This window comes from Macaca nemestrina, chromosome 11 (assembly GCF_043159975.1).
Source record: "Macaca nemestrina isolate mMacNem1 chromosome 11, mMacNem.hap1, whole genome shotgun sequence".
Classification (NCBI taxonomy): domain Eukaryota; kingdom Metazoa; phylum Chordata; class Mammalia; order Primates; family Cercopithecidae; genus Macaca; species Macaca nemestrina.
The window spans coordinates 35,747,514-35,819,602 of NC_092135.1; the positions used below are offsets into that span (position 1 = coordinate 35,747,514).

The window sequence follows — 72,089 nt, forward strand, 5'->3', positions numbered from 1 at the left end:
TTACAAGTTTTTTTTTTTTTTTTTTTTTTTTTTTTTTTTTTTTAAATAGCACAATAAGTGAAAAATAAAGAGAATCTCAAGTAGGGTGGAAACAGTGGGAATAGAAAGGAAGTCCTCAATGGGATCCACATGAAGAGCAGGCTCTGTTGGAGAATATCTGACAGCAGACAAGGGAGGTGATAGTCTCAGAAGACCAAGTTTCAGTTAAGGGAGGTCTTAGCAGCAGTTTTCCAAGAGAAAGTCATGTCAGGAGTATTCCTCAGCAGAATAGCCAACAGCAACTCTTACTGAACATTTATTCAATAGATGAATACATTATTGGCCATTTTTGGTTTGGGTTAAAATGAAACAAAAACAGATAGATGTAAACATGAATGAATGAATGATTTGGGTTGAGCTCTAAAGAGAAAAATGGAAGATGGTAATACAAGCAAAAGTTTGTCAGAGTCAATCTGAGGAAACGGAAGGCTGGCTGGATAGAGATGTGAGTAGAGAACTAGCAAAGACCTTTTCCAAGGATGAGTGAAGGGCAGAGGAGCTAAATCAGGGCTTGACCAAATAGGGCCTGTGGCCGAACCCAGCCCTACCCACCTGTTTTGTGCAGCCCATGAGCTACCAATAAATTTTATGTTTTTAAATGGTTAAATTCAAAGAATGATAGCATTTCATGACATGTGAAAATGATATGAAACTCAAATTTCAACTTCCATGAATAAAGTGACGATGGTTTTTGTTATTTTATTATTATTATTATTATTATTTTTGGAGAAAGGACTGGCTTGCACTTTTTAAACATTAGTTATATTATTCTCACTACAACCCTATGAGATAAAATTCGTTGTTCCCATTTTACTGATGAGCAAACTGCAGCTTATATTTCAGCCAAAGTCACACAGTTCATTAAGGACAGAGTCATCCACGGCAATCTGCCTATCCAGATGTTCCATTTTCCCCTAGGGTAAAAGCACTGGCTCTAAGAATAGTGAGAACAAAACATACTTATAAAAGAGAGTTGGGGGAGGGGATTGGGGGCTGGGCATGGTGGCTCATGCCTGTAACCCCCAGCACTTTGGGAGGCCAAGGTGAGTGGATCATTTGAGGTCAAGAGTTCAAGCCTGGCCAACATGGTGAAACCCCGTCTCTACTAAAAATATAAAAATTAGCCAGGCGTGGTGGCGGGCGCCTATAATCCCAGTTATTCGGGAGGCTGAGACAGGAGAATCACTTCAGCCCAGGAGGCAGAGGTTGCAGTCAGCGGAGATCGCACCATTGCACTCCAGGTTGGGCGACAGAGCGAGACTCCGTCTCAAAAAACAAAAACAAACAAACAAACAAACAGAAAACAAAGGGAGTTGGGGAGTGTTTTGAATGCTTAGAGGACAGTTTGGGAACTCAATTAGAAGGGGACGGTTTAAGCAGACATATTTCTAAGAGACTTATAATGAGTTAACTCATTTGATCCTCACAACTCCTCCATGAGTTGGATGCTATTATTAACAACTCAGTATTAGATAAAGAATTAGATACCTTCTTAAAGACCACTTCCCAGGAGAAAGACTGTGTGTGAGTACTCTGAAGCTTTGGGTCTTCTGGTGGGTGACACCACTGGGTTTCCAAAGGCTCAACCAGCCAAGCGAACTGTCTTTGACCTCGTCGTGTTCAAAGTGCTTAGGGAAGGATTCTACGGACTGGGCTTTTACCCTGGTGTCCTGCACTCTTGCTCCAAGACTTCTCTCACCACTCTCAATCCCCTAAATGCAGCTTCTGACAGCTTCTAGCTACGAGTTCTTGGGCTCCTCCTTGGTGACTTCCTCTTAAGATAATTTGAGTTACCACAAATCAGCATTTGAAGAAATGCAGCAGATAAATTGAAAATTTAAGTGCTGAGGGATGTCAAGGCCAAAACAATCCTGTAGAAAGCCCAGAGGCAGATGACAGTCTTTCGTCAAAGATTTCACTGCTGTAGATTTCTGAGAGTGCTGTGTAGCTGTCCTTTTCATCCTGCGTTTGCCACTTTGAACAGTCACTTTCACACTTGGAACTTACTTGCGGCTCTGCTGACAAAACAGGAAGTGATTTGAATACAGTCTGTTTTTATGACCTTTCAACATCAGGAGTTTGAAAAGTTTTAGCAGTGTATTTACAGCCTTGCTTTAGTACTTCTATTTCTTATAAAACAACCGTGTAGGGGTTAAAGTATCAGTGCAAAGTGCTGTTCAAACATTGAGTCAGCAATGAGCTCTGCACGCCAGCCTTTGGTGCATGTTAAATTCAAAACAAGCCTAGCGTTTTTTTGTTTTTGGATAGAAACTGGTGGGGGTGGGGAAAGAATGAAGGAACTGGGAAGAGAAGGAGGGGAAGTTAAACCTTGCTTCCCACTCTGTCTTTCTCAGAAAACCAAACATGGCATCTTCCATGAGGAGCTTGTTTTCTGACCACGGGAGATATGTTGAATCTTTCCGGAGGTTTCTCAGCCATTCCACGGAACACCAGTGCATGCAGGAATTCATGGACAAGAAGCTGCCAGGCATAATAGCAAGGTAACAAAAGGGACGTTGTTGTCAAAGGGACAAGCCTGAGACTCGCTGTGCGTCAGTGATAGATGGGTCTAGCTCAGCCTCGCAGGCTGGGCACGGGGATAAGGGCGAGTTACTGATAGCAACTCCCCCTCGTCCCCCTCCTCGCTGCCCTGCTCTGCCTTTCTCCTGCAGTGCTTTGGTTCCACATTTGCTTTAAACACTCAAAGGCTCCCATTTGTGCTGTATTTCCAGCTGCATAGAGATAAGTGTTAACCATTTGAAGGCATAAATCCATGTTCATTTGGAAAAAGATAAGATGCTAATCTTCGAACTCAGACTTTTCAGCCCTTCTCCAAATTTTACATCCCAAAAAAGGCCCAAAGGGAGTCTGGTATGCTTTTCATCAGAATCAAATATAAATAGTTGCCAAAGTACGATTTGCCCTGAGGATTGAGTCCCTCAGTTCTCATAATATCCATTTAAATTCATTTTTCTTGTCCATTGTTATAGTTATCACTCTCTTCCCCAAAATTGTCTTTTTCTTTCAACTTAATATTAGCAATGTGTTCCTTAAAAAAAGAACCATTTTCTCATTATCAGTGAAACTCACTGGTTCCTCTCCTTCTTGCAGAGTTCTTTTTTGGGGTGATTAATGTGTTCAATTTGTGCCAGAGCTGATAAGCATTATGAGAGTAACAGATTCCACATGCTAAAGATAATCAAATCACCTATCTAGGGGTGATTTGTTGTAACTCACTCTGCTTCAGGAAATAATAATGGAAAACTGGGAAGAAATGACTATGGATCCAATTTGCAAACAGCAAAGGAAAGTGGTATTTTATCTTTTGCTGAATTTCTCTATTGTAGGCCTGAAATTCTTTCACCTATGTCTGACCAGAGCAGGCATTATTAGATGTATATAAAATTTTATTTCCCTTTCTATTTAACATGATTCAGATTTTAAATGTTAGCTTTCAAAAAATAGGATACTATATATTAAAAATTAATATATAATAGGATAAGGATGCCAAACATCAAAGCAGATGGCAAATACAGATAACTTCTTATCTAGGAACTAATTATAGTTAACCTCTTTGGGTTTCTTTGCTCACTTCTAAAGTTAAAGGTAATGAGTTAATTTCTCAATTCTTTTCCAGTACCAAAAGTATTGCTCATGTCTGTAGCTTACCAGATTTTTGGTTTTCTTCAGCCATACAGAGTTTGGTTTGAAGAGGTGCTGTGGATGGAGATAACGTAATAAAAGATGAATGACCCCTTCCTTATCTTCAAAGTTTAAATCTAACTGGAAATATTATAAAATCTGTGAAAGACTGAAGAATTTTTAAGGGCACACTGTGTGTCTTTTAACAATAGTATATAGTTAGGAATGATCAAACTCAGTGTCATTTATTTAAAAAGTAATTTTTTCCTGAAGGTAGTGTTTGAAATAAGATTTAGCTGAAGAACCTTTAAAATTGTTGCTTAAAGTTGTCTATGAGTTATGAAGTACCAAAACGTGATTAGGATATGCTTTGTGTATGTTAGGGCAGGGTTTGTTGAGTTGGTGGCTCACTGTGCTAATTGAGTGTGGAGCGAGCATATTAACATTTTATTAAAGCAAGACATGCTCATATTTTAAAACATCAAATGGTTCTAAAAACAATCAAATGGTTCTAAAGTGGGTGGGGCCTATAACAAATCCCACCCACTCCATTCTTGATTCTCACTCTCCAGAAGCAACCACTTTCAGCACTTTGAAATCTTTTAGTTATTTATGGAATTTTCTTTCATAATTCAAAATAACATGTTATTTTTCTGTTTCTTCATTTTGCTGTATTAAAATAGCTAATTAGCATGCATATTTCCCACCCTTTCATGTCACCATATTTAGTCAAAATTTTGGTTAAATAATTTGAGTGTTTATGTTATTTTGCCTATGTACATATTATTAATAATTGAGCAATATATTAGACTATGCTTACATTTCCTTTTATGTACAACTTTTTGTTTTCCCTAGAGTTGACTATTGCCTTAATTTTGGTTTCTTTTCTTAGTTCTCTATGTACCTATTACTACTTTGATTCCGAAGCAGATATACTAATCTCATCTCAATATATGCAAACATATCAAGGAATCTGTTTATTTTACCCCAAGGGAACAACTTTTCTGAAGCCCTCTGTTCTTTTTTTCAGTTTAGGAAGATCTGCTTTGGCCTGCTATACAACTGTTAAGGAGGGAGTTTATTTCATTTTCTGAGAATCATTTTCTTTCTCAAGTATTTAACTCCCTGATTCTGTATCTCATGCCTTTCATTTGTTTCCTCAGTCCTTTGTTTCCTGAACTAATTCTTTAAAAGCTTTAATAGTGAATGAGAGGTAAACTTTTTGAGACTTTGTATGTTTAAAAATCCCTTGGTTCTATGTTCATCGTTAGACAGTTTGACTGGATATAGAACTGTATACTGAAAACAGTTTTGTATCATAGATCTAAAGGTACTTTTACATTGTCTTTTAGATACCAGAATTGCTGTTAACAAATAAAATACTGGCCAGGTGTGTTGGTTCGTGCATGTAATCTCAGCACTTTGGGAGGCTGAGGTGGGAGGATTACTTGAGCCCAGGAGTTTGAGACAAGCCTAGGCAACACAGCAAGATCCCATCTCTACAGAAAAAGTAAAAAAATTAGCTGAACAAGGTGGCGTGCACCTGTAGCACTGGCTACTCCAGAGGCTGAAGTGGGAAGATTGCTTAAGTCCGGGAGATCAAGGCTTCAGTGAGACATGATTGTAACATTGCACTCAGTCTAGATGACAGAGTGAGACCCTGTCTCATACAAGAGAAAAAAAGAAATCAAATGCTACTCAAAATTCTCATCCTTGGCTTGTGGAATAACTTTTACATTATGTGTTTTGTTTTCACTATTTTGAACTTTTTAGAATCTGATCTCTAGTACTCTGAAATTTTAAAATAGTGAGTTGTGAAATGGTTCCTTTTCACCCATTTTGTGGGTACTCCCTGGGCTAATTCAGTTGAGATTCAGACCCTTCAGTTATGAGGAACTTTGGTAATCATTCCTCCCCTCTGTTTTATTTTTCTGAAACTTTTACTCATCAAATACTTCCTGGATTGATTACCTAATTTTCTTGTATTTCCAGTTTGCTACGACTTTCTCTTTCAGCCTATCTATTAATATTTTACTATTATATTTTTAATTTCCAAGAATGTTTTCTATAGCATTCTTTTCATCATTATCAGATGTAATACCTTCTTATTCATTACAAAATGTTCCTCTGCTCTCTCTGCCTCTTTCAGTCTCTGTTTCTTATGTTCGACAGCCTAATAAGCCTTGGTTTTCTGTTCAATCAAATAATGAGGCACTAAAAGGAAGTCAGTTTCTCTTTGTGTAAGTCAGGGCAGGGTTTGTTGAGTGAGTAGCTCACTGAATAATTGAGTGTGGCCTCAGCTCTTTCCTGGGTGATCCTCAGATATAAAATCATGTTAACTTTATTACTGAGATGATTTGTTTCCCTATGGAGGAATTCTTCAATTCCCTATTTGGGGGTAGATGGTGGGGCAGGGCTTGGTGGCAGGAAAAATTATAGTATATAACTATAAATAGTAAACTTGGTTATTGGTGTTGCATATAAAACTTTTAAATCCTTGGCTAGAAAATAGTAAGTTTTCAATAATTATTTGCTGTCATTATAATATGTGAAATGGGATGAATGATAGTATCTAACTCATAGAGGAATTTTAAGGATTCAAAGAGGTGATTCACATAAGTCACTTACATGTGCCTAGAATCATAATAATTGCTAATATATGTGGAGTGCTTGTCATGTGCAGTTACATTTCTAAGAGCTTTACATGAATTAAATAATTGAATCCTCACAATTTCTCCATGAATTAGAAACAGTTACTAATAATCCTACAAGAGAGGTGATATTATTATCTTATCTCACAGAAATGTCAAATAACTTGCTCAAGGTAACGTATCAGTAACCTGGGATTTCAACTTGGGTCCTCTGCTTCATAGCCTCCCTATGCTGTCATAGATGTAAGCATTTTAAAGAATGAACAAAAGGTTAAGATAGAAATGGATATGTTAGGATGCAGGATTATGAACTGGAGGATAATTAGAACTGAAAAAGGCAACTCATTTATAGGTGTTCTTGACCCTAGACTTTGCAAGATTCCTTTAGAACCTTACTTCAACTTTTGTTCCCATCCTGTGACTGTGCAAGCTTTTGCAATGAAGACAAAACACAGGTTTGTTTACCATCCCACAGTCCAAAGAAACAAACACCATCCTTTTCCCTTCATGGTTCCCCTGTAGCAGTCATCTCTTATCCTTCTCTCTTTCATCCTTTTTCAACAGACTCCAGATCTGCTTCCTCATTTTTGAGCTCACTTTTAATCCCATTGCCATCTGACTGCAGTCCTCAGTCTTCTTTTTCTCAAAAGAGGACATTCATACAGCCAACAGACACATGAAAAAATGCTCATCATCACTGGCCATCAGAGAAATGCAAATCAAAACCACAATGAGATACCATCTCACACCAGTTAGAATGGCAATCATTAAAAAGTCAGAAAACAACAGGTGGTGGAAAGGATGTAGAGAAATAGGAACACTTTTACACTGTTGGTGGGATTGTAAACTAGTTCAACCATTATGGAAAACAGTATGGCGATTCCTCAAGGATCTAGAACTAGATGTACCATATGACCCAGCCATCCCATTACTGGGGATATACCCAAAGGATTATAAATCATGCTGCTATAAAGTCACATGCACACGTATGTTTATTGCGGCACTATTCACAACAGCAAAGACTTGGAATCAACCCAAATGTCCATCAGTGACAGACTGGATTAAGAAAATGTGGCACATATACACCACGGAATACTATGCAGCCATAAAAAAGGATGAGTTTGTGGCCTTTGTAGGGACATGGATGCAGCTGGAAACCATCATTCTCAGCAAACTATCGCAAGAACAGAAAACCAAACACCGCATGTTCTCACTCACAGGTGGGAACTGAACAATGAGATCACTTGGACTCGGGAAGGGGAACATCACACACCGGGGCCTATCACGGGGAGGGGGGAGGGGGGAGGGGTTGCATTGGGAGTTATACCTGATGTAAATGACGAGTTGATGGGTGCTGACGAGTTGATGGGTGCAGCACACCAGCATGGCACATGTATACATATGTAACAAACCTGCATGTTATGCACATGTACCCTAGAACTTAAAGTATAATTAAAAAAAAGAAAGAAAGAAAGAAAGAAAAACCAGAAAACAAAAAAGAAAAAAAATCACTATCTAAACCCCATAGCACCTAACAATGTTCTAGGAATTATTAAAATTATTACTTCAAACTTTATATTAAAAACATGAATGAACTTAAAAAAAACTGCTATTATTAAAGACACTCATATTGCCAAATTCGATGTAGATTTTTCCTTTTTTAAGTAGTACACTCTGCTGCTTTTGCTACGACTAAGGGCTTTCTCTGCCTCCAGTTACTCTAGTACTTCTCTGTGCTTTCTTTTCTTCTCTGTCTTCTTTGTGTATTCTTCACAATCCAGTTATCTTTAGAAGTTGATATTGGATCACCATCCACTACTACTCTAACTCTGCAGTAACTTTGGGTGATGGAATCTACTCTTCTAGCATTGACTATTACTTTATGATGATGATTCTCCAGAATACATCCCTGGCCCCGATTTCTCTTCTCCTAGCTTAAATCTTGCAAATTCAAATGTTTGCCGAATTCTTATTTATTTTTTTAAAAAGCCCTGACAAAAACATAAGCTTGTTACCAAACTATATTTCTCAGCTTCCTTTTTGGCATCACCCTTTTCCCAGTCATCCAAGCCTGAAACAGGGAAGTCATTGTGCACCCATATTTTTTTTTTCTTACGTCTTCACATCAGTCTAACAGCAAGTCCTACTGGCTTATTTCCCAATCTATCTACTTCATTCTATTTCTAGTACCTGAGTCATAATTCAGGGCTTTATTGTCTCACATTTCATTTTGAGAGCAAAGTGATATCTGTTTTTTTAATGCCTAGGATAGAATACACATAATACATGTTTAATAAACATTTGTTCATTAAAAGTAAGGTAAAAAAAAAAAAAGGGGGTAGGGGAGGAAAGAAGGCAGACATTATAGATAGTGGGAACCACCTGAGCCTTTCCCCTATCTACGATGGGTGGCTTATTATATTACCAGACTCGAAACTCCACTTTTTCTATTCTTGTTCTCCAAACAATATTCAAACAAATGGCATTTTCTACCTCTGAGATGTACATAATGCCATTTCCAAGTCTCCCAGTTCAAGATTGTTAATGAATAAAACCTGTATTTTGAAATATACTCTAAAGATGGCAATATAACTGGTATAATTGGGAACTTTCATGTTGGCCTAGTTTTCGTTCATTGTATTTTTAGTCTGTTCTCTTCAACTAGACTAGATAATCAGATTTCACAAAGCACCTAACACATTTTTCTAAAACTACATAATTTTTTTTCTTTCAGGATTGGAGACACAAAATCAGAAATTAAGATTCTAAGCATAGGCGGAGGTGCAGGTACGAATAATATATTTTTAAAGTTTATATTTCACTTCAAACATTATGCTGTGTGATGACAATATTGTTCATTTTTTAAGAAAGGTTTCTTTTTCTTTCTTTTTTTTTTTTTTGCTGTTGGAAGAGATCAGCCTATTAAAACTAGCAATATTACTTCAACTAACATTAATGCCCCCAGAGATTTACAGGGTATAGGACACTAACCTTCATTACTATCTCTATTGTGAATAAGGGATGTGACTTATTCTTTTGATAAATGAAAAATCAAATAATCAAATAGGATAACTTTAAGGGTAACTCTTATCCAAAATGATTAAAATACTCACAGAAAAGGAAAATCTCATAAGAAGCTTCTTAAGCTTGTGCCACTTAAAGCCTTGTTCATGGACTGGTTACTGCTTTTCAAACTGTTATTTGCCCATGTGAAGATCAGAAATATGCACTGGAATATAAACTGATGCATAGCTTTTTTCATTGAGAAAGTCTCACCATGGGGAAAAATTGTGCTCAATGACAGAGTTAATTTACACTCTTGTGGACACATTCTTTGAGTGGCATGGGCCTAATCTGTTCCCTTCCTCTTAGTTCCAAAACTGAATGCTTAGAATTACCTCTAGCATTCAGAACACTCCTAAGCACCCCCCGGTTTTTTTTTGTTTTGTTTTTTGTTTTGACGGAGTCTCAGTCTGTCGCCAGGCTGGAGTGTGCAGTGGTGCAATCTTGGCTCAGTGCGACCTCCACCTCCCGAGTTCAAGCAATTGTCCTGTCTCAGCATCCTGAGTAGCTGGGATTACAGGCGCCAACCACCACACCTGGCTAAATTTTGTGTTTTTAATAGAGATGAGGGTTTCACCATCTTGGCCAAGCTGGTCTTGAACTCCTGACCTCATAATCCACTCACCTTGGCCTCCCAAAGTGCTGGGATTATAAGCGTGAGCCACCACACCCAGCCCTAAGCACCCTTTTACAGGCATTTTATAGCCTCATTACTTTTAGATCCAGCATTTTCATTCTAGGGGAAAATTGAAAGTCTGGAAAGGTAGATGAACACAGATAACTCGGCCCCCAATGAACTGTATGATCTTGGCTGAAACATCAGTAAAATGAGAACAATTAATGTTATCTCATAAGGTTGTAGTGAGAGTGATATAGGTAGCATTTACAAAGTGCTTAGGACATCTTATTGCTCCTGGAGGGTGAAGGTTATTCTCTTCTGCAAAAGTGAAATAAGTTTCATCTCAAGACTTTTCCTCATATCAACTCCTGAACAGTGTTTGCTTCATTTTTAAGTTGCTACTCATCTGGAAGTTTGGGTTAATGCATTATTATGTATGAAATATGTAGATATATTATTGATATATTTATCTTTAGTTATTTTATTTTGCCTGAGTGATAGTTCAATAATGGTTACAATTTGATATCAAGTGGACCCTATTGTCACTTGTAACTTAATGCCAAGTGGTAATCCCTTGAACCTCTTAAGTATAAGTGTTCTAGTGCCTCATGAATGAGTTGAATTGTGGCTCATATTAACACAAAGATAACTCTAATGAAATGAGATCACTAATTTTTTGTGGTTTTTTTTGTTTGTTTTTTGAGATGAAGTCTCACTCTCTTGCCCAGGCTAGAGTGCAGTGGCACGATCTTGGCTCACTGCAACCTCTGACTCCCAGGTTCAAGCAATTCTCCCTGCCTCAGCCTCCCAAGTAGCTGGGATTATAGGAACCCGCCACCACACCAGGCTAATTTTTGTATTTTTTAGTAGAGATGGGGTTTCGCCGTGTTGGTCAGGCTGGTCTCGAACTCCTAACCTTGAGTGATTTGCCTGCCTCAGCCTCCCAAAGTGCTGAGATTACAGGCATAAGCCACCATGCCTGACAGAGATCGTTGATTGTAATGTCATTATTTGTTAATTTTTCTGGAAATACACTGTGATATAGTGTAATAAGAAGTAATCCTTAAAATCATTTTACTTTATTATCATCTTGCACCAAGAAAATAGAAACCAACAAAGACAGACAATGAAGGGGATTGTCATGAACAATACCATGGAGGGTATTTAAGCTAAAATACTTTGTTATTGGTTACGGATACTTTAAGTCCCCAAAATTATAATACTTATGAATTGTCTAAAGAATGTCTTATTAATTCATTTAACCAAGACAATTATTTCCTGTGTGTTTTGGATATGAGTTTCAGGCAACCAACAGGCAATGAGACTATCATTTGATAGTGTCACTTGTGCTTGGACAAGAAGAGAAGCCCTACAAGAAAAAGTAATTAAAAACAATCTCTATCATGGCCAAGTTAATTGACCTTTTAATATAAAGTTAATTGAATTTCTAATGCAAATTTATCCAGATGCTTATAATCTATCTAGAGAAAGGAACATTTGGCCTGCACGGTGAGTCCTTACATAAAGGTGCGCATAGAAGCTGATATAGAGAACTTAACAAAATAGAGGGAGCAACTCTTGGAGTTCTTCTGACTGAGCCCCAATAATGTATTAATAACAAGCTCTGCCTTGGGGAGAATGTGGGTGCCCTTTAAGGTCACTTTTCATAAGAAATCAATCAGAAATATAAGAAAAACTCCAAGAAAAATTCAAGTTATATATACTTAGTTTTCACTACCCAACCAAGTTATATGAAATCAAAAGCAATGCATTTAAAATCCCTAGGTCTAGGTGTCTGTTACTTGAAAAACCAGTGTTTTGAGGGGAGAGGACACTCTACTTCAGTTAGTTTGAGTGCTGACGTAGCAACTGAGAGATGGTTATCTAATCACCTATTATTGGCCTGACTGCAGAACAATGCATTACTATACAGCAAGGAACTTTCTATCCTTGTCTTACAGAAATGGTCTTCGCACATATTCTATGATCTACAGGGTGCCTGTAAGTTTTGTATTGTCCCATGGCTTGAGTATCCTTCCAAATCATTCATTAAACTCCAGTGCCTAGCAAATGAAGCCGTTGATCCTGTTCAGTCCTTTGTGCTCAGCTCCTGTAATGTATCTCATAGGGTCCCATTTCTGTCTTAGTTTACAGGTTTTACTACCTCAATTTTCTTTCCTTGTTTGCACAGATAGGTAAGCACATGGCTTTGGTGCAAATATTCTCTAAGCATTCATAATGGTGCTACCACTTCTCCCACCGTGCTTCAAAAACACACAAAAGCAAACCAGCTAAAAGCCTTCCTAGATGAAATTGCTACTTTTATACCACTTAATTATCGTGTTTTGAGGTGGGGGGGTCTATTTGATTTTTTTCAGAGACATGAGCAGGGAGAGGATGCACATGTGCCCTATCGATTGGCTTCTCCTCTTGAGTCTGGCGTTTGTGTGGAAAGAGTTTTCATAGTTTAAGAGAGACTGTAAGGTTTTTGCAAAAGGTGCTTGGCACTTCAGTTTAGAAGCCAAGCAATTATTAGGGCTCTGAGAAATTCGAAAGAAAGGAAATAGATGGCAAACTCTTTGAGTCATCTTCCATATCAATAAAGTATAACTGATAAATAACACTGTTATCCATAGATTTTGCATTCTAATGTTAGGAAAATGTATGAAATAAATATTATATGAACCCAATAGGAATAAAGAGAGGAAAACAAACCATGAACAGAAACACAGACCATGTAACTTTTACAGAGAACAAACTGGGAAGTGTAAAGTTATGCATGTATATTCATGTATATGAGCTTGTGTGCTTTAATGAGACACAATGAGTAGCCAGAATTGCTTTATTCAGGGTCTTGAAGTATTCTTGTTGTCATTTTCTGCAATTGTTTTTAGGTTTTGAGAGTAATGCATATATTTTAAATCTCATAGAACATACTTTTGGATCCATCAGCATTGGTGCTTCCATAAATTAAACTTCTCAATGGGTGTTCATTGTTTTTCAACTTCTAATGAGTGTTGCCTTCATGCTAGATGGTACATGGGAAAAAAGAATCCCATATTCTTTTTGGTAAGAGAGAATGCTATTAATTTACAGTGCATATATTTATACCTGAAAAAATGTTCCGGAAAGCAGTCATGGCCAATGTGTTCTCCTTGCTCTAGGCTCTGCTTAAAGGATAATCATTTTATCTTTCCCACTATTTGGTTCTTATGTTCAAATGCCAGAAAATTTTTTAAGAGTTAGAAAGAACTACAACTCAAATAATCACATTTAATCCAGCTTTCCTGCTTCTATTTTCATTAACCTATTGTATACTAACTCAGCCACTATATCATTGCTATACCAATAATTGTATTTACATTTATAATTTTTTAATCCACTCAAGCAACTCACATATGAAATACAGGTGTTATCCACCCTCATAATATTTTCTGTCATAATTTTTCTGACATATGTTGAGAGCAGTTTGATGGTTCTCTTGTTCTGCAACATATAGACACCAGCATTTCTACAGACGTTAAAACCTAAAAGAAACTTAAGAGACCATCAACACTCTCACTTCACAAATAAGAAACCTGGGGACCAACAAGGCAGAACAAAACCCAGATCTCTTGACTTTAGTCCAGTCCAACAAATTGCACTAAACAGATTTAATAATTAATTCTTAACTTGCTAAGGGAGAAAGTGTCTGAGACAGCTCTCTATCAATTTAGAGGTTTATTTTACCAAGATTGAGGATGCAACTGAGAAAAAGAGACACAGGTTGCAGTAGCGTCTGTGATCTGTGCTTTTTCCAAAGAGGTGTTTGAGGGCTTCAATATTTAGAGGGGGAAAAGAAGCAGGAGAGAAGGAGGAAAGAAAGTAATAGGGAGGGTAGGTAGTGAGGTAAGTGGTCACTTTCTTGTGAGGGTTTGATTAGTACTCACTGAATCCACATGTTATATGTAAAAGGAGGGGGGCCACCTGGAGAAACAGTGGCCTTCTATCATTGCACCTATCTGTTTACATACGAAAAGGAAGACAGATTTTGTGTGACCCAGTTCTCAAGTGTAACTCTTCCTTTTAACATAGTGAGTTTGGAGTCCCAAGATTTTATTTTCCTTTCACAAGAGAAATTAGGTACTTAGCAATGACTAGCTATTTGACAATCTAACCTTATCAGATTATTAATCTTGTCTCCTTTCATAAATGACATGTTAAGGTAACACAGAAGCTTAATACTTTAAGCTGATTGGATAGCAATAGAATGAATGTAATTCAAGTAGGAACTGGAAGATCCAGTGTGTCAGGTTTAGAAACTAGGAGGTGGCAGGAAGCAAAGGTTAATATTTACCAATGATCCATAGTAAGCCAACAGTACAGATCAACAAATTTAAAATGTGTGAGGAAATGTAGGGAACTGAGGTATTTTTTGCTTGGAAAAAAGAATTTGATTGTGCTAATTGCCATTTTTGTATATTTTCTGATGGGCAAACAATAGAATATTTGCCCTCAAAGTGCCAATGGTTGAAAGCTTCAGAGAGTGATTTCTTGGCTCAGTGTAAGAGCATGTTGGCCGGGCCTGATGGCTCATGCCTGTAATCCCAGCACTTTGGAAGGCCGAGGTAGGCGGATCACCTGCTAGGTCAGGAGTTCGAGACTAGCCTGGCCAACATAGTGAAACCCCGGCTCTTCTAGAAATACAAAAATTAGCTGGGCATGGTGGCACATGCCTGTAATCCTAGCTACTCGGGAGGCTGAGGCAGGAGAATTGCTTGAACCCGGGAGGAGGAGGTTGCAGTGAGCCAAGATCAGGCCATTGCCCTCCAGCATGGGCGACAGAGCAAGACTCCATCTAAAAAAAATATAAAAAAAAAAGTAAAAGAGCATGTTAATGATGAAACTTGTCCATAAATAGAAAATAACTTCCACTCCTTGGGAGATAAAAAGTTATCTGTCATTCTAGTGGTGTTAGCATAGGTTGGAGAAATACTTTACAGATATATTATGGAAGGGACTCAGGCGCTGATTTCTTGTGTGTTTGGGCCATTAAACATGCTTTGAGTCTTGAAATCTTCTTTTATGAGTCACCTTCTAGAGAAGAGGTAGGATTTTTTTTTTTTTTTCAGAATAGTGTGGCTATTACCATGTTTGTTGTATTGAGGAAGTGGTATTCTAATGGGGTTTCTAGACCTGCAGACAATTTTGGGAATGGATTTTAATTGCTTGTAATGAAAAATAAGTAAAAACTAATGTACTTATATGCAGCATCATAGCAGTTACTCCTTTATCAGAAGGTTATAGATTATAATCATAAACTAATCTACAAGATTTAGAACTACTTTAGATAAACACAGTTATAGTTTGGGGCATCATTTTATTAAAGGCATTTATTAAAATATATGATTAAAAATAAAGTATTCTTCATAATTTTACCCAAATAATTTACCCCATTGTATTGTATTTAAAACTTTCAGTGAACATTGAGGTATTGTTAAAGACAGATAAGTTACAGATTTGAGAGAATGGAACATAGTGTTAGAACACCGGAATGATTGTCATTAAAAGTAGAGTAAACAAGATTGTTTTCGGCTAATTCAATAAGGTTTGAAACAGCAAAACAAGGGATAATGAACCAAGTGAGGACAAAACTATCATTGCAGATTAAATGATTGTATACTTACAAAAGCAAATAAACTTAGTTCTAAAGCCTTAGAATTAATGAGAATGCAGCAATGGGCTTATACAGGTGACACAGAAAAAAAGCAATATGGTAGGTTCTCATTTTGTTTTGTTGTTGTTAATGTTAGAGTGTTTTCCGTTCCCAATTTTGATTATTTACAATCTACATAAAAGTCCATGGCATGTGTTTATCTGTAATTTTGCTGAAGGACAAATTTGTATCTTGCCAGTTTTTGTGCCATTTTGGTCTGCGGTGTCTTAATTAGTGAGTAAGTTTCCTCTTGACAGTCACACTGGATAAAACTTTGCAATTTAATATACACGGTCATGTAACTCTGGTGTAGGCGACCTGTTGTTATCTTCATTTTATAGATGGTGAACCTAATAATATATGCCTGAAGGGAACTAGGGAAGTTACAGGGCTTGAGATCAATTCCCTGGGTCTCCTTCAGCTTGATCTCTATTAACAATAACAATCTGAGAGAAATAATGAAAAAATATTTGGTTAATTAGCTAATAATATATTTTATTCAAAATATAAAAAAAGGAAAGTTCAAATGTTTACTAAGAATAATTCAAGAAGGCTTAAAAACCAATAACATATAACACTGATGAGGTTACAATGATATGGAAGCTTTCATGTGTAAAAGGTAAGGGTATGAAATTAAAATTTCTCTGAAAGTAATTTGGCATTCTATAGCAAGAACAGTTCTGATTTTTATCTAATATGCCCTGGCCTGGCCCTGCTGGTTGTTAAAAATATTGAAATTCTTAATAAACAGCTACTTTTCTTCCATATTACCACAGTCCCAGATATTGCCTCAGTGCTTTCTCCTGGACATCCTGCCTTGCCTCCCCACCCCCCATCTCCAGGGCTCCAGCAACTGGCCTGGCCTTGCCAGTCCAGGAGGGCTGCTAGGACTATGCTACAGTTCCTCAGCCTGCATCCTTTCTGAGCACCTGCCACCGTTGTAGTTGGGCTTTTTGTTGTTGTTGTTGTTTATCACTCTTTTTAAAAATATCATCACAGATCAAGAGTCTTATTCCAATCATTAATTCCCATTATGGGAATTAACTTAAAAAAATTAATATTTTTGCACAAAAATTTATGGCTCATTTTCAGTCTCCTCACAGTAGCAAAACATCTAAAACTATATATGAGACTGAAGATAGTCAATTTTAAGTATATTTATATGTGTTTATATTAACTATACTATAGTTATATGTGTATATATTAACTATGCTATTTATAATATAATTATAAAATATAGCATTATATAATTATAATTATATAATATATAATATAGTATTTTATATTATAACTATATTATATAGCATATATCATATATAATATATAATACCATATATACTATTTTATATAGCATAACTATATTATGTATGTTATATAGTATATATGGTATATAATATATACCTTATTATAACAATACTATATAGTATACATAATACCATATATAATATGAATAGTATTATATATAATATATAGTATATATTATACTATAATATATATTATATATACTATATGTTGTATATAATGTTATATATAATACTATATAGTATATATAATACTATATATACTATATATTATATAATATATACTATACTACATTATATTATATATACTATTATATAATATAGTATATAATATATAATATATAATAGTATTATATAATACTTTATGATTATGTAATATAATATAATTATATAATATATAATATAGTCTTATATAATATATAGTATAAAGTATACTCCATATTACATAATAGGTAATATACACAAAATAGGTAATCATATTATATATAAGTAATATATTATATAATATATAATTGGTAATACATTATATAATATATAGTATACTACATAAGCATACTATATTATATAATATAGTATATTGTATAATATATAGTATAGTTTATATATGTTATATAGTATAGTTAGTATATGTGTTATTTATAGTATATAATATATAAAGTATAGTTTATGTATATATAAGACAAATTAAATGTAAAATTATATTTTCACATATAAACATATATCCATATATATTTCCATGTATAAAGTATATACAAATACAAATATAAATGTATTTTACATAAATGTATACTTTTATTTATATTATATATGAAAGGTTAATGATTAAATGAATTATTTCACATGTCCATTTAAGAGAATATAGTATAGCCACTACAAATAACACATTAAAATAAATTTTGATATATTCATAGTTTAACACTCAAGAGAAAGGCAAAATGATTTATATACATCATAATAATCTCACCTAGATAGACTAAGAAAAACCTTGATTTGATCAATGGAGAAAAATAAAAGTTTAGGGAGCAGTGAGATGTTTCTTTTCTACTTTTTTACCTTTTTCTATGTCCCGAGTTTTCTGCATTATTAATTTTTAGCCAGAGAGAAAAAAACAAAACTATAGTTTTATATATGAGAGATGATGGTAGGGACTAGACCCCCTGGCCTCTCCTTCATCTCCTTCAGCTAATTAGCTGAAGCCCAAAGCACTGCTCCAATAAGTGTGTTTTCCTGACAGCTTTTCTTCAGAAGATTTTGATTCACCTGTAACGGTTTTTTTTTTTGGTGACGTAGTCTACCTCTGTCGCCCAGGCTGGAGTGCGGTGGCGCGATCTCGGCTCACGGCAAGCTCCGCCTCCCAGGTTCACGCCATTCTCCTGCCTCAACCTCCCCAGTAGCTGGGACTACAGGCTCCCGCCACCACGCCCGGCTAATTTTTAAATATTTTTTAGTAGAGACGGGGTTTCACCGTGTTAGCCAGGATGGTTTCCATCTCCTGACCTCGTGATCCTCCTGCCTCGGCCTCCCAAAGTGCTGAGATTACAGGCGTGAGCCACCGCGCCCGGCCCTGTAAAGGTTTTATACCTGTGCAGATACTTAAAGAGCGGTCTCAGCTATGTTGTAGATTAGCAGAGCTTTTCTTCAGAGCCCGTAGATTGTCAGTGCCTAGAACCGAGTATTCAGCTCTGAGGATGGTGAGGATGATACTGATCAAGAGAATGGTGGCTATCCTCTGTTTCTTGAGGTATTTGACGTATCTTTTCTGAGTTTTCCATCAAATATCTGTACATTTCAATCTTCAGCACCCTTTGAAGCATTTTCTCTAAGTTTGTGTTTTGTAGAACATTTTTTCCTGCAGTTGCAAAACCCTTAGGCAGTAGATTTCCTGAGCCAAGGGCCAGAAGACACGTGAAAACAAATGGCAACAGCCTTTTGACGAAGAATTTGTATTTATAATCTCCTTCTTGAAACTCTATAGTTATTTTAATATTTTACACTCATATTTTCATACAGACAGACTGCTTCAATACTGAGGTACCAGGGGATTGGAGGGAGAGAGAGAGAGAAAGAGAGAAGTAAAGAAAAGAAAGGATCTTGTCAGGAATCTTCTATCTTTCACATTGCAGTTCACAACCAGATTGTTCTTGGACTGGCTGCAAACCCACAGCTGAAATTATCTTTCATCTCCAAGCACGGAGTTACATGAGCAATCGCTCTTCCTAGAAACCATTTTTTTTACTGCCTGATATTCTAGTAGAGGGAACAAAAATGATAATAATCTTAATGCAACATGTAATAGAATTAAATTTTTCCTGCTGATAATATATATTTTGATATGAGAAATGAAGTAGGGATAGGCTGAAATAGAATGGCAGGAGATATGGCCACAGTCTTTAATCCCCTATTTTCTTGACCTGCAGATTTTCTCATTCGGGGAGGCTCCAGGGTTCTCAAGCAGAATTCGTGTTTCATTTTGTGTAGGACCTGTCAGAAAGACAAGCCAGGCATGAGGATACATGATGAGCACTCTTCTGAGTTGCCATTTGGAGCTGCCCGTTTAATAAGGCACATCTTCCTTTCCCTCATTCCTAGTTTCCTTTAGCCTCTTTTAAGTGTCACCTTTTCCTTGAAGCCTACTTGACCACACAGTTGAAAATTGCAAAGCCTTCACACTGCAGCTTCCCTTTTCTTTGTTGCTTTGGTTTTCTCCGTGGGACTTCTCACCATCCATAAAAAATAGAGTATTTTTGCCTGTTTTATTCACTGCTACGTCTCCAGTGGTTAGAACCTGACATTTAGTAGGTGCTCAAAAAATTGGTTGAATTAATGTATAATAGCTTCACTTTCTTGAGTAATTACTATATATCATGAACTGTGTGGTAAATTATCTCCATATAATGCCTGTAATCTTTACAATGCCTCTAACCCTATAACATAAACCGTTTTATATCCATTTTACACATATGCAATTTAAAGGACAGAGAGGCCCACACATTTGCATAGGATAATTCTGGTGAATAAGAAATTTGAGTTGTTTTGTCTTTCTATAGGCTGCTTCTTATTATTACTACTATTACTATTTTGAAATGGAGTCTTTCTGGGTCACCCAGGTTGGAGTGGAGTGGCACGATCTAGGCTCACTGCAACCTCTGTCTCGCAGGCTCAAGTGATTCTCGTGCCTCAGTCACCTGAGTAGTTGAGATTACAGGCTCATGCCACCACGCCCAGATAATTTTTGTATTTTTAGTAGAGATTTCACCATGTTGGCCAGGCTGCTCATGAACTCCTTGCCTCAAGTGATCCACCAGCCTAGGCCTCCCAAAGTGCTGGGATTACAGGCAGGAGCCACTGTACCCAGCCTTAATTTTTTCTTTTCACCAATTTTTTCCATTTTAAATTAAATGTCTTTGGATTTTAAAAAATGTAGCATTTCTCTTCTATCTTATTAAACGTATCCTTGAACTTCAGGGAGTGGAGAATAGTTGTCTGGAAAATGAGACACTTCCTTTTCTTTGTTTTTGAACTTATAAGTTCCACATTCAGAGATCTCCATTATCTGCTCTTCATTGAATGTAAGTGTGATGCATTTATAATACGGCTTGTGTGAAAGCAGGATATTATAACCACAAAAATATCTGACTTTAAAATTAAGTAAAATACTCAATATAGCCCAGAATGGAGACACGGGAATTAATTCTATGGCTGTGGCAGATTTGAGGGACAGGGTGGTACCAAAAATTGAGATTTACAGAGAAGGAGATTTTTAATAAATCAGTTTTCATTAACCTCCCAAATCAAAAAGCCAGCATATTTTGTTTAGCAGGAAATTACACAGGAGTGAAAAAAAAAATCCACAATTCAGCTGATTAGAAAACAAGTTTTCATAAAACTAAAATTTATTACATTTTTAAGAAATTTATAACCAGCTAGCTTCCAAAAATTTGCTCCTCAATATTGCCTAGTAAAAAGTTTTCTTTCCCTTTATATGCTATAATAACATAAACTGCCTACGTGCTATCTATTTTGGAAGCGGAATCACAGAGGGGCTAAGAGTTACTGAAGGCTTATTATTTTCCAGACACTTTGCTAGTCACTTGACATATGTGATCGCATTTTATTCTCATGGAGACTCTGTGGGGACTTCCTTTAAAAATGAAAGAGCTGAAGTTCAGATATTTTGAGGCTCAGATGGTTTAAGATGCATTTCATCATGTAATAGACGGTGGAGCCGATCTCCAAGCCCAGGTCGGATTTTTCCTGAAGCACATGATTTTTTCCTATTATCCCAAAACCTCATCCATAAATATCACGCAGAACCTATGTAGTTGCTCATGATTATTATACAGAAAGTTCTAGAGCCTAAAGTAGTCTAAAGTAAGTCACCCAAAACCAGGAAGAAAGCTAACAGTAGAATACACAGACTTGCCCAAGGGGTATATCCTCCACATCCTCCACGAAGTATTTCCTGCTCTTCTCCTTGGACTCAGCCTCCCTTGTCCTCACTACAGTCACTAACTCTGGCTTTGTATTTTCACTCTTTGCCCTGAATAATTCCATTATACCATTGTTATAATTTATTGCACTTAATGTGTTTTATGTTTCCCATTACCAATCTGTACATTTTTATTCTCCTATTGTATATTTTTATACAATATACATGTAGTGTATACAATATGTATTGTAGGGAACAAAAAAATTTCCCCCTCAACCCTCATGAATTCTTCGTTGGGATGGATCCCTATAACAAAAGATAGATTAATAAGACGGAAACAAACATGTTTATTAAGAGCAGTGCTCATCATATGGGATAAACCCCATGGAAGTGTAACTCGAAGTGGTGGTTTGGAACTCTGGCTTGTAGAGCACCTTCAACAAAAAATAAATTTGTGGGGAAATGACAGGGCAAAGGAAAATTATTTTAGGCTTCCAAAGCTGGGAAACTGTGGGAAGGTAAATATATGGGTGGAAAATAGAGTAAGTTTGTTTGCGGATTCTTCTGGTGCTGTCTCTGGGCCGGTAAGAGTTTAGACTTGTCTCCAGTAAAGGAGAATTTATATCCTGCTCTTAGGCAGAAAAGCAGGAGGATAGGGAAAATTTTCCCTCCATTTGCTGCTTCTTAATTGCTTTTAGCTCAAAAATAATTTTCTTGTCAAAGAGGCAGATGTTGAGGTCACCTATTCTAGTTTCCCTCAATAGATTACTCTTTCTTGCATAGTCACTGAGTACTATACCCTGAAGATTACCTGTATTGCTAAGTATTGATCTGATCTATGCATTCTGACTGTTGCAGAATATTGAATGTTGTGCATCCACCACAATTTTTCTGCCTTATAACTTTTCATCTAACCCCCTTCTATCCCAAGCAATGCTGTGGTGAACGTGGTTCAGTATCTCCTTATCCGCCTATGTGAGAATTTCTTTGGCTTACGCATTTTTATTACATGCTCAATTCAGAACTCCTGGATCGTAGGTTATGCATATATTTAATTTGAATAAGTATTACCAAATTAGTCCCCATTGTGGCTGCTCCAGTCTATATTCTCAGTGGCCTGGATGAAATTTCTCTGTCTGAATATCCATCATTACTTAGCATTCTTTAGCGTTCTGATGTTTTACAAGTCCAACAAGCATCAGATGATATTGTATTGCCATTTTAATTTTCATCTCTGATTATTAACGAGTTTGAGCAATGTCAATGTGCCTATTAACTTTTTAAGAAATTATCTCTGTAAGCCCAACAGTGGGCATTTCCTGGCATATAATGGATCCTTAGTGTATGATTGAAAGAAAGACAGTATAGCACACAAAATTCCCAAATTAGTCTCAGGCTTTGATTTTTGGTTCTTGTTGGTTATCTCAAAATCTGAACAATAAGTAAATATCGGAATTAAATTTTTGAGGTAATTAACTATATTAATCAGTTGTCCTGATTTTACAGTAGAAGATTGTCGATAAGGTTGGCATAGAGAAATTAAACTTAAAAAATTTATAAAAATAGCATTTTTAAAAAGTTACCATATGATATAAGGAGTGACTGTGAGTTATATTTTCCCATTTTGTAGATGAGCAAATGAGTTCAAGAGAGATTTAAATACTCTATGAAAAGCATGCAGAATTCTGGTAGCACTATAAAGATAAAGAAAAAAGATTGGGCCATTTAGCTAGGGCTGGCATGAGTTAATTATAATCATTATGTGATTAATAAAACATTTGATATACCACCAATCATGTCATGAAGTTCTGTTCTCTGCCTTTGAATAGTAGTAAACTGGGATTATAATTTTATAATGACAGACCAGTTTAAGACAGTAGACATGACACATAAGACTCTCAACTTCTCACTATCTGCCTACAATGTGCATGGACAAAATTGGTGTGTGCTAAAGGCAGTGCCACCGGAACCGAAACTAAAAGAAAAAAAAAGAATTAAGAATGTGTAAAACTGCTCTAACTCCATCCCTTGACTGCCTTGGGATCTCAAATAGCAGAAATGTATGTCCATCAACAATGCAAGTGGAAGTGTATGTTCAATTTAAAGCCGTGTCCTAAGAATAGGATTTCACATAATGTGCTAGCTAAAAAGTAGGGGATTGGTAGAGCTTTTGTTAGGGATTTCCTTTCAGCCTGTCTTCACATCCTACCCTTTAAACATGCTTTTTTAAATGTCACAGCAGAGCACCTAGAAAACCTATTTTTCCAACTTGTGACTTCTCTCTTTCCTACATACTTTTATTCTTCTAGTCATCCAAGTAACTATCTTACTAGTAGCAGTCTGTGAGTCTGTCTGTGCATTCATGCATCCATCTAATCAGCTGTCTACCTACTTATCTATATATTTTAAGCAATACGAATTTCATTTTGTAGCCTCTTTTACTAGTGCACTTACCCAGAACAGAAAGTCTCCCACTCAGAAGACCAGTTCTTGGAGTCACCAGATAAAGTTCATATATGATATAAGGTATAATCACATCTTCAGTATACTAACATTTACTATAATATAGCCATGCCTTTTAAAATCAAATACATGTGATTTTATAAAACCAAATGTAAGCCTCCAGAATGTGAGAGAACAACTTGCATTACAGAGTATCCTTGAACCCAGGATGTGGAGCTTGCAGAGAACCAAGATCATGCCACTGCACTCCAGCCTGGGTGACAGAGCGAGACTCCATCTCAAACAAAAAAAAATTAATTAAACTAAAATAAAGATGTTTAATTAGATATTTAGTGGTAAATGTGGTACTAGTGTTAGTGGTAAATATGGTAATTAGTGTAGAGAGGTTAAATGATTACAGTAAGCTAAAGACCAAATTGTTGCTAATGTGAGTTGTTTCATATATGTTGATAAATGCCTTGGGATAGTCATTTGCATATAAAATAATAACAGAATAAATTTAGACCTGTAATAATTAGTCAGGGTTCTCTGGAGAAACAGAACCAACAAGATTATATATATATACACACACTATATATACTATAGTATATACTATGTATGTATACACTATATATATATACTATATACATACACTATATATACTATAGTATATATAGTGTGTGTGTATATATATACACACACACACACACATATATCTTAATATGTAAAATAAGGAATTAGCTCATGTGATGATGAAGGCTGACAAGTCCCAAGATCTGCAGTTGGTAGGCTGGAGACCCAGGAGAGCCCATGGTGTAAGTTCTAGTCTCAAAGCCAGCAGGCCTGAAGGCTTGAGACTCAACAAGGGCTGATATTTCAGTCTGAGTCTGAAGGTCAGAAATGACCAGTTCCAGCTCAAGCTGTTCTCTTCTGGTCTTGGATTGATTGCATGAGGAAGGGCTGTCTGCTTTACTCAGTCTACCAATTCAAACATTAATCTCATCCAAAAACACCCTCACAGACACATCCAGAATCATGTTTAAGCAAATATCTGAGCACCCCACGGCCCAGTAGAGATGACACATAAAAGTAGGCATCCCAGTTAGGTTTTCTAACTGGGAGATGAACACTTCAAGAATAATTAATTTGAATAAATTTTTATAGAAACATTTCAAATTATAAACAAAAAAAGAGAACTAAAAATAACCTATAATTCTGTCACCGTTAGATAACTCTTGATTTTAATTTGGTGCATATCTTTCTAAACATTGCATATTGAAATGAAGTGCTCTGTATCCCATTGATTTATGCTAATACATATTTGGATTTTCCAACTTTGCTAAAATTACACACATGGGATCAACTGAGAAAATCAGTTACATCATCATCACAAGCACAGACTGAAAAATCATTAATTTGCCTTGCTATTCACAAAAGGGGAGAAAAGGAAAAAAGAAAGAAAATACTATGATATGTTTGAATAGAGTTTGTTTAATCATCAAAATTATTTCTCTGTTTGTCACAGAAAATGCTGTAGACTTTGTTTCTTTAGGGGGAAACATTTAATGTCACTTCTTAATAGGGCTTCTGTTAACCCGAACAGCTGTTGGTGTGTTTGTATCTAAAGGCCTTAGGAGGTCAAAACTAAGTAGTCCTCAATCATCAGAGTTATGACCAAGCAATGACCATGAGAGGTCACATGTGGGAAGAGACTGACTATAAACTGAGCATGTATTGCCCTATTCTCCTTAAATGCCATTTTCTGGATCTCAAGTTTAAGATTCCTAGAAAGTTTTGCAATGTACAATAAAAGTAGATTGTTGCCTTCCACATTTTTTTCACTTACTCCTGAATTTGTTGAGAATTTCTGAATGATTTTACTCAATTCTAGTTTACTTTCTGCCATTATTTTGAAACGTTAGTTTGGCTTGTGTTCTCTCTGAAAGCATTTGTAGAGCACTTCATACCTGATACTGGAACATATTCATAACATTGTGGGTCCTGCTCTGAAGGATTCAGTTAGAAAGGACAAATGGCCACTGTTTTTTTTTGTTTTTGTTTTTTTGTTTTGTTTTGTTTTTTTTAACTTTGAATCTCTTATTCTGATGGCTCATGGTTCTATAGGGTATAATAACCTCTCATATGCTTGCAATGATTAATGATCAAACCAGCTCAGTTATTCAATCCAGCATTTAAGTATCCTTAGTTATTTTTAACAAACTTATTGGAACCAAGCCTTTGCTAGTATATCATATAAATGAAGAAAAGCAGTAATTTAGATCAGTAAAGACAAGTGTGTTTTATCTGTGTTACCAGCTCCAGTCAACTGATGGGTAGTGTCGGGAGGATACTCATGCTGCTTCTGGGCTCTGTGGGAAAGACCACTAAGATTATCAGCTATGAGTGGTAGAGTTTTAGATGTGTAGGAGTTAGCCAGTTGAAGTGAATAAGTGAGGGAGAGCTTTTTAGGCAGAGGAGAAAGCATGGGAGAGGATGGTACATAAAGGAAAGAGGGTAGAATGCAAGCAATTCAGGGCTTCTGGAGCCACAAATTTCAGAATATAAAACTGTGAAAGATGAGACTAAGGGCCAGGCAGATAGTCTATGTTTAGTGGAGCAGCTTGACCTGCATGCATTTTATAGTCACTAGAAGATTTTAAGCAGGGAAGTGATGGGTTTGCTTAGCAGTGTTTAAAATGGTTGTCATGGTAAGGGCTTTGAGGAATACAAGACCAGAGGTAGGCTGACCTTTTAGAATATTATTGCAGTATTCCAAAGATGAATAATCTTGGCCTGCATAAGGCCATTGCCAGTAGGGACAGGAGAGACAAAGTAAACTTCTTGATGGCCAGGAAAGGAAGATAAAGGAAGAAGAAACTTGGAGAGATGATGGATAACAAACAGCATGGGTGAATGTTTCAAGAAAAGATAATACTTAAAACTAAATGAACTAAATGTTAAATGGTTAAACAAGACTGTAGTATGACAGATCTGAACTATTGACCCCCCCCCTTTTCTTTTTATAGACAAGATGATTATATAAATCTTTTGGTTGGCAAGGCATGATTACTCACGCCTGTAATCCCAGCACTTTGGGAGGCCAACATAGGCAGATCACCAGAGGTCGAGAGTTCGAGACCAGCCTGGCCATTATGGTGAAACCCCGTCTCTACTAAAAATATGAAAATTAGCCTGGCATGGTGGTACGTGTCTGTAATCCCAGCTACTTGGGAGGCTGAGGCAGGAGAATCACTTGAACCTGGGAGACAGAGGTTGTAGTGAGACGAGATCGCACCACTGCACTCCAGCCTGGGCAACAGGGCAAGGCTGTCTCAAAAAAATAAAAATAAATATTTTTGTCCTTGTTGTTTTATTTTAAAGAAAGGTTTTTTAAAGAGAAGTTTAGGGTTTGCAGATAAATTGACAGCAAGGTACAGAGATTTCCCATACAACCCCTGCTCTCAAGCATGGATAGTCTCCCCATTATATATATATTCCCTCCCAGAATTACAGTCTGCTACAATTGATAAACATTCATTGACACATAATTACTAGAAGCTCATAGTTTACTTTAGGGTTTACTTTTGGTGTTGTATTCCATGGGTTTAAACAAATGTATAATGGCATGTATCCACCATTATAGTATTATACAGAGTAGTTTTACTGCCCCCAAAATCATCTATGCTCCATCCCTTCACCTCCACCCCTCAGCCCCTGGCAACCACTGATCTTTTCACTGTTTCCATAATGTTGTCTTTTCCACAATATCATCTAGTTGAAATCACACGGCATGTAAGCTTTTCAGATTGGCTCCCTCCAGTTAATAATATGCATTTAAGTTTCTTCCATGTCTTTTCATGGCTTAGTAACTCATTTCTTTCTTGCGCTGAATGGTGTTCTATTTTCTGCATGTACCACAGATTTTTTGTTTGTTTGTTCTTTTACTTATCAGTTTATATGCTGAATGACACATCTTGGTTACTTCCAAGCTTTGGCAATTATGAATAAAGCTAATAAACATCTATGTGCAGATTTTTGTGTGACTTATAAGTTTTCAACTCCTTTGGGTAGAAACCAAGGAGCTTGATTACTGAATCCTATGGTAAGATTATGCTTAGTTTTTTAAGAAACTGCCAAACTGTATTCCAAAGTGGCCCCAGATTTACCTTTCCCACCAGCAGCGAATGAGGGTTCCTGTTGCTCCACATCTTTCCCAGCATTTGTTGTCATTAGTGCTCTGGATTTTGGCCCTTCCAGGTGTGGGATGGTATTTCGTTAATGTTTTAATTTGCATTTCATTGATAGCATATGATATGAAATATATTTTTATATATTTATTTGTCATCTATATATCTTCTTTGGTGAGGTGTTTAGGTCTTTGACCCAATTGTTAATTGTGCTGGTTGTTTTCTTGTTGTTGAGATTTAAGAGTTCTTTGTTAACTTTGGATAATAGTCCTTTTTCAGATGTGCTCTTTTCAATTATTTTCTTTCACGCTTGTCATCTCATTCTCTTGACATTTTCTTTTGTAGAGCAGAAGTTTTTAATTTTAATAAAGTTCAGCTTATTAATTATTTCATAGATGATGCCTTTGGTTTCTATCTAAAAAGTCATCGCCATACCCAAGGTCATCTAGGTTTTCCTCTATGTTATATTTTAGGAATTTTACAGTTTTATGTTTTACACATAGTTCTATGATTCATTTTGAGTTAATTTTTGTGAAGGATGTAAGGTCCGTGTCTAGATTCATTTTTTTGCAGGTGGGTATCCAGTTGTTGCAGCACCATTTGTTGAAAAGACTATCTTTGCTCCATTGTATTGCCTTTGCTCCTTTGTCAAAGATCAGTTGACTATATTTATGTGGGTCTATTTCTGGTCCCTCTATTCTGTTCCACTGATCTATTTGTCTATTCTTTTGCCAATACCAGGCTGTTTTGATTAATATGGCTTTATAGTAAGTCTTGAAGTCAGGTAGTGTCAGTTCTCCAACTTTGTTCTTCTCTTTCAATATTATGTTGGAGATTTTGGGTATAAATTAGTTTTTAAAAATACATGTCTCCTATTTCTGAGGGATACTGAAAAGCAAATCATATAGAATACAATGTCAAGGAATATTTTATTTTATGATTTTATATCTTACGGATATGTATATATACACACACATATTTATATGTACATATGTATATATTCTGAGGGAAAAACTCAAACTTTTTCCTCTGCTGTCTCACCACAACATTCTACACTGAAGACTTCTATGACCAAATGCATGAGGTTTTTTTCCTCCCAACACCAAGCAGCAGATACCATTAGGTATCTTCCAATTCAATTCAATTCTGATGCCGTCTTCCTGAAAATAATGTCAGATCCCACAGGTTGAGGGCCCAGTTCCACAAGGACTGTCTCCTTTTCAGACACCAGTTGCAAGTTTGGGCCTCCAGAACTTCTGAGCAGCCAGCTTCAAGTTGAGGTTTCCACAACTCCTCTTTGGGTTTGATTAATTTACTAAAGTGGCTCACAGAACTCAGGGAAACTGGCTTACATTTGCTGGTTTATTATATAGGATGTTACAAAGGCTACAGATGAAGAGATGCGTAGGGTAAGGTATGAGAGAAGGTACACAGACCTTTCATGCTCTGCCTGGCTATGCCACCCTTCAGGAGCCTACACATGTTCATTATCTGGAAGCTCTTCAAATCCTGTTCTCTTGGGCCTTTTATGAAGACTTCATTGGATAGGCATGACTGAAGCATGGACAACCATGCAGTAATGTGATTGGACAAAAAGGTTGCAATCTAATACTGATAGACTGAGTGGGGAAACCCAGTGAGGCCTATCTGTTCAGATTCTTCTTGGCCTCTCTGTGCAGCATTAATTCCTCTAGAATATGGGACAGGACCTCCTCTGAAACGAGGTCTTATGACCCTCAATCAGAAAGGTGGAAAAATGTTTTAGTCCTGTCTTGTGTAGGTGAAAGGTTTTCTGAGGTCTGCTCCTGATGCCAAAAGCACCATAACATTATAATAAAAGACTATTAGTAAGGGCTATGGGAATCATAAGCCAGGAGCCATAGATAAAAACTAATATATATAGATATAAAATAATATCACACATACTGATATATGCATATACATGCATTTTTATAGATACATATATGTATGTAAATAGAAGTAGATATTTATATAGCTAGCTATAGATATAGATGATTGTATTATTTCTTACATATATATAACAGTAAGAAATACTAATACCTATTATAAAAGTAACACAGGGCAGGGCCAAGATGGCCAACTAGAAACAGCAGTGTTTGGAGGCTGCCATCGAAAAAAACCATAATAAGCTTGTGAATACTTCACCAGCAACCGAAGCATCCAGATTCTCTCATCAGAACTGACTAGGAGGCTGGCATGAACCACGAAGAGAAAGAAGAACAGTGTGGTGTGGCGGCCCACACGACAGCCCCATGGGATGGGGGAGTCCTCTCCCACCAGCCAAGAGAGGCAATGGGTGAGCGTGCTTTTTCCACAGAACTGTGCAACCCACCGATTGGAAGATCCCACTCGTGAACCCACACCACCAGGGACTAGCGTCCCAACCCAAGAATGCACAGACTCTTAGCCTCTCAATTGGAGGGAATCTGCTTAAGCCTACCGAACTCCTGGAGGGAGGGGTGACCAGCACTGGCTGTGGCTGCCTGCTGTCAAAGCTATTTGAGCTCCTTGGGGGAGGAGCAGGAGACAGCACTGGGATTCACATCTGCCTAACACAAAGCTCCCTGGGCAGGAGAAGGGAGCTTAGCCCCAGGCTGTGCTTTTCTCCTGCTGGAGAAAGGGAGGCTGGACAGCTTGGTCCCAAGACTTGTCCCTCCCAGTCCAACACACTGGCTGTGGCAGTCTGTGGCCAGAGTGCCTCTTCAGACCCTGACCCATCCTTCCTCACTGGGTAAGTCTTCCCTACCCGAACTCCAGTAACGCCAGCCAGAGGCTCAGGGACTGAACCCGAATCTCCCTGGGCCTGAGTCCCTATGGGGAGGGATGGCTGCAGTCTCTGTGGACCAGCAGACTTAGCCTTTCCTCTTGGTAGTTCTGAGGAATCCAGGCAGCCCAGACAAGTGGGTTCCCCCCAAGTGAGGCACTGTGTTCAACAGGTCCTGTTCCCCATGCCACCCAACTGGGTGAGACTCTTCAATTAGAGGTTTTCAGACACCCTATACAGGAGTGTTCCTACTGGCATCAGGCTGGTGCCCCTCAAGGTCAGAAGTCCCAGAAGAAGCAGGCACTCAACTTTGCTGTTCTCCAGCCTCTTTGAGTAACATCTCCAGGCACAAGAGTGAACCAGATAAATAGGTCCTGAAGTGAACCCCCAGCAAATGGCAGCAGCCCTACAGAAGAGGGACCTAAACACTGAAAGAAAAACAAACAACAGAAAGCAACAACAACAGCGTCAACAACAACAACAAGTCTCCACAAAAACCCTGTCCAAGGGCTAGCAGCCTCAAAGACCAAAACTAGACAAACTCAAGAAGTTGAGAAAATATCAATGAAACAATGCTAAAAATCCAAAAGGTCAGACTGTCTTTGCTCCTCCAAATGATTTCAATGTTTCTCCATCAAGGTCACAGAACTGGAGGGAGGATCAGATGGACAAATTGACAGAAGTAGGTTTCAAAAGATGGGTAATAAAAAACTACACAGATCTAAAGGAGCATGTTCTAACCCAATACAAAGAAGCTAAGAACCTTGATAAAATGTTAGAGGAATTGCTAACTAGAATAACCAGTTTAGAGAGGAGCATAAACAATGTGAGGGAGCTGAAAAACACAGCCCAAGAACTTCCTGAAGCGTACACACGTATCAATCGCTGAATCAAACAAGTGGAAGAAAGGATGTCAGAGTCTGAAGACCACCTTCCTGGAATAAGGCATGCAGATAAGATTAGAGAAAAAAGAATGAAAAGGAATGAACAAAGCTTCCAAGAAATATGGGACTTCATAAGCAGACCAAACCTGCAATTGATTGGAGTACAAGAAGGAGATGGAGAGAATGGAAACAAGCTGGAAAACACACTTCAGGATATTATCCAGGAGAATTTCCTCAACCTAGCAAGACTGCCAACATGCAAATTCAGGAAATACAGGCAACATCATTAAGATACTCCATAAGAAAATCATAATAAGATACTCCCCAAGACACATATTCATCAGATTGAAGATTAAAATGAAGGAAAATTGTTAAGGGCAGCCAGAGAGAAAGGCGAGAAAGGCCAGGTCACCTACAAAGGGAAGCCCATCAGACTAACAGCAGACCTCTCAGCAGAAACTCTACATGTCAGAAAAGATTGCGGGCCAATATTCAACATTCTTAAAGAAAAAAAAATTCAACCTAGAATTTCATATCCAGTCAAACTCGCTTCATAAGTGAAGGAGAAATAAAATCCTTTCCAGACAAGCAAATGCTGAGGAATTTTGTTGTCACCAGGCCTGCCCTGCAAGAGCTCCTGAAGGAAGCACTAAACATGGAAAGGAAAAGCCAGTAGCAGCCACTGCAAAAACACATCAAAATATAAAGATCAATGACATTATGAAGAAACTGCAACAACTAGTGTACAAAATAACCAAACAGCAGCATGATGATAGGGTCAAATTCACACATTATGATACTAACCTTAAATGTAAATGAGCTAAATGTTCCAATTAAAAAGACACAGACTGGCAAATTGGATAGAGTCAAGACCCATCAGTGTGCTGTATTCAGGAGACCCATCTCATGTGCAAAGACACACATAGGCTCAAAATAAAGGGATGGAGGAAAATTTATCAAGCAAATGGAAAGCAAAAAATAAGCAGGGGTTGCAATCCTAGTCTCTGACAAAACAGACTTTAAACCAACAAAGATCAAAAAAGACAAGGGCATTACATAATGGTAAAGGGAACAATTCAACAAGAAGAGCTAACTATTCTAAATATATATGCACCCAATACAAGAGCACCCAGATTCATAAAACAAGTTTTTAGAGACCTACAAAGAGAGCTATACTCCCAGACAATAACAGTGGAAGACTTTAACACCCCACTGTCAGTATTAGATCAATGAGACAGAAAATTAATAAGGATATTCAGCTCTGGATCAACTGGACCTAGTAGACATCTGCAAAATCAACAGAATATACATTCTTTGCAATGCCACTTGGCACTTATTCTAAAATCGACCACATAATTGGAAATAAAACACTCCTTAGCAAATGCAAAATAACTGGAATCATAACAGCATCTCAGACTACAGTGCAATGAAATTAGAACGCAGGATTAAGAAACTCACTCAAAACCACACAATTACATGGAAATTAAACAACCTGCTCCTGAATAACTCCTGGGTAAATAATGAAATTAATGCAGAAACCAAGAAGTTCTTTGAAACCAACAAGAACAAAGAGACAACCTACCAGAATCTCTGGGACACAACTAAAGCAGTGTTAAGAGGGAAGTTTATAGCACTAAATGGCCCTATCAGAAAGCTTGAAGATCTCAAGCTGACACCCTAACATCACAATTAAAAGAGTTACAGAGGCAAGAACAAACTAATCCAAAAGCTGGCAGAAGACTAGAAATAACTAAGATCAGACAAGAATTAAAGGAGATAGAGACCCAAAAAAACCTCGAAAAAAAAATCAATGAGGTCAGGAGCTAGTTTTTTGAAAAAATTAACAAAATAGACAGACTGCTAGCTAGACTAATAAAGAAGAAAAGAGAGAAGAATCAAATAGACACAATAAAAAATGATAAAGGGGATATCCCTACTGACCCCACAGAAATACAAACTACCATCAGAGAATACTATAAACACCTCTACATAATAAACTAGAAACTCTAGAAGAAATGGTTAAATTCCTGGGCACTTCCCCCCCCCCCCCCCCGCTCAATTAAGACTAGACCAAGAAGAAGTGGAATCCCTGAATAGACCAATAACAAGTTCTGAAATTGAGGCTGTAATTAATAGCCTACCAACCAAAGAAAGTCCAGGACCAGATGGATTCACAGCTGAGTCCTACCAGAAATACAAAGAGGAGCTGGTACCATTTCCTCAGATACTATTACAAGCGATTGAAAAGGAGGGATGCCTCCCTAACTCATTTTATGAAGCCAGCATCATCCTGATAACAAAATCAGGAAGAGACACAACAAAAAAAGGACACTTCAGGCCAGTATCTCCGATGAGTATCAATGGGAAAATCCTCAATAAAATACTGGCAAACCGAATTCAGCAGCACATCAAAAAACTTATCCACCAGGATCAAGTTGGCTTCATCCCTGGGATGCAAGGCTGGTTCAACATACACAAATCAAAAAACATATTCTATCACATAAGCAGAATGAAAGACAAAAACCACATGATTATCTCAATAGATGCAGAAAAAGGCCTTTGATAAAATTAAACATCTTTTCTTGTTAAAAACTCTCAATAAACTAGGTATTAATGGAACATATCTCAAAATAATAAAAACTATTTATGACAAACTTATCCAACCAATATCATATTGACTGGGCAAAAGCTGGAAGCATTCCTGTTGAAAACTGGTACAAGACAAGGATGTCCTCTCTCACCACTCCTATTCAACATAGTATTGGAAGTTGTTGCCAGGGCAATCAGGCAATAGAAAGAAATAAAAGGTATTCAAATAGGAAGAGAGGAGGTCAAATTGTCTCTGTTTGCAGACAACATGATTGCATATTTAGAAAACCCCATTGTCTCGGCCTAAAAACTTCTGAAACTGATAAGCAGCTTCAGCAAAGTCTCAGGATACAAAATCAATGTGCAGAAATCACAAGCATTCCTTTACGCCAACAATAGACAAACACAGAGCCAAATCATGAATAAACTCCCAATCACAATTGCTACAAAGAGAATAAAATACCTGGGAATACAGCAAAAAGTGATGTGAAGAACCTCTTCAAGGAGAACTACAAAGCATTGTTCAAGGATGTAAGAGAGGATACAATCAAATGGGAAAACATTCCATCCTCCTGGATAAAAAGAATCAATTTTATGAAAATGGCCATACTGCCCAAATTGATTTGTAGATTCAATGCTATTCCCATCAAAATGCCATTGACATTCTTCACAGAATTAGAAAAAGCTATTTTAAGTTTCATATCTAATCAAAGAAGATCACATATAGCCAGGATAATCCTAAGCAAAAGGAACGAAGCTGGAGGCATCATGCTACCTGACTTCAAACTATACTACAAGTCTACAGTAACCAAAACAGCATGGTACTGGTACCAAAACAGACATAGAGACCGATGAAACAGAGACCTCAGAAATAACACCACACATCTACAACCATCTGATCTTCAACAAACCTGACAAAAACAAGCAACAGGGAAAGGATCTCCTATCCAGTAAATGGTGCTGGGAAAACTGGCTAGCCACATGCAGAAAACTGAAACTGGACCCCTTCCTTACACCTTACACAAAAATTAACTCAAGATGGATTAAAGACTTACATGTAAAACCCAAAACCATAAAAACCTAGAAGAAAATCTAGGCAATACCATTCAGGACATAGGCATGGACAAAGACTTCATGACAAAAATGCCAAAGGCAATTGCAACAAAAGCCAAAATTTACAAATGGGATATAATTAAACTAAAAAGCTTCTGCACAGCAAAAGAAACTATAATCAGAGTGAACAGGCAACCTAGAGAATGGGATAAAATTTCTGCACTCTACCCATCTGATGAAGGTCCAATATCCAGAATTAACAAGGAACTTAAATGAGTTTATAGGAAAAAAACAAACCACCCCATCAAAAAGGGGGCAAAGGATATGAACAGACACTTCTCAAAAGAAGACATTTATGTGGCCAACAAACATATGAACAAGTTAGGACCAAAAAACAAAAGCAGATGGACACTAAAACAACAGGTATAAAATGGAAATGTCCCTGACAAACACGTATGGTCACCCTACTTATGAGGTCAGAAATAGATTTTATGTTCTAATTGACTCTTAAGGAAATAGTTGCATTATCGCCTCTTCTTAAACTTAATTTATTTTTGCTAGGAATCCAGCACACATGGGCTTACACTCTACAGGCTGTTATGCAAACCAATGGTTTCTGTATGTCAATTGTGATTCTAGCATTGTGTCCTCTATCAGTGCCCCAGGAAGAGGGACTGCCTGGCTGTGAACATGTTCCAGATTGTGCTAGATATATTTTGCCAACCAGGCCAACCTGAAATGTCTAAGTCCATCTTTGGAGGAGAGCTCATCAAGCCCTGAGGGAATATAATTGCACTTCAGTTATCTTTTTCAAAATGTCAAATTTGAGATCCTCAAATTTTTCATTTAAAATGTGTGACTAGGTTAATATGAGGCAAGAACAGAAAATTTTGGTCTCTAGTCTTTTGGGGGCAAACTAGAATCTATTTCCCATTAGCCCACAGCTATTCTTATCAGGCTTTTGTCTTAGTTATCTTTTTTCCCTTCAAAATGGTTGCTGAACAGAAGAATTAAAGGTTTTTCATGTCTTTTTAGTATTTGTTATCTTTGTACTTCTTATATGAAGTAGTTAGAAGAACAAATATTGTAGATTTAGACCAATGTGACTTAAACTTCAGGTATATCAATATCCCTTGAATGTCAACATACTCAAATCACCTAATCCAGTTGGGAATATTAATAATATCATGGAACTTGCTGTCAGGATTAATGAGATGTTCCAGGTGAAGAGCCTAGCACAGTGTTTAGCAATTAGTAGGTGGCCAATAATAAATGGCAGCTATAGTTATCAATGAAGAAATACATGATTTTAAGTAGGTAGGGCTGGCTGTGAAGAAAATGGTCACATAAGTGACTTCATACTCTATTTCAGCTTCCTTCCCACTCTTCCTCCTTCCCTCCACACGCACCATGTATGCCATCTCCTATTGCCAGTACTTGGGACTCTCATATGCTCCTGGACCACTGTCTTTTCCTAGTCTAGCATCTTCTGTTCCTGGTTTATTTTCCTCATCTGTTTCCTTCCAGACCTCCCAGTCCTATGACCTCTGCTTTTGCTTCCTGCCATGTGCAACCTTGGAAAGTTTCTGTTAATGTCATTTATGCCAAATGTTAAAGACTAACATCATTTTCCTATGCTAATCTTGCCAGGAGGTATTTCCATTTTAATGAAGGTCAACATCATAACGTAATTGAATAAAAGTGCAAAACATAAGTTGGAGGTATCAGCAATAGGGAGAGAAGAAGTATTTTCAAGAGATGGACTCAAGATAACAATAAAAATAATGAACAGCTAACATTTATTCAGTGCCAACTTTATTTTGCACTGTGCATTATATGCATTACTTCATTTAACCCTCACAACTAATAAATTAGTTACTATTATTATTTTTATTTTTCTAATTAAAAAAATGAAGCTTGGAGAGGTAAAGCAAATTGCCCAAAGTCGTATACACCGAGTAAGTGAAGAAGACAGGTTTAAAACTCAAGTCCATCTGATTATTGTCATCTCTCTTACACTATCCCTTACAGGCTGAATTTTCACCAGGGCACGTATCTACTGACCCTTCTTATAATCATTCTGTAGAGCCTAGTGCAGTGCCTGAAACATGGTATAATATGAATAATATATATGAATAATATAATTATTATATTATATTCATATAATAATATGAATAATATAAGTATGAATAAATATCTGCCTTGCTCATAGTCACCTCACCATACCTTTCTGGAATCACCTCTTGCTTGGAGGCCCTGCCTTGCTCCATATTCTAAGAAATCCAGACTGCTAGTAGTTCCAAATACACTCTTTTATTTTCTGCGTGTGTGTCTGTCATCTTGTCCCCTGTATCTGCAATCCCTCACTTCTCCCCAGTTTCTGGGCTAACTCCCATTTACCCTGAGAGTGACAGAGTTCACGAGTGATCTTTCCCCATGAAGCACCATCACGCTGGCCTCATCTCTCGTCCTCTCCCCACATGTTCTCTTCCCCTTTCCTACCTTGATTCAACTGAGCCAGGGCTATTTCTGTGTCTGTGTCACAGATAACAGTGTTTATAAGGGCAGATATCTGACATGTTTTTCTTCTTTATTTTACCTGACTTATTTGTACCCCTTTTTAATCTGACTTTTTTTTCTTGTACTCTTCTGGCCTAGCCTACTCTACCAATTCTGAGGTGCATTTTTTTTTCATATTTTAATACCTCTGATATTGTTATGCTGTCCAGTTGATAAAATCTTAAAATTATAATTGACAGTGGCTTTTTTTATAACTTGGTGAAACAAAAATAAGGGTTAATTTCCTTCTACAAGGTTGGTTCCTAAACCAACCTTAAAGAGCTTATGTTTAGTGGGTTACAGCAAAAGTTCACAAACTTTTCCTGGCAAAGACCAACAGCACCTTTGATTTGATGAAATATAGTGATAGATGTTAAAGGTCATATGAACGAATGAATGGCACTCACAGCCCTCCTTGAGTCACATTACTATGCCTACTTAAAACCTAGCTGTTCAGCATCACAGGCCTCATGGCGGGGCAGCAGTTGAACATTATTCTTTATTTATGCTAGGCTTTCCTAGTAAAGGTAGGGCAAATAATAAATCAGCTAAAATTGTTTTTAATCATTTCTTGCTGGAATGATGTGACCTGTTCCATATGTTTATCTTCCAGGTGAAATTGATCTTCAAATTGTCTCCAAAGTTCAGGCTCAATACCCAAGGGTTTGTATCAACAATGAAGTTGTTGAGCCAAGTGCTGAACAAATTGCGAAATACAAAGGTACCTGTAACTCCTGGTCCTCTACCCCAGATCCTATCCCAAAAGACTTAACTCAAATAGTTCCCTTGAATGATTAATAATATAGTTACTGTGGTATGCTTTTCGCAAGCTTAGTGGGAGAAGAACTGAATTAGTTCTTGGCAGGCATGACTAAACATCTCAAAATGTGAACAGTGAATAATAAACTCCCTTTTCTATTGACACTTAATCCATTCCCCAGTTGTCACCAATGATTACCTTTTGATGTTTATGCTTAGATAGAGATTCATTCATTGATCCAGAATTATTTAAACCAACCTTAAAGAGCTTATGTTTAGTGGGTTACAGCAAAAGTTCACAAACTTTTCCTGGCAAAGACCAAATAGTAAATATTTTAGACTCAGAAGGTCAGTCCAGTCTCTGTCACAACTAATCAACCTGCCATGTACCACAAAGGCAGCCAAAAAAAGGTAAACTAATGAGCGTGGCTGTATTTGAATAAAACTTTATTTGTAAACACTAAAATTTGAATTTCATATCATTTTCACATATGAAATAGCATCCTTCTTTTGTTTTTTTAAATCATTCAAAAATATAATGACGTGAAACATGAATGGCAGTGACACAAAGTCAGGAAGTAGAACAATATAACTTTTTAGCTTGCAGTTCATACAAAAATAAGTAGCAGGCTAGATATAGTCCCTGGACAGTGGTTTGCCTACTCCTGAATTATACAAACATATCATCTCTTTCCAATTCACTTTCCATTGATAAAATTCACCAGTTGATTCTTCATTAATACTAAGACAATATAGCCTGTGTCTGCCCAGGGTTCTTGTAATTATTTCTTACTGACTCTTTCTTTCACCTCTAATTTCATTAAATACTAGAAAAAAAACAGTATGAACTCTCTGGTCTCCCAGACATAAGAAAGAAAAATGTTCTTTCTATCTGTTTGTATATAACATTGATTACATTAAAATTATATATGGAAATGGGTTCCACATTTGCAATTAAAATTGATGGTGTGTCACCTCTTCTCTGTATTTTAGAGCTTGTAGCCAAGACATCAAACCTTGAGAATGTAAAGTTTGCTTGGCATAACGAGACATCATCTGAATATCAAAGAAGAATGTTGGAGAAAAAGGAGGTTCAAAAGTGGGACTTTATTCATATGATTCAGGTAAGAATATGTATTATAAAAAGAAGACTTTTCATATATATATGTGTGTGTGTGTATATAATGAATACCTACTATTCTAACTTTCAAAAGGAAAATGAAAATCTTCTGATTTCTAATTTTACAAGTGACTATGATATGCCCAAATAAAGGATAAAGATGTTTATAATACTAAGATTCTCTTTAACATTCAAAAAACCAGTTTTCTCTAATCAAAATACATCTACAGTTATCCATTGTTAAAAATGTTGGCTTAATTCTTATTTCTTTTTTTGAGATGGGAGTCTCACTGTGTCACCCAGGCTGGAGCATGGTGGCATGATCTTAGCTCACTGTAGCCTTAACCTCCTGAGCTTAAGCAATCCTCCCACTCCAACTTCCTGGTTAGTTGAGACCACAGGTGTGCACCGCCACACCCAACTAATTTTTTTATTTTTTGTAGAGCTGCGGCCATACTATGTTGCCCAGACTGGTCTTGAAATCCTGGGCTCAAGTGATCTTCCCACCTCAACCTCCAACAGTGTTGGAATTATAGGTGTGAGCCACTGCACCCAGTCTTTAATTTATTTTTATATCATTGAATGTTTATATAGAGATTTGAGAATGATAACATCATAACATATTCTCTAGTGACTCTAAAGGTTTGGGTGGACCAATGTCCCAGAGTGTTTCTGTAGTGGACATATCGTCGAAGGGGCAGATTAAATGATGCCTCAGTTCAATAAATTTGTACTTCCATCATCCAGATCCAACAAACTGACTCACACATGTTATAGAAAAGGAGTGACTATTAAGTAGGTAACATGGGGCTGGATTTCCAGAGATAACTAATATTTCTGAATAGCATAAGGGATGTATGGGTTTTGGAAGCTGGTTACCATCGGGAAATGTACATATTTTGGCAATACCACTTGATTAACAACAAAACACTATTTTTCTTCCTGGTCTACGATAGTCACCCCAAAAGAATAAACTTACTACAAGTCAAAGGAAGAAATACTCCGATTTTGTCATATACAGGCAATTCTATGTCTCTGCTTCTTTAGCTGATGAAATCTTTTGCCTGTCAGGTAGTACTTTTCACTGTCCAGGATGCCAAGATATTTCTCTACCAGATTTGCTTTTGTTCCCACTTCCTCACATAACTGTTTTATAACTCCCCTCTCTCCTTACTACTCCTGCAGTCTCTCCCAGATCATTCGTTCTGAACCGATGACCTCACTTCACAATGTATAGAGAAAATAGAAACTACGAGATAGAAACTCATTTTTCACCTACTAACTTTGCAAACATAACTGCATTTGTGCACCATCTCCTTCTTCCATCTTACTGCAAAAACCTCCTTTTATCAAAAAACACTCCCTCTGCTTAACCCTGGATCCTATTCTTTTCTCTGTTATAAATGTTTTGATTTCGGGAATCAACTTCTCTTTCCTATTTCTCTTAAAACTTCCATGTTTATTCCTTCTTTCTTACAGCAATTCTGTTTCCCTCTGCATCTCTATCCTGTTCTTCTCTCTCCATCTCTGTCTATGCCCCATTTTTCTGTGCAGCATCTGTGCCTCTCTATTACTCACTATAGTCCTCACACACTCATGATACTTTTACAACCTCAATGTCAATTCAGAAAATTTCACTGTCTTTGAGAAAAATTTAAGGGATCTTCTATGGGCCACCTCTACATTTCTAGCCAGGTCATATTGCAGATTATTAGTCATCATATTGATTTGCTATATTTGGGTACCTGCCTATGGTCCCTGTGGTGGAAAATGTGGAGTGTGGTCCCTAAGATACCATGAGCCATGCACAGGTCAGGTCCATTTTATTTCATTCATTCATATGAAAGAAGCATAGCTAAAGTACTTTTCTTTTGTGCAATGAGTTCTCTAAGGACAGGCTATTTGGAACATTGAATTCTTGTCCAACAAAGTTGAAGATGAGATATAAGAAGTGTCTATGGGGGTGGGGTCCAAAGATGCCAGCCATGGGGAACAATTTCCCATTGTCAATACCTAAGTCCAAGCTCTGTGTTGGGTAGAAAGGCCTGTACTTCACTAGAGATTGGTCCATAATTATTAAAAATGGGTGGCCTGACCCCTAAACACCCTGTGGCCAAGCAGATAACCTCATGCTTTATTTAGTCCAACTTCTTACAGAATCTGTCATCATCAGAGCCTGTCACATTTTCTGTGATTTTAAAAAAGCATCTGTGAGCATATGGAGAAGCTAGTGCAAAGGGCTTAATTGTAAAGCAACGGTCCATGAAATGGGATCTGTTTTTATGGTGCCGAAACCATTTTCTCCCAGAAGAACTGCAATTCACGAATTATAGAATAGGCATAGGATTCATGTCCCCATGTGGAATGGTGACTAAGTGTCTCCAGCTATAAATGTCTATGCTATGGAAGCCAGAAAGAGTAAATTTAAAATCATTTGACTCTAGTTGAACAAATACCATACTTTTCCATTTCCCCAAATATTTTCTCACATTATTGTTCTATGTCTTCATGCAACGTCTTTTATTTTTAAATTTCTTAAGTGTTTTCTTCAATAAAAATTAACTCAACTAGAAAATCAAACTTTCTAGGAGCATCTAGCCCAAGCAATAAAGACTTCAACATAAAGAAGCATCTCATTTCTCTTTTTCCTCATTTCTAGATGCTGTATTATGTAAAAGACATCCCCGCTACCCTGAAATTCTTCCATAGTCTCTTAGGTACCAATGCTAAGATTCTCATTATTGTTGTGTCAGGTAAGTTATTTTCATTCAGCCTGAATTTAAAAACAGCAATAGTACATGTATGCATGGACCCCTGTGTTTGAAAGAAGCTTATGTATTTTGTCTTCATTATGAAATTCTTGCCTTGGCCTCTAATCATCACCAGCTAATTTTCACAGTATTAGGGAAGTTATTCACAACAGTTCTCAATTTAGAAGGTATAATGGAATTAAACATTTGTTTATTTCTTTCTTTTGGTAAAATATGTCTTTCTCTTCTATATAAGAATCCTTTTTATAAAGCTTAGAGTAAATTCAACTGACAAAAGATTTTAAATGAGACCAAAAATAGTAAACGTTTATTTTACCTACTTTGTGCCATTTGAATGTTTCTTTTCCCTCTGTGATGTTTATTAATAAATAAAGGTTTAAGTATTTCAGATATCATCAAATTTAATTAACTTGCATTCTTAGAGCCATGATCAACACTGCTTGCTATAGGTTTTTTCAAATGCCTATCAAAAACAGTTCATTTGTTGTGTTTTGTGTTGGTGTTTTATTTCTAGCGAGGCATGTGAGCATGACCAGTTGCTGGCAGGGATCTAGTATCACACAGAGAACACAAGTAAACATTTTTAGATAATGAAACATTGACATTGTTGAGGACAGTATTTATGACTTCTTTCATTCAGCAATCTTTATCGATTGTCCACCAGTACTTATGGGTTGATTTTAGATACACAACAGACTCTGTCTCCCTAAAGTTATACCAGACCCCATACTTGGGCACTGTATGTCAAAAAATTGATTTGTTCTTAAATATGAAGAATTGCTTTAAAGATGGCAAACATGGTTATAGCTTGTAATCCTGGGTTTGACCTTATGTGAAAGTTTGGCAATAGAGAGCTCCTATGCACAACCTCTCCGCCAAGGGAACATTTAGATACACTATTTTTATCTCTAATTCATTAAAAATACTCATTCATGTGGGAGAGGTCTCACTTCCCGTTTAGAAGGGCTTATGGAAACTGGATTCATCTTACTAACCTCTCTCTGAACTAATAAAGTGCTATGAACTGCATTTAGAATTGCAAAGTAAACTTAGTTATCAACATTGTAGGCAACCTATTCTTGATGATATTCATCAATCATATAGAAAAAGTATTGTAGACAGAAATAACAATTCATTGAGAAGTCATATATTTTTTATCTTAGAATATGTTTCATCTCAATGGTAGATCTAATCTTTTATTTATACTTGGTTTATTCCAACATATTTTCAGAAGTTAAGTATCTGAGCACCCAAAAGTTAGCTATCTATGAGTGTATATTACCAATAAGACAAAGCCAGCCTGAAGTTTAGAAGGGAGCATGAATAGTCCACATGCAACTGAGAAGTGACTAAGTGCCCTTATGGCTACAGTATTCTGCTGGCTGTGTCATGAATGAATTAATTGATGATTATTGGCATCAAGAAGCTTGAAGACCAAAATGAACTCAATGAAATGTGTTGTATGTTAATACATGGAGCAAGAATACTGAGGCACTTCTAGCTATGTGAATTTGGTCTCTGCATCTCAGTTTATTCAAGGGCTATTTCTGGATAACCATATCTGCATTATGTTACATCTTTTCATATATGTGGTTCATGAGTACCATCTGTAAATAAACACTCATAATTTAAAAAATCAAAAGAAAGGGAGTAAAGACTCAAAAATCAGTTAGCTTTTTTTGAAAAGTATTTTGAGTCAAAAATTATTTAATCAATGTATTTGATGATGGAAATGTTTTATTCACTTTCTCAATATGCAGTTAACAATTCTTCATTACTGCTTATAGCACAGGAGACAGCTATTCCAAAGAGGAAAACATTGTTAATAGACATAAGAATGCAATGAATAACATTTGACAGATTATTAAAGAGATTTTGATGATCTCCTTCCTTTACCATATGCACTTCTTAGAAGAGATTTACACAGCTATAGCCATCCATTTTTTCCTAAAAGAAAAACCACTTAGCAAAAGTAGAAGAAAGATTTAGATATTTTATTTGGGGTTTTCTGCTTCTCTTTCTCCTAAAGCTAAGAATGTCTTGGCTTTTTTTGCCTCTATTTGTCAGAATGCTAAGTAAATAAATTAATTAAATATAAGTTAATTTTTTTAAAAAACCCGCTTTTCACATTAATGATTACTTTGCAGTGAAAAATAATTCTACCTGAAAAGAGAAATAGAATTGTGAACTATGTTGATCATTGTCATCAATTTAGTATAACTGGAATGTCCCCAGATTCTCCAGTCCTATGGGCACGTCATACTTAACTCTTAAACATCCAGAGTAAATGATGGAGCTCTCATTTCAAGTAACTTGGGTAATCCATCCCCTCATCACCATTCCTTTACTCCTGAGGATTCCTGAGGTCAGACTTAAATGCTCCTGATGATTGCCATCCACTGCCTGCTCCAAGTTCAACTTTTGATTTCTTCTCTCTAAATCTTTCATGTACTGCAACTGCCCTTTCTCATCTTATTTCACATTGCCCTAAACATGGACATAGTCCTACCTCCTTCCTTCTCCAAAACACCGTTCTTGCTTTTGACAGATGTTGAGACCTGTGGGGGAGAAAGAGGAACAAAGAACAGAATTCAGCATTAAGGTCCCACTGTGACTCTTTCTCACCTTTCTCTTGCTCAGTCTGGACTCCCTTCCATTGAACCTGCTCTCATAACTTCTCTCAGCCTTCCCTCATATCCTCTTAGTTCAGTGCTGAGATGCCACCTCCTCACTTTCTATTGCAACCCTCTTTTTTAAGTTTTATTTTAAGTTCGGGGGTACATCTGAAGGTTTGTCACATAGGTAAACGTGTCCAGTGGCAGGGGGGTTGTTAAACAGATTATTTCATCACCCAGGTATTAATCCCACTACCCAATCATAATCTTTTCTGCTCCTCTTCCTCCTCCCACCCTCCTTCCTCAAGTAGACCTCAATGTCTGTTGTTTCCTTCTTTGTGTTCATCAGTTCTCATCATTAAGGTCCCACTTATAATTGAGAACACGCAGTATTTGGTTTTCTGTTTCTGCGTTAGTTTTCTAAGGCCAATAGTTTCTGGCTCCATCCATGTCCCCGGAAAAGATATGATCTCATTTTATTTTTTTATGACTGCATAGTGTTCCATAGTGTATATGTATCACATTTTCTTTAACCAGTCTGTCACTGATGAGTATTTAGGTTGATTCCATGTCTTTGCTATTGTGAATAATCTTGTAATGAACATTTATGTGCATGTGTCTTTATGATAGAATGATTAATATTCCTCTGGGTATATACCCAGTAATGGGATTCCAAACTATACTATAGGGGGGTACAGTAACCAAACAGCATGGTACTGGTACAAAAACAGGCACATAGACCAATGGAACAGAATAGAGAAACCAGAAATAAGGCCACACACCTACAACCATCTGATCTTTGACAAAGCTGGCAAAAACAAGCAATGGGGAAAAGACTTCTTATTCAATAAATCGGGCTGGGATAACTGGCTAGCCATATGCAGAAGATTGAGGCTGGACTCCTTCCTTATACTCTATATAAAAATCAACTCACTATGGCTTAAAGACTACCCAAAACTATAAAAACCCAGAAGACAACCTAGGCAATACCATCCTGCACATAGGAACAGGCAAAGATTCCATGACAAAGACACCAAAAGCAATAAAAACATTGGCAAATGGCATCTAATTAAACTTAAGAGCTTCTGTACAGCAAAAGAAACTATCAACAGAATAAACAGACAACCTACAGAAAGGGAGAAAATATTTGCAAACTATGAATTTGACAAAGGTCTAATATCCATCATCTATAATGAACTTAAATTTACAAGAGAAAAACCACCCCATTAAAACGTGGGCAAAGGACGTGAATAAACACTTCTCAAAAGAAGACAGAGATGTGGCCAACAAACATTTGAAAAAAAGCTCAGCATCACTGATCATTAGCAAAATGAAAATCAAAACCACAATGAGATACCATCTCATACCAGTCAGAATGACTGTGTATTAAAAAGACAAAAAATAACAGATGCTGATGAGGTTGTGGAGTAAAAGGAACACTTATACATTGTTGGTGAGAGTGTAAAGTGGTTCAACCACTGTAGAAAGCAGTATGGCAATTTCTCAGAGAGTTAAAAGAAGAACTACCAGTTGACCCAGCAACCCTCTTATAGAGTAGTTTAATTCCCTTTTATTCTATTTCTGTCACCTAGATAAACCTGTGCATACATGAACTTGGCTTAACAACAATACATTTCCCTGAGATAAATTATTTTGCTCCCCTCCCTGAGATGAGCCTCATCTCATTCACAAAGCATCAGAAGAAGAGTTCAGTTCATGTCTGTCTCCCTCAGATAAGGTATATGATGAAGGTGACTGTAGTTTCCTATTTTTAAAAAATAGCAATAGTTGCTTTGTTATATTAACATACCCAATACAAATATATTGGTTAGCTTTTGGAAAAATAGATAAAATCTAGTTTCCAACATTGGGAACAAATTTGATCCCAAGAAATTTCCAATCAGACATTTTCATATCGATGTCAGTGAACAAAATAATTATTTAAACCCCATTTTTCATTCACTCGACAGATTGAAACATTTCCTAAAGTTGAATATTGACCTAGAACTTGGAATATCTATACCACATTGGTTTACACTAGGTTCTGTTTTTATCAAGATTCTTTGGGTCACTTTCTCAGTGGAATTTGCCTCATAACTACCTAAAAGGGAAGATGCTTCTGTGTATGTTCATTTGTTGCAGGGTAATATTGTCATCCATAGCTGCTCTGCAATGCACAAAACTGAGTACTCATGGTATACAGGGAGGCATATAGGGAGATTCATCTCTGTTCCTAGATCTTTGTAAAAACTTTAGCACAGAGACAATACTCAGTAAACATGTTTTAATTGAACTAATTGTTTATTATTTCTGCCCTATGATATCAGAACTACAATAAGCTCTGAACATACATCCAAGGAAAAAGAGCATATTTCAGCTAAAACTGACTTGATGAAATCAGAGAACACAGGAATCTCTGGATATTTGCAGATGGAGTTTAATAAATAAGAATCAAAGACTCAATAAAAAAGACACACACACACACACACACACACACACACACACACACACAAACACACAGAGCAAATGGAAGCAGCCAGACAAAAGCAATGAAGAACAACTAAAACTAATTAGGGAAAGAAAAATAAATTGAAATCAGAATTAAATGACAACATTTACTGGTCAGCTTATTGAAATTTATGTTGCTTGATGGAAATCAACCTTTCCTCTGTGTTTGTAAATATCTATTACAGAATTACCCCAACTCAAGAGATAGTCATTTAGTGATAACTAGTAGAAGTTCCTGATAATGGAGATGAAAGAAATTTGATCTGGGGATAAAAAAGAAGAGACATAAGAACAAGAGAGTTGGATTTCTTTAAAAAAATGTGGAGTATCCCACAGTAAAATTGTATCAAATAAATGTTTTTTCTGCAAATGTTATAGCCAAACATCAATTGGGAGGGTTGCTATTTAAAAGGCAGCCTGTCTGGTTAAGGGAGATGAGCCAGAAGGAGATCACCGAAGCTTTCTGTGTGTCCTCTCCTTACCTGAGTAAGGAAGGAGGCAAATCATTGTGTGTTATTTTTAATGCAGTGAAAAAAAAATCTGGTTTATATCATGTTGAAAACAAAAGTAACACCATATGTTGTGCCCACCGAGAGCCATTATAATGCATCAGTCTGGAAGTGCATAATTGCTCAGCTCAGAAATGGCACCAAGTCACATCACTGACACCAGCACATTTTCTGCAGTTAGTGTTTGGTTCTTTTTTCTCTGCCAGGTTAAAAATATAATAATGATGTTAACAGAGCCTCTCTTCAGCCACTGAAATGCTGATTTTCTTGTCATATCTTGTTTGCCGGCAAACTCTTATTTAGGAAGACAATTCACTGTCTTTGGAATAAAAGATTTTTTAATAAATGCTCACAACCCTCATTTATTTTCATTGAATGGAAGTTTTATTCTTTCTACTTCATTCCAATTCCACCTTCTCCTAGAGCATATCCTACAGTTACCTCCCCCTCTTCTGAAATATAAGTAGAACATCAATTATCCTAGGCTATTTATTATTTAGCCTATTCTTTGTCTTGGTTCATCTCTTGGGTTGAATTAAATCTGGGAACTTTAGCTTAATCCATGCATGAGAGTCAAGGGTCTTTGAGCATTCTATAATCATATGCAGAACTGTGGGGGTATGTATTGTTTGTGTATTTTTCTGGAGAGTCAGTTACTCTCACTAAATCATAAAGGGGACTTGGGAACCAAAAGTAGCTCAAGACATTTAATCCTAGAAGCACAAAGAAAGTATAAGTTATCTCTTATACTGCTTTTGCCAAATCCAGTTTAACACTTCAGTAATGTTAACTAATGTGTCATGGTTCTAAGGGCCTTTACTTTATTAGCTCAGTGAATCCTTGTAGCAGTCTATGAATGAATTATATTATCACCCCTGTTTTACAGATGATAAAACTGAGACACAGGTTCATAAAGTTGGTAAGAGGGAAAGCCAGGCTTCATACTCAGGCAATTGGGTTTTAGAGACCATGCTCTTTATTACTGCCTGTACTGACTGTGTATGTAATATGCATGTATTAGAAGGCCTATAAATAGAAATTCATTATTATTGTAGATTTCTGAATAGCAGGTTTGCTTTTTTAGTCTCAAGATTACGATCAGTGGAAATACACTAGCAGACTAATTCATGTATTTTATAAGCACTTATTACACATCTTTCATCTGCTTACCATTGTACAATAATTCACTTAAATTATCTCATGTAATGCTTGTAGTTGTATTCAAGGTAAGTAAGATAATCCGCATTTTACAGATGAGGAAATTTAAGTTCTGAGAGGCTCATCTCACAAGCCTCATCTCATTCATAAAGCATCAGAAGAAGAGTTCAGTTCATGTCTGTCTCCCTCAGATAAGGTATTCCGTAGCTTCTCTGCAGGGTTAGAATTTCAGTTAAATACTACAAACATTGCTAAAGGGTATTCTGAACTTGGGGACAAGATTTATAGAAATCCACCTAGTTTTTTTTTTTTTTTTTTTTTTTTTGAGACGGAGTCTGGCTCTGTCGCCCGGGCTAGAGTGCAGTGGCCGGATCTCAGCTCACTGCAAGCTCCGCCCCCCGGGTTTACGCCGTTCTCCTGCCTCAGCCTCCCGAGTAGCTAGGACTACAGGCGCCCGCTGCCTCGCCCGGCTAGTTTTTTGTATTTTTTAGTAGAGACGGGGTTTCACCGTGTTCGCCAGGATGGTCTCGATCTCCTGACCTTGTGATCCGCCCGTCTCGGCCTCCCAAAGTGCTGGGATTACAGGCTTGAGCCACCGCGCCCGGCGAAATCCACCTAGTTATTGTCAGTCCAAGGCAGCATCATTTTTTTATATAGAGAAGAGAGTAAAAAATCATTTATTTGAGTAAATCATCATTACTGTGCTCTTTTTTTCCATTTTAATTTTTACTATTAAAGACTCTTGTCTGAATTCCAGACTAACAACTACCTTTCTCATGTCACCACCTGAATGTCCACTAGGTATCTCAAATCTATATTCCTGAAACCAGAGGCCTGATGATACAAAATTGCTCATCCCTCATTCTTCTCCTCTCCAATAATGGCAATTCTATCTTCTCAGGCCCCCACGCAGAAATCACTGCGGTCATCACTGATTCTTCCCATTTACCCATATCCTACATCCAAACTGTTGGCAAGCCTTGTTGGATCTAGGAGTATAATACATAAAAACTCCCACCACTTCTCTTCACCTCCCAGCTCGCTGGTCCGTGGGACCTGCCGCCACCTATCCCCAGGTGATTATAGTAGCCTTCTCACTGTTCTCCCCACCTCTGCCCTTATGCTCCAGTACTCTCTTCTCATCTGTGTGGCCAGAGTGACCTTATTAAATGCATATTGAGTCATCCTCATGTGCTGTTCCATACAGAAACCATGTTTTGGTAGTGAAGTTGAAACTGAAATTAATTTAAATGAATGCAACTTAAAATTCAGATCTTCAGTCACACTTGAAACTCAAGTCCTAAGCCACCTTTCAAGTGCTCCACAGCAACAAGTGGTGAGTGGCAATCCTGCTGGACAATGCAGATATAGAACGTGTCCATTGGTTCAGAAAGTTCTATCAGACAGCATTATGGTGGTTTCCCATTGGGCCCCAAGTGATCTGGTGCCTTCATCCACTCCCCACCCCTAATCCCTCCAACCTAATCTCCTTCTCCTCTGCCCTCACTCATTCAGCTCCAATTTCACTGGCTTCCCGGCTAGTTCTTTAATGGGCCAAGTATCATCCTGCTTCAGGTCCTTCGCAGCTGCTCATCTGTCTCCTGGAGTCATCTTCCCCCTGATATCTTCATGGCTTGCTGTCAGGTCTCTGCTCAAATGTCAGGTTATTAGAGAGATTCTGTGACCACCCTAGTTAAAACAGCAACCCATCAAAGTCTTTAACTCTCTTAGCACTTATTCAGATTACTTTTTCATTTAGCATTTATCACCATATATTTACTTATTTTTCTCTCTCCTCCCCTACTCCTTGAAATATGAACTGCACAAAGGACAAGATTATTATTTTGTTCTATTCTAAGCATCTAGTGTACTTTCTGGCAGACTGCAAATGAAAGAAAGAATAAATGAAAGCATGAATTGTGTTTTATTGCACAGGAAGCAGTGGCTGGGACAAGCTGTGGAGAAAGTACGGATCACGCTTACCCCAGGATGACCTCTGCCTATATGTCACATCAGATGACCTCACTCAGATGCTGGACAACCTAGGGCTTAAGTATGAGTGCTATGACTTTTTGTCCACCTTGGACATATCTGATTGCTTTACTGATGGTAATGAAACTGCAGATCTGCTTTGGGATTTTTTGACTGAAACCTGCAACTTTAATGCCACAGCACCACCTGATCTCAAAGCAGAGCTTGTGAAAGATCTACAAGAGCCTGAATTTAGTACTAAGAAAGAGGGGAAGGTTCTTTTTAATAATAATCTGAGTTTCATAGTGATTGGGGCATAACTATCAATCACAAAAGTATATTCAAAAATTATATTTTGAACAACTCTGATTGCTCATTGATATCCATATTAAAATTACAAACACCTACATTAATGTAGATAAAGCACTGTTTGGATATGAGAAGTAGTGAACTCCAAGACATTATTGGACTTCCATTTGGAATCATATGGGACATTGCTGGTCTTATCCTGTCCCTCCTCCAGGAAGAGAGACCACATGCAGGCTCAACATAACATAAGCTAGAAAAATTAGATGACCGAATTTCTATGGCATATTGATAATAAAATTCATTCCATTTGCTGATTGTCTGAAATTTTTCTAGAATAATAATAAAATATATACTATAGATTCTTTATTAGTGACGTATGCACTTATCAACACTTTGAACACAAAGCCTGTGTTACTGATTTGGCCATTTTATGAAGAAATATTTCTCTTTGTACATTCTTCTATTGTACTTTTTATCTCATTTTTATTAATTTTTAAGAGTAAGCACCTTTAGAATATTAAAAATTAATTCTTTATCATGTGTTGTCATTTCTTCCCATTATGTTTCTCTTGTAATTTTATCTGTGAATTAATAGCTTTTTGTTTGTATTTTTGATATACTGAAGTTTTCTATTATATTCAGCCAAATTTTTTAAAGTCTGGGCTTTGACACATTTTAAAAGACCTTCTAAAACCAAGGTTTTAAAATACTAACATTTTATCAAAATAATATTATAGTTTTGCTTTTTTTAAAAAATGTAATCTTTAATATGTTTGAAATTTAGGTAAGTATAACAGTGAGAACAAACTGTTTCCCCTCAAAATAATAGCCAGATATATAAACAAAATTTATTGAAGAACAAAAAAACACAAAACTAAAACCTGTTCTAGCTTAAAATGCACCTTTTACCAGATTTCTAGGAATTGCGTAAATGCAAGGTTCTAGAAAACCTTCAATGCATTTTGATACTTTATAGTTTCTTATGTCACTCTTAAGACCTCCTGTGAGACCAAGAGTCATTTGGACTGTAGGATTTCAGGGGGGGTTTGAAAACATATTTGATGTTTCTTATTTTTAATAATAACCCTCTATCATTTTTTACATAAATAGTACATAAATTTAGATAAGTAAATAGCTAATTTAATAATTAATAAATAAATATTTTAAGTATGTAAATAATTAGTACTCCCTGTCAGAAACAAAACAAAAGTAAGGTTTTACTAAACAGCTCATGAGCCCTCATTCTACCAATGAGGAAGCCTTCAACCTGGTGTGATACTCACTCTTTCATGTAATAGGGCTTCCATGTAATGCTGATGTGTAATCACTCTAAAAACTTAAACGACCCCTCTCAATCACTTAGTTTATCCCCAGGGAATATACTGGCATAGAGAGCCTATTTACACTAATAAGCTACCAAGCTTTGTTGTTCATAATAAGTAAGACAGACTTGCATTGCTCTCTCTTTTTTTTGGACAACTTCATCAATGCTTTTTGAATTATACGTTCCAACAAATGAAACGACAGTTCTCCAATCAGATTCCTGAGTATGAACACTGAATCATTAATCATACTGATATGTACTACTGACAAAGGAAATCTGTGAGGCACATATGATTGATGGGTATGGGGCCATGAAGACCTGGAAGAGCTTCACCAGAAATATGGAAATCAAGACTTTACAGAGTCTTTTGTATAAAGCACACGTGCAAAAACAAACAAAAATAGAACTAACAATCCTATTGAAAGATGCAAAACAATTGCAGTCCATAGATTGGTGTTTGTAAATATGGCCTTTTTCTCGTCCTTGTTAAACCTTTAGTATACAAGGATAAATAAATTCTCACCTGCTTAATTTTAATGCAATTGAAACACACAGCCGTTTTAAAGAGAGAAATTCCATGAAAACTTACTGGTTAGCAATGGGAAGCTAGATAAGTTCAAGGGATAAACCTATCCCTGATTTCTTCTTGCACTGTATGATATTACCAAAATTTGGGGCAGTCACACGCTGGCTTTTCAGGTTTGTTCTCGTGTTTCAGAAAAAAGTGCTCAGGGTGAATTTGGAATGTTGTTTTATGTATCATGGATCTCTCAGTGTTTAACGTGGTGCCTTGCATATGGTAAATGCTAAGTAAAGGGGCATCAATGAATTCTTTCCTTCTCAAACATTTATTTTGTACCTTGTGTGTTCATATTATTATTATAAACAGAGCTCAAGAAAGCCAACAAAGTTATGTGTTGCCATTAGTATGAGTGTAAACCTTAACTTATTTAGGACTCTTTCAGACACTTTTTTTGCACGTATTGTTAGGGCATATTGCCAAAACCCAAAGTGAAAGCATGATATGGAGTGCAGCATTTTAGGGCTTGATATTTGCTTATTATAAAAATTGGTGACTTTCTTAATTAAAAACCCTGCCATTCTGGGCCATAAAAATTAAGTAATTTCTAATGCACATCCATAAAAAGAGATGCAAAGGCCATAGAGAATACTAGATCTTAAGTCTGTGGAACTGCACAGACCCTAATGTATATTTAATGTATTTTAAATGTTTGTTTAATGGGAATAGCTTGCACATAATACTTTATTATTGAAATCATATTTGTATGTGTCACCTCATCAGAATGTTACTTCTAAGAAAATGTGAACTTCTTGGGAAGTCCCACAATGGAGTGAGTGGATTAAAATAACCTTGTTAAATAAGGCTGAAAAGTCGGACTTAACTGGGTACAAATTCTGTTTGTATTAATTACTCACCAAGTGACATTAGGCACTTTATTTTCTCTCTATTCTCATATTTCTTCATCTGCAAAATGAAGTGAATCATAGTATCTACCTCAGAAGATGGTTATGAGAAGCCCAGGAGTTAAGCTTCATAAATATGCACATAGTGTTAGACTCATCAGGAATACTCAAAAATATTAACCACTGCTGTTATTAGTTACTCATGGAAACTCAATACAAAATGCAGAGTAAATAAAAAGTTTAAGGACAATTACAACTAAGGCCAGAGAGCTAGTACTTGTAGGATCTGGCCTAGTTTCTGACCTTGAGATTCTTAGCCACAGGAAGATGGCCTCTGTGTCTTTCAGAGCTAAGCTGGTCGTCCAAGAGACCCAAGGTGCCTTCAGGATTGTACCATCCAAGCCCCAACTTAAGGAATCTGCCTCCCTTAGCTATCCATGCTCTAAGTGCCTGTGCTCAGCACCATGTGAAATGGCCCCATCTCAACCCTGCCTGATGAGACTATCCAGCTGGCACATGGATAGAAATCTATAAGCAGAAATTGATGAAATGGTCTTTCTGAAAATTATGAAATGCATCCATTAAAAATTCTCTTAAAAATTTGAAACTACAAATCTGGGGCAATGAGACATTCATTCACTTATTCGTGATATATACAGTTAATCAGTATCTATTGAGTTCCTCTTAGGTGTGAGGGAGTTTTCAAAGCAAAGGACATATCACAGCAAAACAACAACAACAACAACTCATTGACCTGATTTCTAGTGGGTGAAATAGACAAAAAATAAATATATGCCAGATAATGATAGGTGATATTAAGAAAATAAAAGTAAATAAGGGGAAAAGAGTACCAGATGGTGTAATACTAAGTGGAGTGATCAGGGAAGCTATCTTTAAAAGAATGAGATTTGAACAGAGATTGAAATGCAGTGAAGGAGCAAACCATGCATAGAGTTGGGAGAAGAGCATTTGAAGAAGTGCGAATACAAAGGCCCTGATGTGGAAATGAGCTTGACATATCTAAAGGACAATAAGGAGGCAAGTTGGCTTTCTATAGTAGCTGAGCTGAAGGGTCCTAAGATAGATTTAAGTCTAGAGTCACCACTGTGGGCCACATGTGGGAGGACCTCACTGGGTTGCCATGGTTTGAAGGTGAGGCATGGAACCAACTTGCAGAGAGAATGAGAGATGCCAGGAGTGTAAGACCACATGGGCTTGGAATGGGAGATGAGCTTTGGCTGTCTCAAGGAAGGGTCCTTGCAATTTCTATTCCCATCTGTGTCTGACCTGAAAACAAATAACATTTTACTCCAGGTGTCCTTGTGGGTGTCTGCTTCTTGCCTCCCAAATGTCTTAGGTAGAGCAAAATAGAAGATCTTATTTGGTTCTTACCTCATGAATTAGAAAGATTATTTATTATTATCCTATTTCATAGGTGAGGAAACTGAGATACTAATACATTGAACAATTTAATCCAGCTCCCAAAGCAAGTTGATAACAGGAAATTAGTTAAACCCCATATCTACCGACTCACACTGTATGTCTACATATTGGACAAGTTAAATATGTGATCTTCATTCATCTTAGATGCAGAGTATGACTTCATAGAACTAAATCACCATTGCCCCCAGATATCCACTTGCACATTGAAGGGGATCTGATCATAAAAGGGAAGAAGAAGCAAGAGTATCAGAGGATCAGAGTACTATGAAAAAAAAATCACCTCCTTGAATAACGAGATAGGACTCTTTCTAAATACTACACTTCACTAACAAGTTCATTTTAAGCTTGTCATAAATATCTGATTTTTCCATCCCATTGCCTTGACTTTTGCCTGTATTTCGCTGCCTCCTACCAGGTCCCAGACATCACCAATTTCATGTTTAAATTATCATCCATACCCTAGCTCCCCTATGATTCATAAACTGTGCAATACACATCCATAGTACGCGATCAACTAATGCAGGATAGTTAAAGCTAAGGATCCTGTAATCCATTTCTCAATGTGATATACACCATAAAAAGGCAACTGCAGTAAAAGGGGGGTTGATTTAAGAGGCTCCCTGGGTAACGACAGTCACAATTTCAAAATGTGCCAAAAATTAATTAGGACTCTGAGTCAGATTGTAGTAATCTCTGTGGCAATGGATTAATAAATACAAGACACTGTTCTGGAGGCTACACTGACACACGGGGATACTCTGTACAAGCAGTGTCTTTCCATGATCATATTCTTCTCTTGAAGAATTATCTGTGTTTCCCGATTTGTCTTAATGATACTTGAAGGACTTTGCAAACAACCTGCTTAGGATAGAAAATGCTGAAATAAATCACAGGAGCCATCAGGTATAGTCCAAGTTTTGTGAGTTCTCCAAAGACATTTGCTATGGAAGATGCAGAAAAGTGTCAGTACCTTTATTTATGTTCTACAGCTAACTAATTTCATGCTAATTTCATTTCTGTACTGTGATTCCTTTTTCTGCATGTGTTGATATATGAGTTTCATGAGTTAATTCTCTGGTTTTCAATGCAGGCAGACTGGACATAAATCCCAGGGTTTTGTAGAAGAGGCAGTTATTCCATGCTGCTTGTTATCAGCATGAGCACACTGCAGCCTTAGCTTATTTATCAAGATATTGCTGCCATGCTGCACATTTCCCAACAGACTTCATCTACCCCACAATAGCCTTTAATGGAAGGTGCGTTACCCTCCTTGTGGTTTGTTTATAATTATTTTTATTAGGGTTTTTATTTCTCCAGGACTGACTGGGAGAAGAGTTTGGACTTATTCCTCATTGTATAAGTTACCCAGGCAAGGAAATTAGCCAGGGCTTACTAATCCAGGAGAAGCCTCATGGCATGAATTTGTTTGGGCAAGGTTGGCAACTTTTGAGTTTCCCATCTGTGTGTCCTAGGAATGGTGGAGCAAAAACTGGCTCTTCAGGTTGGCTGCTTCCTTCTGTTTTCTTTGGCCAATCTAATTCATAGTTTCCAGCTTGAAAAAGAGTTAATCATGGAGGAAGATTATTTGCTAAATAAAACAGACCATAGGGGATTTAAAAGACCCCATTTTAATAATAGTTAACATTTATTGAGGGCTTATGATGTGTCGTACTAATGTTAAGTGTTTATAGGCATTATACAATCTAATCCTCATAACAAGCTTATGAGTGAGTTAGTTACAATTTCTATTCCAGTTTCACAAAGAAGGAAACTGAGGTAAAATTATATATTAAATTATATAATGTGTGCCACATTCTCACATCTGGAGGAGCCAGAATTCTGATACACACGAATTAACCCCAGGGCCATGTTCATAACCACTACATCTTGCTGCCTTTAATGTTGACCTTCATTGACTCTCTGTCCCTTTTCCTCCTCTTTAAGTTTCATATAGGAATTATCTCCTAGCTTCTTAATTTGTATTCTGTTTCCCAGGATGGATCTCACCTGGTGACTCTAGTATAAAAATAGCACCTGTTTGACTTGATCTACTTTGTCCCAAAATATATTATCTTCAAGAGACAAAATACATTATCTTCAAGAGGAAACTCCTGTATGGCTGTGGCTTGGTCTCTTAGGCAAGAGAGAACAATCCCAGCGAACTGATCCATTATTTTGAGCTTGTATAAACGTATCCTCAGTTACTGAGTATCTGATAACAAGAGCCTATTTTATTTTATTTTTATTTTTATTTATTTTTTATTTTTTGAGACGGAGTCTTTCTCTGTTGGCCAGGCTGGAGTGCAGTGGTGCAATCTCAGTTCACTGCAAGCTCCACCTCCTGGGTTCACGTCATTCTCCTGCCTCAGTCTCCCAAGTAGCTGGGACTACAGGCGCCCGCCACCATGCCCAGCTAATTTTTTTTTGTATTTTTAGTAGAGACAGAGTTTCACCTTGTTAGCCAGGATGGTCTCAATCTCCTGACCTTGTGATCCACCCGCCTCAGCCTCCCAAAGTGCCACGCCCGACTGCAAGAGGCTTTTTAACAGCAAATATTGAGCCCAGTGTAGCTCCAGCTGGACAGAGTCGTGAAGTGAGGTGGCAGAGACTAGCCTCCTCTCCCTTCCTTCTATGGTAGTAGAATGTCTAATTTTTAACTAGTTACAAGCCTACCCAGATAAGACTACATTTCTTATGCACCCTTGGAGTTTGATATAGCCATATGACTAAGTTCTAGACAATAGAATGTGAGAAGAAATAACACAATTTGTGGATCATGATGACAAAGGAAGAGATATCTCCTCCTCTTCTACTTTCTTTCCTTCTGGATGGCTGGAATGTTACTGTCGTAGTCAGCTATGTCAGATCATGCAGACAAAAACAGCAACACCCTTGGAAATGTGGAGGAACAAGGTACAAGGAGCCGCATCCCTGGACCTGACGGAGCAGAGTTGCCATTTTGGGGTGGACTACCTGCCCTCTGAGTGTTACTTGAGAGAGAAAGGGCATTCTACCTTGTACGTACGATGTTAACTTTCTTAGAGTAACAGCAGCTGAAACCACGCCCAAACTACCATAGGTAGCTTAATCTGACCCACGTATTTCCCATCTGTTTCAGAATCTTTTTTTTTTTAATCTGCAAAGGAAGCCAAAAGAAATATTATGAAAATGGTAAAAAAAAAAAAAAAAAAAAAAAAAAAGGAAAACATAACATAAGTTATATCGAGGGTAGCAAAGTGGATGACTGCACTAGAAGAAAAACGTTTTTTCAAAAGGGGCCAAAATATCAAGATGAGAAGTGCACTCATCTTATTCATCACCTGAGTCCTAGACATTTAATCTGCATTATGTCAAATACCCAAAAGATGAACAGATGACTTAGTCATTAATCACGGTATTTAGTTAGATTTCAACAAAACATAAAAATACGAACATTAACAGATTCTATGCATGGTGCCCATGCACTGCTTTTAAAATTTCTGTGGACTGAAGAAAGACCTGGGAGGCTTTTTAGATATGTAAATTTCTTTGTTCCATCCCAAATCTGAACCATGTGTGCAGTTCAGGAATCTGTCTTTGTGAACTAACCAGGTGATTTTCTGGCTCACCAAAACACCTCAACCTGCAATATATTGAGGTTTGCAAACAATATTATAACAATAAAAAATAGTAATAATTATAGAAACATTAAAATCATACGCTTACCTATCTCGACAAGTATTTATCGAATTGCTGCAATTAATAATAATATTATCTACAGTGAATTGAGTGTTTATATTTTCCGGGGACTATATAAAATTCTTGACATATTATTTCATTTTGTTTTCACAATAAAAAGTCAGTCTTTAAAATTATCATCATTTTTCAGATGAAGACTCTGAGGTTTGATAGGTTTAGATAGACTTGCCCACAGTCTAAGCTAAAAAGTGATAGCATGGGGCCATTTCTGGATTTTTCTCCCTTCACAGTCCAGGTGTTTGACTCTTAGACAGGAAGGTCTTTCACGGAATCTTGGAGCCGTCATCATTCAGAGAGAAAAATCATGGCTCAAAGGTTATTCAAGTAAGCAGTAGTGAGCACATAGGTGTTCAGCATGTCTGTACCTGCCATTTGCAAGATATCATATAGGATTTGTGAAAAGACGTGAGTTCAGAGATAAGAAGAAAAGAGAGAACATAAAAACACATTTTCTGAGTTAAAAGGCTACGCTTTGTATAAATCATTTTACGATTTTAAACACACACACACACACACACACACACACACACACACAGAGACTTTAGAGATGTAAAAATGCTTTCAGTGGGTTCCCAAGATTGTGACAACTCTAGTTTCAGAATTTTAAATTCATAGTGATTTAACAAAATCTTGTTGTGAATTGTTTCTAATTTATAGTTTAATTTTCTTGAATTTTTTGTCTGCGTTTGGCTAAGTTATGGTCGCATTTTTCAATTTTTTTTCTCTTTTTTTTTTTTTTTTTTTTTGAAGATGAAGTCTTGCTCTGTCTCCCAGACTGGAGTACAGTGGTGCTATCTCAGCTCACTGCAACCTTTGCCTCGTGGGTTCAAGGGATTCTCATGCTTCAGCCTCCCTAGTATCTGGGACTACAGGTGCACACCACCACTCCCAGTAAATATTTTGTCTTTTTTGTGGAGATGAGGTTTTACCATGTTGGCCAGGCCAGTCTCAAAATCTTGACCTCCAGTGATCAGCCGGCCTCAGCCTCCCAAAGTACTGGGATTACAGATGTGAGCCACCACACCTGGCCTACATGTAATATCTGTGGGTGTGTGTCATACATACCCAGACATAAAGACACACACAAATCATTTGTATATGCACTTCCACCTTTGTATCCCAGCTGTTGATCTCTATAGTGACAGAAAGCATGACGTGGATTACAAATTCATTTTAATTTAAGATGAATACTTGTGTATTTTCTTAATTTAAAATAATACTTGCATAAGCAGGACACCAGTATACATCAAATTTTAATGGGATTCTTAATTACAGAAGGAAGTTAAACAAAGAAATTAACATACAAGATGTTACATTTAACTCAAAGACCTCAATGTATTTTATGCTTTTGTTTTATAGTAAGAATTTTTAACCAACGGTACTACCAGGTAGAGGAAAAAAGTCTTCACTTTCTTTTTTTTTTTTTTTTTTTTTTTGAGACGGAGTCTCGCTCTGTCGCCCAGGCTGGAGTGCAGTGGCCGCATCTCAGCTCACTGCAAGCTCCGCCTCCCGGGTCTACGCCATTCTCCTGCCTCAGCCTCCCGAGTAGCTGGGACTACAGGCGCCCGCCATCTCACCCGGCTAGTTTTTTGTATTTTTTAGTAGAGACGGGGTTTCACCGTATTAGCCAGGCTGGTCTCGATCTCCTGACCTTGTGATCCGCCCATCTCGGCCTCCCAAAGTGCTGGGATTACAGGCTTGAGCCACCGCGCCCGGCCTTCACTTTCAATAAAAATAAAAATGCTAGAATTAAATAGATTAATATCGAATATTATACCTTCATTTATTTTATGTGCAAAATTATCTTAAATATTTGTTATGGATGAAGTGGCTTTCTACCAAATTGGGCCTTTTCATAGTAGAAAATGTTAACATAAATTGTAGCATAAATCATTGCCTCATAGAATACCAGAAGGCGCATATAAAAACCCATATCTTTACTGCACATATTTCCCATTAACCATAATCTATTAGTAATTGAAGTTCATTACAAATTCTTGTAGACTTTATTGCTATCATGCGGCATGACATACCGGACCTGGCTTGCATAACAAGAAGTCCTTGCTGGGAAATATCCTATTAACAATGACAGTGCATTTGTCATTGTGATAATAAACCTGAGAGCTGTCTGTAGACTATAAATTATCAAGGCACCATTTGTGCTGCCCTGGCTTGAAGGTTTGTCAGTGTTTCCATTTTAAACCCTTGATTTTCAGTGAGTTGTAACCCAACTATCAGAATCTGCAGTGAGCTGCAACTTTACATCCAAGGACTCAGCTCGTGACTTTTTTTGAAACAATTCTTAAATATGACTTACATTTTCCTATCAGGAAGAACAGAGGTCTGCTGGCTTGAGCACAATAGTATCAAAGAGATCTGCAAAACATACTCACTTCCGGCCAAAAAAAAAAAATGTTAGAGTTTGTAATGGTCCCTTTTTTATGCCTTAAAAGGACATTATTTATTTTTTAGAAGGGTAACAACTAAAAGCAAATGTCAGACTTTCAAGGTAACTACATATGTCAGGGGATTTTTCCTTTCATGCAAGAGCTTCCATTTCCATCCCTTTCAGATTAATAATTTGAAAAATAGAAGAATTTTCATGGAGCAGTGAGACACACTGCTGTCAAGGGAGGGGAACATTTGAGAAGCAGATGTATATTTGAAACAGAAATAGTAATGATTGTGTAAATAGATGTGCCTTCGGCTTAGAGGTGAGCTTTACCAGTCTGTGACATTTCTCAGCCAAGGAGCTGGAAGCCTGCAGAACCAGAAAATGCTTTCTGCATTACATGAAGGACTGGTTCCACAACCTGCAATCTTTCTTACCTCAAACTGGGCTGGTAGACAATTACAATTACTTGAAAAATGTTCCCAATTCCCAAATTAAGGGCATTGACTTCTATGGATACACTGACAGCAACTAAAACTCTCAAGTCTCAAGGTTCTATAGAGGGTGATTAATTGATCTGAGTATTTGGACACCAGTTGCATACAAGCCTGGATGCTGGGTACCACATGAAAGGAAAAAGTGAAGAAAAAGACTGGCTTCAGCTCTCAGAGAGGTTGCTAATTCCTAAGGAAGACTGACAAGTAAGAATACAAATATTATACAAGACAGAGTGAGATGTAAATGGAAAATTGAGCTGTAAAAACTAGTTGAGGAAAGGTAAAGCGATTAATTTTTACCAGAGGCCTAAAGCAACAGACTTCATGGACAGGACACATTTAAGCAATATCTTCAAGAATTTCATCATTTTAGAGACCACCATACTCCCCGCTTCCACCCCTCACCCCACCATGTAACACAATGCCCTTTCCTGGGATGCGTTACAATGTGAGGAGAATAACACATTCCTACTATAAGAATGACCTAGACTAGCTCGGATGGGGTGGACTAGCAGATATTTGCCCAACGTCTAACAATTACAAATACAAAATAATTTTCACAGTATACCAATTGCTTAGAGTGATTGGGAACAACCAAAGTGTAGCCAGCTAGAATAAACCTTCTTTTATTTTAGGAAAATCCTAATGTCTGGGTCCTTCTAGATCCCTTTTAATGAGACACTGGGCCTTCAGTTTTACTCAGTCACTAAGTGAGAGAAAACACAGCATATATTCATTATATTGAATTTATTCTCAAATGTGTTAAAGAAAAATCAAATAGTTCAGACAATATCAAATCAGTGCTTTGGGTAGATAATTTACCGAGACTACATACAAAATCCCAAATCTGTGTCCCAGACACTATGCTAAATGACTGCAAATCATGAAGTAGGTTTTAATATTTCCATTTTATAGAATAGGAAACTGATACTTAGGCAAATGGCAAGTTTTGAGACAGGTTAGGATTTGCCTAATACTAAACAGCTATTTGAAGGTACCACAGAAATTCAAGCTTTGGCTTCCTGACTGCATGGGCAGTCAGACCATGACCTCTAGCCTCCATACACTTCCACTGTTGTCTTTTAGCCTCAAATAATAAATTGGAGAGAGCATTAAGAATGTTAGTTTTCACCCTCCAAAACTTAGTTCCTATTACCAATTAAATATCTTTCAAGTTTTTTCTTTTCTTTCTGAAATAATTTGATTGATGCTCTTCAGATATGTACCATTCTGCTTCAATTTTGTCCTCAAGAGCTATTTCAAAACAGTGGTTTCATGTCAAAATAAAAGCAAAATAGGCTGGGCGTGGTGGCTCATGCCTGTAATCTGAGCACTTTGGGAGGCCGAGGTGGGCAGATCACGATGTCAGGAGTTCAAGACCAGCCTGACCAACATGGTAAAACCTCAACTCACCCAAAAATACAAAAATCAGCCAGGCATGGTGGCACGTGCCTGTAATCACAGCTACTCAGGAGGCTGAGGCAGGAGAATAACGTGAACTCAGGAGGCGGAGGTTGCAGTGAACTGAGATCATGCCACTGCACTCCAGCCTGGGTGACACAGCAAGACTTCACCTCAAAAAAAAAAAAAAAACAGGCAAAATAAGTAAAATGTTATTTTCTCATAAAGGTTATTGATTATATCAAAATAATATAATATTCTCTGACTTGCTTAGAACAAAATTCATAATTCAAGATCCAATTCTCATTTGAAAATAGCTCTGGTCTTTGGGACAATCATGCATATAAAATTTGCTCACATCTAGATAAAAGTTCCGTCACTTTAATTTCAAATTCCACAATGTTCTTGGGCTCCTTGCATCCCATGTTAGCATCTTTGCCATTTGGATATGGCTATCTGTTAGTTCACTTGCTTTCTTTTCAAACTCCTTCCTAGTGCTCTAATAAATTACATATTTTTTTCTATCAAGTTTAATGTCCTTTCAGAGTGGTAAACATGACTTGCAGAGTACACAATGCACTGAAAGATTCTCAGCAAACAGAGTATGGTCATTTTGATTCCAAATATTTGCCCAGGCAATAGTTTGCCATTTGGAACCAACCCAAAAGCCAGCAAAAGCATGATGGGCCATCTGCTCATTCTTCCTTTCTCATTCTCAAGAATTTAAAACAATTATTTCCATTCATATAGCTTCTTACTTTCAAAGCATTTACCAATTCCTGTGCATATAATTCCATTTATCAACTTAAGCTTTCCACTAAAATAAAAATAGATAATTCAGGGGAAAGTGAAAATCTAACATTTGTCTTATTCAGTGATATCATCAGGTTTTTTTTGTTTGTTTGTTTTGTTTTCTTTCTTTCGTGGAGAACCAAAGAACAGGGGCATCAAATACCCCTCAAGGATAAAGCACATGACTTCAGTAAGTAATGTTTTGCTCTCCCTGCCTGGCCAAGTCCCTATGCCCTCATGAGCCAAAGATGGTTCAAACTCAGAATAGGGAGGAGAGGAGTTGGCAAAACCAGAATGTTAGATATAAGAGAGAACTATTGCTTGTTGTTGAGGGTTGGGAGAGAACATATGCTCAACTTTATGCCTTCATGTCTAAAACACCAAAAACAACTACAACAAAAGCCCAAATTGACAAATGGGATCTAATTAAACTAGAGAGCTTCTGCACAGCGAAAGAAACTACCATCAGAGTGAACAGGCAACCTACAGAATGGGAGAAAATTTTTGCAATCTACTCATCTGACAAAGGGCTAATATCTAGAACCTATAAAGAACTCAATCAAATTTACAAGAGAAAAACAACCAACCCCATCAAAAAGTGGGCAAAGGATATGAACAGACACTTCTCAAAAGAAGACATTCATACAGCCAACAGACACATGAAAAAATGCTCATCATCACTCGCCATCAGAGAAATGCAAATCAAAACCAAAATGAGATACCATCTCACACCAGTTAGAATGGCAATCATTAAAAAATCAGGAAACAACAGGTGCTGGAGAGGATGTGGAGAAATAGGAACACTTTTACACTGTTGGTGGACTGTAAACTAGTTCAACCATTGTGGAAAACAGTGTGGCGATTCTTCAAGTATCTAGAACTAGAAATACCATTTGACCCAGCCATCCCATTACTAGGGATATACCCAAAGGATTATAAGTCATGCTGCTATAAAGACACATGCACACGTATGTTTATTGCAGCACTATTCACAATAGCAAAGACTTGGAATCAACCCAAATGTCCATCAGTGACAGACTGGATTAAGAAAATGTGGCACATATACACCATGGAATACTATGCAGCCATAAAAAAGGATGAGTTTGTGTCCTTTGTAGGGACATGGATGCAGCTGGAAATCACCATTCTCAGCAAACTATCGCAAGAACAGAAAACCAAATACCGCATGTTCTCACTCATAGGTGGGAATTGAACAATGAGATCACTTGGACACAGGAAGGGGAGCATCTCACACCAGGTCCTATTGTGGGGAGGGGGTAGTGGGGAGGGATAGCATTAGGAGATATACCTAATGTAAATGACGAGTTAATGGGTGCAGCACACCAACATGGCACACGTATATACCTCTGTAACAAACCTGCACGTTGTGCACATGTACCCTAGAACTTAAAGTATAATAATAATAAAAAAAGTTTAACAAAAAAAAACTTTATGCCAAGTATGTGCAGTAACACAAAAGTTCATTTTAAATTTAGAGATATGATAGTACAGCGTATCTGGGTTCCATGCTGTGTGAAGCCCAAGAAGATAGCAAACGTCACGAAGAAATTTTTCTCTCATCATGGGCAGCTACTGTAGAGTAAAACTGTCACTTCTAATATGGCATAGCCAAGCCTGAAGGGGAAGGGAGGGGCCACAGAGGACACTACACTCCAAGGTGTGTATTTCTACAGGCTCAAATGTGTCTGAGACAGCATTCCAAAGATTCCTCCCACTGTACCTACTGCCACCCAAATGGGTGCTGTGAAAGGTCTGAGAGGCAACTGTTCCTCAATGAATCTTATGTTTATGATGAGGAGATGCAGCCCTAGAGGGCAGAACTGCTGGGGTACTCTAAACCCTCTAAAGTCCTTTTCAGATCACATCTTCTAACTATCCTCACTTCCTAAAACTCTTGCACTGTGAATTTTAGAAGTTCTTGTCTCTTATCATTAAAAGAATTTGTATTCTCGATCCCCTGTGTTCCAGAACCTGTTCCTGTCTTGAGGATACCATTTTCCCCATAGCCCTTTCAAATGATAGCTCTTACCCCATTGCATTGTTGTAAGCCTCGCTTGAAGGAAGGATGGTGTCCTCTTATCTCCTCATTGTCACTTCCTTCCTATCTTCTCTTCTTTCTCCATGAAAACAATCGACTTTGAATCTCAGGTCATCAGCCTATTCCAAATACCAGTCCTCCTTGTTTCTGTTATTAACTCATACTTGGAGACCATTTTCTCTTAATTTTTGAGGATTTTTGATCCTGGCTCATTGTCCCTCTTTTTCACACCACTCCTGCTTTTTGGTGATTTCAATTTCCCTCCAACCTAATGTTACCCTGCTAATATTCTGGCTTCTAAGTCACTGACCTCCTCTCTTCCTATGTTCCTCTCAGCTATGTTTCTCAGCCATTCACTCACATTTGCTCTCTTGTCTTACCCTAACCGAGTGCCCTCCATATTTTCCATTTCCAGCATCACATTCTTCTATGTTTCCAGCCCACTCCCTCCAGGAACTCCTCTCCAACCTCCCTTTGACCCCATCAGAATCTATAATTTCTCAGTGATATCAATTTACACTTTTCCTGGCTTGCCTTTAATTCAATCCTTTTGTAATCCAGCTTAAATTCTGGTGACCAATAATTATAATCCCTCCCTTGCATGTATCCACAAATTTTTGGTCACTCTCTCACTTCATCATAGGCAAAAACACAGCCCTACTTAAATCTAACTCTTTGTCTACTCCATGCCTGCAACTGTGCAACTGAATACGACTGAAGAAAAGCATAAAATTATGATGAATGGCCTCACTTTAAATTCATGATCACTAATCTCAAGTGGGCTCTTAGTGTTAACTGGAAAATATATTTCCATATCCATTTCTCTCTCACTGTACCAGTGGAGTATGTCATATTTTTAGTTCTTTCCTTAAACCTTCAATACCTCTTCCCCCATCCTTATTAGTTGATGACTTGGTTCCTTCTTCTCAGCAACTTATTTTACTGATAAAATAAAAGCAACCAGAAAAGAACTTCTGCAAACTCCAACCCCATCTACTCGCTTGCCTGCACCTATGCCTGTTATACTCTACTTTTCCTTGTGGTGCTGATATGATTCCGATAACTGGAGGAACACCTGGGTTCTTAGTCTGGCACCAATTTTGATAGTGACACAGATCCTGTGGAGTGGTTTTATGGAGCAGAGAGTTTAATAAGAAAGAAAGAAGAAGCTCCCCCATACAGAGACAGAGGGAGGGGATCTCCAAAGCTGCATGAGGAAACCCTGTGTGCTGTGGAAAAGTGACTGCTGATATAAGGAGGCTGGAGGAGGCAGTGTCTGATTTGTGTAGGACTCAGGGTATTGGTTTGACTAGGTATGGCCCTCCCACTCTAGCCTTTTAATATGCAAATGCAGGCCACCATGATGTTCTATACACCTGGGGATATGTGGGGGAGTCATGTTGTCAGGCATATGTTGGGCCAAGGGCCCAAGAAGACTGCAGAAATCGCCTTGTTTGGGTGGACCCAGTTTCTAATGGCCAGCATGGCCCATCTAAGAGCTGGGGTTTTCCTGCTAGACAAGAAACATTTCTGGAGTTGCTTTAAAAGAAACAAAAGCTTCCCAAGGAACGCTTTTCCTCTCTATCTGCCAAAAATAACTTCTTAATAACTCCTATAACAGTACCATATATGCACCATCCATGCTTCTAGCTGATATGAGTGTCTCTACTTGTGCACCAAGTCTCATCTCCTCTGCACTGTCTGAAGACATCATGGCAGCAATTATACCCTCTTTTTACAAACCATGATTTTCTTTTCTCTATTAAGTCTTTCTCTCCAACATAATAACTTGCTTTTTATTCTTCTACCTTCTTTTTACCTCTACTTCATTCTTGAGCCACTATTTATTTCTGCCTTTCCCTTTACAGAAACTTTCCTGGAAAGTGTTTTCTGTCCTTGCTGGGATTCATTTTCTTTCTTAATTCTTCCTTGATTCCACCCCATGTTTTCTCCACACCACTCCATTAATGTTGCTCTTGGCAGCCCCATCAATGACCTCAGATCCAGTGGTAAGTCCTTGGTGCTCACCTTATTCCATCTACTAGCAGTATGTTACATGTTCTATCTTGAAACACATTCTTTAATTGACTTTCCTGACACCCCCCACCCAATGTTTTGCCTCACACCTCATTTGCCACTTCTCCTCATCTCCCTGACCTCTTAATATTGGAGTGCCAAGGACTTCATTTTGGAATTTTTATTTTCCTGTTTATGCTCACTTTCATTCTCTTGGGGCTTTACATACTGCTTAAGTACTCGTGATATGCTGACAACTCTAGGATCTCTCTCTCTCTCTATGAATTCTAGATTCATAGAAGCAGCTACCTATGTCACACCCCCTGTTAAATGTCTAATAGGCTTACCAAGTTTAATGTGTCTAAATATTAAGCTTCTAATCTTCCTGACCCCAACCCCAAGCAAATATCCTCTATCTCATCTTTGCCCCATTTCAACTAATGCCATTCTTCCAGAAGCTCTGGCCAGAGACCTTGAATTCTTCTTGGAGTCCTTTCTATTTGTCACATCCTATCCCAAAATGATGCTAAATCTTTTCCACCTCTTTTCCTGAATGTCCTTTACCCAGAAAACTCATGAATCTCTTCTTCACCTCCATTGGCTCTTTACTTAAATGCCACTCTGAGGCCCTACCTGACCTTGAATTTAAAACTTCAACACCCTATTCTCAACACTTACTATCCACTTCCCTGCATTATTTTTCTCTGTAGCATATATCTCCATTTTAAAAAATGCTATTTATTTATTTTGTTTATTGTCTGTTTGTCTCTCCCATCCTTCCACTGTCATATTATACACTCTTTGAAGACAGGGCTTTGTTTTATTTGCTCACTGCTCTATACCCAGTACCTAAAACAACACAACACATGGTAGGAACTCGCTAATAGTTATAGAATATGTTAGGAATACCACTTTCAAGTAACCATTTTGAAGTTTGCATCCCCAGCACCCATCCTGAATATCACAAGGTCTCTTGCCTACTCCCTGAGCGACAGGATCCCTTTGCTTTCCTGCTGAGAGTGAAGCAGTTCTGGAAGGGGAAGCCCAGTAATGTATTCTTGCATGAAAGAAAGCCTGTGGTTTTGATGTGTTAAGGCCTTGGGTATGATGGTTCGCTAGCATTAAAGTGGTGGTGAATAATTCTCTTCCTGCCTGCAATGCAGCATTTTGGTAGATAACGACATCTTATTTTCAGTCTGAATCATTTCTGATGTCCTGTTCATTTCTAACAGCATTCTCATTCTTCTGCATGCCACAGTCAAAGGTTTTTGTTCATCTCTGCACTGCCCTGCCCCATCCCACTCACCTTTTCTAAAATCAGCCTTGATCAGCCAGCGTCCCACTAGAAGTACAGAACCCACTCTGAGGAGTTAAAACACAGAGAATTGTTTCCACAGCTATATAGAATGCAGGGAGGATGCTGAGAAAGCATCCAGTACAGAGGGAGGCAAACCAGAAATGAATGATGGTAGGAAGCTCTTACCCTAAGTCTGAAGGGACCAGAGGGGAGTGTTGTTACTGGAGCACTGGGGTGACAGTCACCTGGTGAAAAAATGGAATCAGGGCAGGTCATCACAGGGTTTTCTGGAGACCCTCAAGAAGAGAAACAGTGGCTTCTGGGAATCACACCATAAACATAGAAGTGGGAATTTCTCCCTCCTTCCCACTAATGGAACATCCAATCTTCCATTAGTACCTTTCTTGGCATAGGATCCTGAAAAACACAGTCTGCAGGGGTCAGCTAGTCTTCTCCCTTCACTGCTTCCCCACCCTTTGTGATACATAGCAGAACAGGGGGAAATTCGAGAAACAGATATTAAGGTAAACAGCTCCATGAACAGGCACGCAAGTTGGGATTTTGGTCATTTCTAGCAGTCAGAAGTTAATTGCCCCAGACCATCTGAAGATGCCTATAAGAATCTTCAAGATATGAAGTACAACCAAGCTTACTCTTAACGGCTTGGGGTAAGGTGGTGAGGTTTTGTTGTGGGGTGCTGACAGAAACTTAGGATAGTGCAGAAGGGGAGGAGAGGAGGGCCTCCAGTTTTGAGGCTGTTTCAGTTCCCACTAGGGTCATCCCTCTCTCACTAAGGAGCCCATTCTGTGGGAGGTCATGTCTGGGACTTGGGCACCAACACTCAGTTTCCCACTCACTTCCCATGTTCACAGTTGTTGGCAAACTTCCTTCACATTAGTGGGGCTCTGATTTTCAAGAATCCAGAAATTGTCAAAAGGGCAATTAAGCTATTAGCCATAGTTCTAAAGGATCATATTGTGAAAGCTATAATTGCCTACAGTAGGTCCCAAATAGAAAAGTAAATATGAAACTTTCTTTTACAAAAAGTTAAATGATGGGAAAGAACTAATTTTGATTAGTTCTCTGATTAACCTTTATCTCTTGACTTATTATCTGAGTAGAATGACAAACTGAATCGCAAACTGAGGAGAATCACATGACTTCCTGGATGGAACTGTACATATATTTTCATCTACCTGCAAAAATAGCATGTATGCTTATTACATCTCCCACCTAATAACAGATTATTTTATAGCTACTTTTTATTTAGTTAAATCTCAGCATTGACAGCTGGGTGCGGCCAGGAGAGGAACACAAGCTTAGGGGAATCCTAAAGAAGTTGATCATTCCCAAAGAAGTTGATCATTCCCTACCTGTTCAATGCTGTGTTACCAGCCCAAGGCAGATCCAAGCTGGGGTAGATAAAAAGCTTTAAACATTATAAGTCAAAGATATTAAAAGTGTGGATGTTTCACTGGATTGGAATTTTTAATATCTGAGAGAAGCTGAAGAAGCAATGGGATTATCCAGTGTGGAGGATAATAAGTCAAAATATCAAGGTTAATAGAAAATTGTTTTCTGCTTTCATACACCAAATCCAGCTCATTCAATAGTTAGGTTTTTCAGAGAACAAATAACCTTGTAGATTGTGATTACTGCTGTGAACAAGGTGAGATCAGAAGAGGTCTCCTTCAGGCAATTGTCCTTGAACCTGAGACCTGAGTGATGAGAACAAACAAAATAAACAGAGACTTAGAAAAAAACATACTTAGCAGAACACAGTGGCTCATGCCTGTAATCTCAGTGCTTTGGGAGGCCAAGGTGGGTGGATCACTTGAGGTCAGCAGTTTGAGACCAGCCTGGCCAACATAGCGAAACCTTATCTCTACTAAAAATACCAAAATCAGCTGGGTGTGGTGGCATGCACTTGTGATTCCAGCTACTTGAGAGGCTGAGGCAGAAGAATCACTTAAACCCAGGAGGCAAAGCTTGCAATGAGCTGAGATCGCACCACTGCACTCCAGTCTGGGTGACAGAGTAAGACTCT

The 72,089-nt window shown here is 37.5% G+C and overlaps 1 protein-coding gene across 2 annotated transcripts; it reads left to right on the top strand.

Moving 5' to 3' along the window:
• Nucleotides 1-2,113: 2,113 nt before the first annotated feature.
• LOC105498647 (histamine N-methyltransferase-like) lies at nt 2,114-52,193 on the top strand. Of its 2 annotated transcripts, XM_071072677.1 has the most exons (6): nt 2,140-2,540; nt 9,067-9,119; nt 38,552-38,659; nt 39,691-39,821; nt 42,477-42,570; nt 51,314-52,193. In XM_071072677.1, exons 1-6 carry the CDS (start codon nt 2,404-2,406, stop codon nt 51,667-51,669), a joined length of 879 nt encoding a protein of 292 aa, XP_070928778.1. In that variant the 5' UTR covers nt 2,140-2,403; the 3' UTR covers nt 51,670-52,193. The 2 variants fall into 2 exon arrangements, with proteins under 2 accessions (XP_070928779.1, XP_070928778.1); XM_071072678.1 differs by lacking the exons at nt 9,067-9,119; nt 38,552-38,659; nt 39,691-39,821; nt 42,477-42,570; nt 51,314-52,193 and adding exons at nt 5,034-5,071; nt 6,701-7,024 and having other exon boundaries at nt 2,114-2,540.
• Nucleotides 52,194-72,089: the final 19,896 nt, after the last annotated feature.

Excerpts from the sequence above, each read along its gene's own strand:
- LOC105498647 (XM_071072677.1), top strand. The coding sequence starts at position 2,404 with ATGGCATCTTCCATGAGGAGCTTGTTTTCTGACCACGGGAGATATGTT. Across the intron at positions 38,660-39,690 it reads ACAAATTGCGAAATACAAAG|AGCTTGTAGCCAAGACATCA; the intron begins GTACCTGTAACT and ends TCTGTATTTTAG. Across the intron at positions 39,822-42,476 it reads ACTTTATTCATATGATTCAG|ATGCTGTATTATGTAAAAGA; the intron begins GTAAGAATATGT and ends CCTCATTTCTAG.